This window comes from Salvia hispanica, chromosome 5, assembly GCF_029641045.1.
Source record: "Salvia hispanica isolate PSC_SH4W2 chromosome 5, Shi_PSC_v1, whole genome shotgun sequence".
Lineage (NCBI taxonomy): Eukaryota > Viridiplantae > Streptophyta > Magnoliopsida > Lamiales > Lamiaceae > Salvia > Salvia hispanica.
Window position 1 is genome coordinate 7,221,888 of NC_142696.1, and position 71,483 is coordinate 7,293,370.

A 71,483-nucleotide genomic window follows, 5' to 3' on the forward strand; every position below is an offset into this window, starting at 1 on the left:
CCTGTGCTGCTTGTTCGGGTACTGGCTTCCTCACTATAGACTTTGGTTTAGATGGGGCTGAAACTTGCATGGGAACGGCCTGGGGGATCAACTGTTTGAGCGATTGCTGCGACTGCCTGACGGAGGGACTGCTCTGAGTGGGCTGCCTGACTTCACTGCTGGACCCAGGAGTTGTCCTCGACTGGGTCAAGGGGAGCGTCTGCTGCATCCACTTTAACATCTTCATTGAAAGCTCCACCGCTTCCGTCATTCGCTCATTCTGTTTGGCGCACTTCACTGCCAAATCAGCAATGTTGCCCCTCAGGGTCTTCACTTCCTCCCGATTCCCCATCAATTCCTTCCTTATCCCACCAAGATCCTTGATCATTTCTCTCCTCATCAACTGCATTTCCTTCTTCACGTCCTGGACTTCCTTGCGTAGCTCTTCAAACTCTTCACTTGGCATGACTTCCTCGACTTCCTCCGGCTCTGCCTTCACCTTGGGGATAATTGGAGAGAGAAGGACGACGGTTGCTTTTCTGATGAAAAGATGGTGCGGTTGCAGGCATGATGTAAGCAACCGTACAACTTCCATAATTATCGGCCAAATTTTGAAATTCAAAATATCTTTTTCCCTCCTCGATTCCTTCCTCCAGACTTCCCTTGACTTCTTCCCTCAGGTTCTTCTCTAGCTAATTCCCTCGACCATGTCCTACATAACAAAGAAATGAAGGCTCCAGACTCCTAGGTCAAGGTTAGAGTATAAAATATCGGTTCCCTTTGGAGTCTGGTGCTTCGAAAATATTTTTGGATTTTTCTAAGTTTAAAAAGAAATTAAACTATTTACACACTTTTTGTATTTCCGAGATTCCCTGGTTCAGTTTGTATTTTCAAAGTTGTCAACTTACTCCTTGACCCAGGAATTCATCGGAAATATCCCCCGTCCGTTTAGGCGATAGTAGGGAGTGCATGTAGTGGAACTTCGTCCACAACACACAACTCGGAATTATCCCTATAGACTTTCACTCTATGACCATTGACAAGGAAAGGAACAGAGTTTGGAGCACTTCCCTGGATCTCCACTGCTCCATTTGCTCGGATGCCGATGACGGAATATGGGCCGATCCATTTAGACTTCAGTTTTCCTGGCATTAGCTTGAGCCGAGACTGAAAAAGGAGCACCTTCTGTCCCACATGAAGTTCCTTGGCCCAGATATTCTTATCATGCCATAACTTCGTTCTTTCTTTGTACCACATGGCAGACTCAAACGACTCCAGCCGAAGTTCCTCCAATTCTTGCAATTGTAACTTCCTTTCTTCTTCGCAAGCTATCGGCTTCATGTTCATTTCTTTCACTGCCCAGTACGCCTTGTGCTCAATACCAACAGGTAAGTGACACATTTTGCCAAACACAAGTCTATAAGGCGACATTCCAATAGGCGTTTTAAAAGCAGTTCTGTAAGCCCACAATGCGTCCCCGAGTCTCTTGCTCCAGTCCTTCCTTGACGGATTAACTGTTTTCTCCAATATCGCCTTGATCTCGCGATTAGAAATCTCTGTCTGGCCATTAGACTGAGGATGGTAAGGAGTCGACACTCTATGGTGAACACCATATTTCTTCATCAAAGCCTCAATGGTGCAATTACAGAAATGAGTCCCTTGATCTGAGATGATGGCCCGAGGAACTCCATATCTGTTGAAAATATTTTCCTTCAAAAATTTTGCCACCTCCTTCGATTCACATGTTATGGTGGCCTTAGCTTCTATCCACTTAGACACATAGTCTACTGCAACCAATATATATGTATTCCCACAAGACGATGGGAACGGTCCCATAAAGTCCATTCCCCACACATCAAAAATTTCGCACACTATCACTGGGACCTGAGGCATCTCGTCTCTTCTCGAAATTCCCCCCGTCTGCTGGCACCTCTCGCAACTTTGGCAAAATTCAAAAGCATCCCTATTTAGCGTCGGCCAATAAAAACCGCTGTCCAAGACCTTCCTCGCTGTCTTCCTTGGCCCAAAGTGGCCTCCACATGCTAACGTGTGGCAATGAATTAACACATCTCTTTGTTCCCATTCGGGAATGCAGCGTCTAATCACTTGATCTGAGCACATTTTCCACAGGTAAGGATCGTCCCAAAAGTAATATTTGGCTTCACTTCTAATCTTCATCCTCTGGGCCTGGGAAGTCTCGTCTGAACTTGGCATCTCTCCCGTGACCAAGTAGTTGGCTAAATCGGCAAACCATGGTTCTGCATTCAGTGTGCGCTTCCCCTTATCCGATTCCCCTAAACCGGTCAAAGCCAAAACTGCTTCCCAGTTAGGTGGTCTAGGAAATTTCTCCAAAAGGTACAAATGCTCCTCGGGGAAGGAATCGAGTATGGCCTCTTCCGTTTCTCCCTGATGTATTCTGCTCAAGTGATCAACCACTCTATTTTCCGTTCCTTTCTTGTCTCTTACTTCCCAATCAAACTCATGCAAGAGTAACACCCAACGGATTAATCTCGGCTTAGACTCCTTCTTAGCCAGCAAGTACTTAATCGCCGCGTGATCCGTGAAAACTATAACCCTTGACCCAAGGAGATAGGGTCGGAATTTTTCAAACGCGTATACGACAGCCAACATTTCCTTCTCCGTGGTGTCATAATTTTTCTGAGCCTGATTCAGCGTCTTGGAATCATAGAAGATCACATAACTTTTTCCATCAATTTTCTGTCCTAGGACAGCTCCCACAACGAAATCGCTCGCATCACACATTATCTCGAAAGGATGGCTCCAGTCTGGTGCTCTGATAATTGGTGTTGATACTAACCTGTCCTTAAGCAACTGGAACGCCCTTTCGCATCCTTCGTCAAAGACGAACTCCACATCATTATGTAACAATCGAGTGAGTGGTTGCGCGATTTTTGCAAAATCCTTGATAAACCTCCTATAGAACCCTGCATGGCCTAGGAAACCTCTCACATCTTTTTGATTCGTAGGGTATGGTAATTTTGATATCACATCCACCTTTGCTTTGTCTACCTGAATACCCTCTCAGAGACCACGTGACCCAGGACAATGCCTTCAGTCACCATGAAGTGGCACTTCTCGAAATTCAACACTAAATGCTTCTTTTGGCATCTCTGTAACACTAGATCAAGGCTGGCTAAACAAGTATCAAATGAGTTCCCATATACAGTGAAATCGTCCATGAATATCTCAATGCATACTTCCAACAGATCCGAGAAAATGCTCATCATACACCGTTGGAAAGTTCCCGGTGCATTACACAATCCAAACTGCATTCTTCGGTATGCATATGTACCAAAGGGGCACGTGAATGTGGTTTTCCCTTGGTCCTCTGGATTAACGTAGATTTGGAAGTAGCCGCTGTATCCATCAAGGAAACAAAAGTACTGTTTGCCTGCCAGTCTTTCCAGCATCTGATCAATGAAAGGTAAAGGAAAATGATCCTTCTTTGTGGCTTCTTTCAACTTCCTGTAGTCGATGCACATCCTCCATCCTGTCACTAATCTGGTGGGCACCAACTCATTCTTCTCATTCTTGACAACCTATATTCCTGATTTTTTTGGTACCATATGAACAGGACTGACCCACTCGCTGTCAGGAATGGAGTAGATGATCCTTAGAGCAAGCAATTTCAATACCTCCTTTAGGACCTCCTCTCGCATGTTCGGGTTCAGCTTCCGTTGTGCATCTCGATGAGCCTTCGCACTTTCTTCTAAACGAATGTGGTGCATACAAAGATCCGGACTTATTCCCACCAAGTCTGAGAGAGTCCATCCTATTGCTTTCTTGTTTCTTTTGATGACTTCCAATAACTCCTTCTCTTGCTCCTTGGTCAAGTTGCTGTTGACTATTACTGGAAATGTCTCATCCTCCTCCAAGTAAGCGTACTTGAGGCCCGGTGGAAGTGTCTTCAGCTCCTTTTTTGTTCCATTCGTCTCCTGGGGCAAGGGATTTTTGTCTGTTATTTCTGGTAAGGTCTCCTTCCCAGACCCAGGAGATTTTTCCAGACTAGCCACATAAGCTGATCCCTTAGATCTAGCTGATCCAGGGCTTCTGCAGAATTCCATAATGGCCTCTGTGAGTTCTTCATCTATTAATTCTGCTGTGTTCATTGCCGCACACCATCCTACAACTTCTCTGTCAATCGAATGGCTCAACTCCGAGTTGTCGATTTGTTCCTGTATCAATTCCGTCTCAAGATATTCTTGGACTAAAGGGTTAATAACATCAATAGCATAGAGATTCTCAACATCTAAAGGCCTTTTCATCCCCTCATCTATGCTAAAGGTATACTTTTCCCCATTATAGTCCAAGCAAATTGTTCCATCAAAAACATCGATAATGGTCTTAGCAGTACACAAAAATGGTCTCCCTAAAAGTACCCCACTGGACTCAGCAGACTCATTATCATTCATCTTGATCACATAAAAATCAGTAGGATATAGAAAATCATGCACCTTGACTATAACATTTTTCTACACTCCTTCAGGGCAAATGCAAGTTCTATCTGCTAACTAGATCACTACCTTGGTAGCAACCATTCTTACCCCAGTCAACTTCTTATAGATCGAAAGTGGTAAAACATTTATTGACGCCCCTAGATCACACATAGCATGCTCGACCTTGATATCCCCTAGAGAGATGGGTAATGTGAACATACCTGGGTCGGTGCATTTTGAGGGCATCCTTCTCTTTTGTATCACAGCAGACACAGTCTCCCCGATCACAATCTTCCCATCTGGCTTGGTCTTCCCTGCAATAAACTCCTTGATAAACTTACTGAAGGCGGGCATTTTCAAGGCTTGCAAGAATGGCAGGTTGATTTCCAACTTGCTGAAAATCTCCATGAGATCCTCTGTATCATCCTTTTTCTTCTTCGCCTCCCCACGATATGGAAATGGTTTTGCTTGCTTTACTGCATTTGTGGAAGTCCCAGCCTGGGTTTCATCAACTCCCTTGTTTCCTTCCTTATTCACTTCTTCAGGTTCGGGGTCTAGGAAGAACGGGTCCCTTGATCGAGGTAGGGATCCCCCTAAAACTCCCTTCTGGAGGTCTCCCTGAACAAGGATTTCCCTCGGTCTAGCGCCTTCCTCTTGATATTGCTGACTCTGTTTCCCTTCACTAGCTTGCATAGGTACTTCCTCATCAATTTCCAACATCGGCCCTTCATAACCCCGCCCAGACCTCAAGGTGATTTGACTAATGTTTGCTCGGTCCGGCGGTTTGACGGTAGCAGGAAGTTTTCCTTCATTCCCTCGCATCTCATTCAAGGAAACTGTGATCTGAGAGAGTTGTTTTGCCATCATGTCCATGACGGCTTTATGTTCAGACTGAGCATCTTGTAACTTGTGCACCATGTCATTGTTGGAGTGTAGGTTACCTTGCATGAACTGCTGTGAATTCACTAGATCATGGACCATGTCATCCAAACTCCGCTGTGGTCTAGAGTTGAATTGACCAGAATTTGGTCCTTGACCTTGGTTCTGACGATAGTTGCCTTGATGATTGTTGTATTGGTTGTTCGACCCTTGATTTCCCTGATGGTTATTGTACTGGCTACCAGACCCTTGATTCCCTTGATGATTTGGTTGGGAATTCTGGTAGTTTCCTTGGTTATTTCTCCGATGAGGTGGCACATAGGAACTCCTTGGATTGTTCTGATTTCTGTTTCCCCAATTAGTCTGATCTTGATTCCTGTACCTCAGCTGCAATTGTCCCTCTTGACCTTTCCCTGACCAGTTGGACTGCCTCTCCGGAGGGTGTGCGTAATTCGTGAGCTGAAGTGGAGGTGGCTGGCCTTGATCATGGTCAGTCCATCTGAAGTTTGGGTGAGTCCTCCATGGAGCGTCTCTCTGTCTTCCTTGATTCCAACTTCCATCGGGATTCCAACTTCCCATCAAATTTGCTTGAGCTTGACACTCCCCTACGCAGGGCTGACTGTAGTACGGTTGAAGTTGTCTTTCCTCTTGACCAGGGGGTTTCTCAATTTCCACTGGAGCATGCGGATTGTATTTCTCAATTGCATTTAGCAAGGCCTTTTCCAGTTTATCGATCCTATCTTCCACCTTCTTGTCTTCTTGATCCATCACTGCGTTAGCTGATCCTCTCCTCAATATACTTCGCGGGTTATCATAGGCCTTCTTTGCCTCGATCAGTCTTCCCAAGGTTTCCCGAGCTTCACTTGCCTTATTATTGGTAAAATTTCCCCCGCTCGAGGAGTTAATCAAGTCCTTTGATTCAGGGTTTGCACCTTCGTAGAACAAATAGTAAGTCTCCGCTTCTATCATCCTGTGGTTCGGACAAGCATCCAACAGCCCCTTGAAACGGGACCAATAAGAACTCAGAGACTCATCGTATTCTTGTTTGCACTCCTGAATCTCCTTCTTCAAGGCATTCGTCTTGTTGGATGGAAAAAAGTAATCCAGAAATTCCAGTTTAAAATCCTTCCACGTGTTGATCGAGTCCGGTGGAAGCCTTAGCAGCCAAGTGTTCGCCTCCCCTTTGAGAGCAAACAAAATTGCTCGAAGACGGTAGTCCTCCTCTGTTGCCTCGTTGGGTCGCTTTTGAATGCTGCATAGTTTACTGAACTCGTTCAAAAATTCATAGGGGCATTCGTTCCTACGCCCAGAGAAAGTAGGTAGAACTCCAAGTACATCCGTCTTGATGTCGATCGACCTCCGTCGTGGGTTCGAGACTATAGCATGAGCGGGTTCACCGTCAAGATGTGCGGTGAGCGACCCTATTTCCGGATCGGGATCTAGCAGATGAGCCATATCTGGGTCCTCCTCCTCCTCGGTCTCGGAATGCTCTGGTTCTGTTGACGACCCTGGGTTCTCCTCTGTCGGCGAATTCCACTCCTTTTCACTTTCTGACTCGAACGGGAATGGATCCTCCGTGCTCAGTCCTGATCTGGTGGTGATGGTAGATGTAGATTCCTTGACTCGCCACTTGTATTGGCCACTCCCTAATCCAGATGAGCTTGCCCAACTTCCAAATTGGAAGCCTGCTTTCATAAACTGTCAAGGAGAAAGAAAATAACAGAAATTAAAATATTTACTCCAAATCGGTGACGAGCATGTCGTCAACATATATCAGAATATAAATAGTTTCATTATCTTGAACCCGGTAAAAGAGCGAAGTGTCTGCCTTGGATTGAGAGAATCCGAGGGAAAAAAGAACACCTTGAACTGTGAGAAACCAAGCCCGAGATGCTTGTTTTAGCCCATAGATAGCCTTATTAAGCTTACAAACCAAATCAGGGCCACCTTGCTCGAAACCTTGGGGTTGGCGCATATATATTTCTTCTTGCAAATCCTCATGAAGGAAGGCGTTATTAACATCAAGATGTGTGATACCCCAGTTCGAGGATACCGCAATACTAAGGATCAGACGGATGGTGGTCGGCTTGACAACTGGACTAAAAGTCTCGGTGTAATCGAAGCCTGGTTGTTGAGAGAACCCCTGTGCGACAAGCCTCGCCTTATGGCGAGTGAAAGGTCTCACAGCTGGATTGTGCGTGTTTACAGTGTGTTCAAAAGGAAATAACAGGTTCCCTAGTTCCAGCAAATCCACTAGATCACGCGGTCTAGGAACTCGTTGGTCGCAGGAAATCCCGGTCGTCGGACACACATAGCACTTCTTTCAAAAACCCTCAACCACTTTACTAAACCTAGTACAGGGAAGTAGGGATCGATCCCACAGAGAAGGATGCGTAATACTCGTATTCAAGGATTTGGGTGTGTTTTTGGTGTTGGCTGCTGCCACTCATTTTTGGGTTGAGGAAAACAAATTAAACTTGACTTGGGAATCTTTAAAACTCCTAAGCTAACAGCTAGACCTAGGTGAAATTATAAGAGAACGTTGCAAAGGAAATAAACTACTCAACACTTGATCTAAGAAAACTGCTCTACTTACCTAGACCTAGGAAACAAACTGACTGTGGGGACCATGACTGAAAAAGCAGAGTACGTACGAAAAGCTGGCAGAATAACTAACTCTAGTACTAACTAACAGCAACATCATCTTCTACAACCAAATTGCGTAAAACTCATAAGAAAATTAACATGAACGAAATCAAAACAGAGCAAACTAATTTTAAGTCAAATCAAAGCATAATCAACGAAGAACTGAACAGATCTACAGACTCTAGACGAAGCAAAACAGAAAACAAGAAGAAAACTCAAATCCATCTAACAACTTTCTTTTCTCACTTCGAATCCAACCTCAGACGCTAAATCCACTCCGGATCCAAGCGTCCAACACGAACTCCAACCAACAGAAACGCTTCATCACTTCAGATTTGAACAACAACCTCCAAAGTGTCAATAAACCACAGATCTATCACCAAATTCCCATATCAAACACCACAATATCAAAATAAAACAGAGATTGACATAATACTTGTAAAAATAAACTTCCAGCAGAGAGATCTACGTAAATCAACTTGAAATTCAACTACTAAACGCAAATCTACCAAAGCGAAAAGGTAATAAGTATCATCAACAACCAAGTCGACTCCCAAAAGTGAAGTTCGACAGCAAAACGAGCAAACAACTGAAATTAAGAGAAATTGTATCTTCGTCCACACTCGGACGGTGTTGCAACGCGAAACTTCTAAAGAAAATAACCCTTCGTACCCGATTACCCCAGATCTCCCATTCCCAAGTGTGTGTAATGTGTGTGAGCTAAGAAGAGAATGAAAAAGTGATATGATGTGCGTTGCATGCTCTTCTATATATAGGCGTTGGAGTGGGGCCCAGCGAGGTATAGATAAGACTTTGTTGCCCTCAGCTATTGACTCCTCTGTCACGCCTTCTTTTCTTTTAAATCCTGCTCACTTCGTTTCTTTCCTTCGCTAGATCATCTCCTTCAGCATTTCCTCGATCTAGCGATTTTTCTTCACACACCTGGCTTAGGAAACGTGTTAGACCCAGCAATTATAACGTTTTTCACATATAACCGATGCATGAAATTAGCCTTATCAGCGAGCAACAGAGCCATCAGCATGCTTTTTTAACTTGAAAATCCAAGTGCAACCTACCAAGTTCTTTCCAGGAGGGAGAGTGGTCAAGGTCCATGTTTTGTTCTTGAGAAGGGCCAAGAACTCAGCTTCCATTGCCTGCTTCCAAACAGAGATTAGCAAAGCGGTAGTAGCTGACTTTGGGAGGACAAGGGAGACAACGATTGAGGATTTTGAGTAGGTGGTATTGAGGTAAATTTTAGGACGGAAGATGCCAGCTTTCGCACGGGTGATCATAGGATGGGAAGGAGCAGCTGGGGCTGGAACGGAAGAAGGTGTAGGTTGAATGGGAGTTTGGGAGGATACTGAAGATGTATCACTTGGAACAGGAGAAGTAGTATGAGGAGAATGGAGCAAGGGAGACGAAGGTGGAGTGATGTTATCATGCTGATGAGAATGATTTTGTAATGGAGGATTATCTGGTGAGAGGGGAACAATTGGAACTGTATGAGTAGGAGGGATAATAGGAGAGAAATGTAGTAGAAAGTCTCTAACTGGTGGATTAGGCTTTGGTTTATGGGGAGTGAGATTAGTAGACACAAAAGGGAATGTGTGTTCATCGAAAGTAACATCTCTAGAAATGATGATTTTTCCATTAGGTAGGAGAGGCTTATAGCCCTTGTGGGAGGGGCTATAACTAAGGAATGTGGAGGCAGCAGAACGAAACTCAAGCTTATGTTTGTTGTAGAGACGTGTATAGGGATAGCAAAGGCAACCGAACATTCTGAGGATATGATAATCAGGCTTGGCACGAAAGAGTTTTTCGAAGGGAGAGATGAATTGTAGAGGCTTGGATGGAGTGCGGTTGATAAGGAAGCATGCAGAGGTGAAAGCGTCGTCCCAAAATTTAGATGGCAGACCAGATTGGGCAAGTAAAGCCAAACCCATCTCAACAATATTGCGATGCTTTCTTTCGGCCAAGCCGTTTTGTTGAGGAGTGTAGGGGCAAGACACCTTGTGCACAATACCAACACTTTGAAGAAGAGATGTGAGGGCTTGAAACTCACCACCCCAATCACTCTGTAATGCTTTAATAGAACAATTAAATTGTTTCTCAACCAAGCTTTTAAAATGAGCAAATACTGTAATCACCTCTCGTTTGGATTTCAAAAGATAAAGCCAAGTGTATCTACTATATTGGTCAATAAAACTAACATAATAGGAGAAACCATTTCGGGAAACAAGAGGGGCTGGACCCCAAAGATCAGTGTGTATAAGTTGTAACGGAGCAGTGTAATAGAGCTGGAAGAGGTATATGGAAGTCTGTGACTTTTTGCTAAGCAACATGGATGACATAAAAGGCTTGTTCTCATTGTATTAAAAGGGATATTACAATGTTGAAGAGCTTTAGTAACAGCATCAAAATTACAATGACCAAGACGTTTATGCCATAACTCAATACTTAAAGTAGGAGAGCTAGCAACATTTGAAGTAGAAAAAAGTGCGGGAGACCCTAAAGTAGCTGAACATATTGTAGGGGAGGTCTTATTGTTGGTGGGAAGCTGAAGAGGTTGACATTGCGTCTTGATGGAAGAGGGAGGATTCTTGTGAATGAGAAAACGATAGAGCCCACGATCAAGGCTGCCCCGGATGATGATATCCTTGGTTGCTAGATCCTTCTCAAAACAAAATTGAGGATGAAATTCAAAAAACACATTATTGTCTCTTGCAAACTGAGAGACACTAAGTAAATTTTTTATAATTTGTGGGACATGAAGAAGGTCTTTTAAGATGAGGGGTCTAGAGTTAGAAGCAATGAAAGTAGATTGACCAATATGAGATATTTTAACACTACAACCATTACCCATTTGAAGAGAGTTACCTCCATTATACTCACTGCTGGAGTTTAGATTTAAGAGATCATTTGAGATGTGATTCGTGGCTCCAGAATCAGGATACCAAGAAGTAGTGGATCTACCATCAAAACCATATTCAGACTGACTTGAAGTGGGAATATAAGGAGCTTGATATCCATGATTGCCTCCTGCCTGAACCACATTGGCCGCTGGATTGGAATGAAAGTTGTGTTGCGGTTGTTGTTGTCTCACAAAGGACTGTGGAGCTTGAGGGGCAAAGTTGTGCTCAAACCTGTACCAGCATCCCTTCTTGGACCAAAGGATTGCACCATATTATCCGATGGTTGAGATCCATCCATATTGACAGCCTGACTTTGAAGATTCCATTCTGTTTCAAAACTTAGCAGTAGAGCACTCACATCTGCTATAGACCATGTATCTTCTTTAGATGTTATGTTGACCATAACTGAATCATACTCAGGGCCTAGCCCGGCAAGTATGTGAAGTATTTGATCCTCTACGAGCACTCGACATCCTGCTGCACCGAGCTGATCGCAACAAATTTTGATTTTGTTGAGGTAGTCTTTCATCGAAAGAGAATCCTTCTTCATGGTCTGCAGCTGGAGTTTATGTTGCATAACTTTTGCCTTAGAGTGGCTGGAAAAATTGGTTTCCAAAGCATTCCACACCTCTCTGGAGGAGTCCAGACCAACAACAAGCACCATAACACTTTCGGTGAGTGACGACTGGATCCATGCCGAAAGAAGCTGGTCCTGTCGATTCCAGGCCAGATAAGCTGGATTCAAGACTTCTTCATTTTCAGATTGAAGAAATTGAGGAGGAATTTCACTACCAACAAGGTAGTGTTCTAGCCCAAGGCCACGAACAGTAGTTAGGATCTGTTGTCGTCGGATCAAATAGTTGTCATCGGTAAGTTTGAAGGAGATAGACTAAGGTTGTAGTTGAATAGGAGCTGAGGGAGTTGCTGTTTCTTTAGAAGAAGATTCTGCCATGTTTAATGTAAAAGATAGATGGAAGAGGGAAGAGAGGATGGATGGATTGGCTCTGATACCATATCAGAGGTACCAACCCAGCTCACCAACGCAGTAAGAAACAATAAGGCAAGACAAGAAAGACATTTTAGATTATTCGTTTCTTGAAAATAAGAAGGATCTGATATTGTATATTGGAAATCTGTCCCCAAAATGAGCACATCAAGATTATTTATAGTCTAAACATATTGAATCTGTAATCAATAGAAACACAAGACCTTATGCATTCTAAGTCTTTTCAAGTCCTACATTTGATGTATCGTAGTTGAAAAGACTTCTAACATTAAACACATTGAGAGTTACATATAAGCAGGTGGTTTAACACTCCAATGGTTTGCTTCGCCACAGAACTATTGGTCATGTTTTATATATAGATAGCCATCTCCATGCGCATTTTGTCATTTTGCTAATGTTTGTTTCAAGTGAGATGGATTTCAAAGTTTGCAAATAGCAGGTGTAAGAGCATCCACAATGGATGCCCTAGTGGAAGCCCTAGTGAGAGCCCTAGTGCATGTCCTATCTCTTATCCACTTTTTATTTCAATTTTAAATCATTGTTTTTTAATTTTATTTTTAATTACTATAAAATACCAAAATATATTATTTTAAACACCACAAATGTAAAAAAAAAGTACATTACTTAATTGAAAAGTGGAACTACATCATGCTTAGCTAAGAAAAAAAACTACATTAAAACTAAAATACTAAAAAAAGAAAAAACCAAACTAGTCATCTAAATTCAACCTCTGGGCCAAATTCTTGATCATATTCTTAGTCCTCTGTCGGGCTTTCGGATCGGTTTCTTCACGAAGGCTGTTTTGGGCGTCAAGTATAAACCTATACTCAACCACCTCGCGATAACCTCCGAACTCCTCGATCGCCCTATCCATGAGTTGAGCAGATGGAGGAGGCGCAGCCTGCGGGGGAGCCGCCGATCCAGACGCGCCCGCCTTCGCCTTCCATTTGGCCTGGGCTTTAGCAGCCTTGGTACCAATGGGACGTCTAAAAGTAGACTTAGGCGTGTCGGAACTCCCTTCCGGCTCAGCGTTCAGATCCACAGGAGATGGGTCGCTGCTCGTGTAACCGCCAGTGGCGGTGGTCTTCGTCCGCTTCGCAGTCGAGGATCCAACCGGTATCCCTCCGTTGAACTTCGCCTTGTCCTTCAAGATCAGCCAAACATTGTACAGCTTGAACTGCCCGAACTGTCGTTGGTACAACTTAGATTAGGGTTAAATGATTTAAAATTAAAAAAAAAAATCGGAAAACATCGGGCTCGGGCTCAGGCTCGGGCGCGCCCCTGCAATGGGCGACCAAACTCTCGGTCGTCCTCGGGCGTGACCGACGCCTGCAATGGATGCCCGATCATGCCCGAGCCCGATCTCGGCCGATCGGGTGTGAGATCAGGCATCCATTGTGGATGCTCTAAGAAATTTTGGACACTGCAGTGTGGCTGTTTTTAAATGATTGGTCATATAGTCCGATTAGGATATATTCAATTGCTTCAATTACTTTTTTTGAAAAAAGATCCTTATGTTATGTGTATGAAAAGATGATTAATCAAACAGATTACACCCGCCTATAAAAATAGCGTGACAGTCTGACAGATAACTATATAAACCTATAAAATATAATGATAATTAATAAAATAAATGAGAGATGTAAAGATAGGGTCATGATAATCTACTAACCCCTTTAGTGTACAAACTACAAACTTAAATCTTAGCCACTCATTATAATTAATCTACGGTCTTAATATATGGGCTCTTCAAATGTCAACGTTTCCTATTAAATCAGTCAACAGAGGGTAATTTAGGGTAAACAAAAATAAGCTGAAATAATTAATTTTGTTGAGATTATGAAATCCCGTTAATTCCGTCATTTCGACGCTCCGCCTACTATTCACGTCTCCTCTCTCTTCTTTCCCCCCATTCCACCTTTTCGACTCTCCTTTGAACTTAATCGTCTTCATTGAACCGAATCGTGTGTAGCGGCATGATCAATTCATCGGCGGTGTTGAAGCGAGTTCTTGGCGGCGGCGACATGAGTTGTGTTCGATGACGTGCTGAGTCAACCGAAGGTGAGTTATCCGGCGAGAACCCTAGATTAAAACTGTGGTGACATTTTTTATTCTTGTAATTTTGTTGCTAAAGTAGTCTATTGAGTCGGTCGAAGGTGAGATATCCAGTGGAAAAAACCCTAGTTTAAAACTGTGGTGACATTTTTTAGTCCTGCAATTTTCATTCCTCTAATTTTAGACCTGTAATTTTGTTTTATTTTGGTCCAATTAACTACTTTTCCTCCTTTCATTGACATGATTCGATTTTAAGTTCGTTCTATTGAGAAACCATAAAGCCCACACGGATTTTTGCTTTCTAGTTCGTTTTTTTGTTTGTTTTGTTGAGAATTCTACACGAATTAACCAGTCCCCCCCCCCCCCCCACTTTTTTTTTCTGTTGTTCTGGGGTTAGACTTTGAATCCAATTGTTGTGAAATTCTTTCATATTTTTTTGAAATTTTATGATAGATGTGGAAATAAGATGGTGTTAGACATTGAAATGAGATAGTGTTGATATTGAAATAAGATGGTGTTGACAATGAAATAATATGAATTAAATCTTTCATTTGGTGCTGTAATGGACATTATTCATTGACATTTTGCAATGATTGGTGTTTTAGCTGGATCAGCAACACGTCAATCCAAGGGTAAAGCAGCAATACATGGTGAGGGCAAAGCAATCTGGAGCAGCTGGTAAGCAATTAGGTTCTATAGTGATATGGTAATAGATGGTGTGCTGATGAATAACGTTTGCAGATTAGAAACTAGAGTTGTGCTAAAATGAAAAATCTTGGTTGGCTTATTTTGTGTAGCAACATTGGTACATAACACTGACTGTGGAAACAATAGTGACTTTATGTTGTTGTTGATCTCTGAGTGGTTGACATTATCTACTAATCTCTTGTCGTTGAAATATGTAGTTGGCATTTACAAAGGGTATGGTTGGATGTTTTTGTTGATATTGTTGACATTTTTTGTTAAACCCACATGATTTTTTTGCTTAATTTGTTAGGATTTTTTATTGACATTCAGTGTTGACATATATGTGGACATTTGTTGCTCTCATTGACATTGCTTAACGTGGCCTACACATTGTCACCACAGAATGGTGACATTTTAATACGAGTTGTTGACATTTTGGTGTTTCAGTAAACATCATCTTTTGCAACTTTTGCTCTCATTTGTTGCTCTCATTAACATTTGTTGCACTTTGTTTGGTAATATTTGTTGTTGACGTCGTACTATTTTTGTTGATATTGGCTGTTGAGATTGTGTATAGGGACTGAGTCCTTCACTGATTTGTTGTTGGTCAAATCGGTATGTTTTTCATTGTATAAGGACTAAGTCCTTTACTGATATGATGCTTATGTGTTTTTGGAATGTAATCTTAGTGTGATTTCATTTAAGCAAAGTAAAAACACTACACATTTATTGTTGATATTATCCACTGTTCAAGTAAAGCACACAAAGCTAAATTGTTATATGTTGCACAGGAAGCCTGCAAAAGCTGCTTTGGTTGCTGTTTCTGAACATCTGGCTAGAGTGCTTCCACTTCATCCAGTTTACAGTCAAGCCCTGTTGTGTGATCATTCCCTTTGAAATTTGGTTGACATTCCAGCTTGCTGATGGAAATATTTCTTGACATTATTTACATATATGGATCAAGGCTGATATGAAAGAGCTTACATTACAACCGATCTTTTTTACAGAGGGGTTTTCTCGGTTTTTATCTCAAGTCCAAGGGACTGCACGCACCGTCTGAAGTAATAATCAAGGAGCGTAGAACGCGCTTGCTGGACTTGCCCTGGAAGACAACCAAGCTCACTAATGACTCGGCAGTATTCTTGATGAGACACAAGGAGACTTACATTGCTAACCCTGCCAATTTAATGACTATTGGTCTTCAAGGAGTTAGTGTGAGGACTCTGCAGATTTTGAGAGGGAGGTAATGCAAGACCATACTCCTTGGACCGTTCAACATTGCCAGAGAAAGGTTCACGTCCTACATGAGTAATTACATCAACGTGACTCCTAATTTTGGAACAGATTATGCGAGGCAAGTGAATAGCATGTTGAACAAGGCTCCCAACAACGAGCAACACAATGAGCCCGCGAGGAAGAAAAGCAAGTTGAATTGAGTTGATTTGGAATTGACAATATGTTTTTTAAATGTTAATGGTAGTTTTTGGATATTGATATTGGAATTTTTTGGCTTGAGAAGCAATCACTTTTGTTAAAATGAATTATAAACATTAGGAATTTGTTTCAAGTTATGAAACATGGTTTTGCCATTCTCTCGGTTTACATTTTAAATGCATTTCATTTTGAACAGGTTTCCTTATGAAATGGTGTTGATTTGTTTCGTTATGATAAAGTGTTGTTATTCAGGTGGATTCTTTGTAGAGGGTTTGATTATGAAAGAAAATCCTTGCTGCGAAAAATTCATTGAAACTGCATAAATAAAAAATATTTTGACATTTGTTGTTTAAACATTTGAAAAAATAACAAAATTGCATCAATTTTTTTACATTCGTTGACATTAGTTAATAGATCCGTGGAGTTTACGCCGAAGAAGATTAATCCGGAGAGAAAATGTAGAATATTGATTTATTGAATGTAATCTCTTTCCAAACATGTGAATATTTGTATTTTGGGAGATTAGAGATAAATTAGGGACGATCATTGACTTTTCATGGAGTAAGTTGTTACAGAATATTATTGTTAGTGGTATGATAGTTTGGGAGTGAAATTAGGGACGTTTGTAACTGATGACACAATCTCAATCCATATATACCCCTGTTGACAGAATTGTGGCTATCTGTTGACATCGAAATTCAGCCTATTATTTAACCGTAGATCTAGCATAAGTAGTGGATGAGATTAAAGTTTGTAGTTTGTATAATAGATATGGGTTTGTATTTGATTACACCCCTGTAAAGATATAACTATAATTATTATTAATGCAAAGTGATGCGAGAAAAGATAGAGACTAATTTTGTTAAAACAATCTAAAACACAAAAATATGACTATTTTTTTAAACAAGAGATACTTCACTATTTTGTTTCAAAAGTTATACTAGTATTATGCATACATAAAAGGGAAGTATGGAAGAAATAACAAGAATATCATTTTAATTTTGGATATTGACCCTAAATATCACGAAATTTTCTAAAAGTTTGTTTTTTACACACGAACTTTAAACTTGACATATAATATCACAGACTTATATCTGTTGCATTTTTATCACCGTACAATCCGACTATATTAAAATGAGATAGATAATCATATATGCATTCTAGAGACTGTATAATAACACAACTACTCCCTCTATCCCGCAATAGGAATCTTATTTGGTTATAACACGGGTTTTAAGAAATGTAAAGAAAATTGAGTTGGATAAATTAACGGAGTATGAGTCTCACTTATACATATTAGTTTTATAATAAAATGTGAGTGAAATAAGTTGGAAGAATGTTTGGCCAACTCATTTATGATATATAAAAATGAAATATGACTCGTACTATGGGATGAACCGAAATGACAAAACATGACTCTTATTAAGGGATGAAGGGAGTATCATTTTTCAGTGATTACCATATCCCACATGTTGTGATGGTAAATGAAATATAGTTGGATTATGTTGCCGGTGAAAAAAAATGCAACATCTATATAGTTCGTGATATTATATTCCAAGTTTTGCTTTTTGACACGTCACCACACCCATGAATCCATGATTGATCGTAGTAGTAAAAGCATCCACGATGGCGGCTAACGCACCGGCTAGCCGATTCGCGTCGCTAGCCGGTCGGCTAGCCGAACCATTGGAATCGGCCAGCGCCTTTTCGGCGAGAAAATAAGCGAGCGCTCGCCGATGCGCTGGCTGCCATTGCAGGCTCACGATCGGCCAGCACAATTTTTTATTTATTTATTTTTGAAATTTTTTGAAACACTATATATACTCGATTTTAGTTTCATTTTCATTTGCACCACTTGTTTTAACGAGTTCAATCCGGCGACGAGCGGATCTCAGACTCCCACGATACCCGTGGGGTCTGGATGGGGGCAGATGGGCGGCTAGATGGGCCAAGGGTACAACAGTCCTTGGCAACAGTTGATGGGGTTGATGGCGGGCGCGCATAAGGGGATGCGGGGGGGGGGGGGGGCAAGCAACGCCGGGGTGGGGAGGTAGGCCCCAGATGCCGCAGCATATGCTACAACAGATGATGGGGATGATGCCGGTATGGCAGGGAGGGATGCAGCCCGGGATGCAGGGGTCACCGGAGGGGAAGGACACGGTCTATCGTCCCACTCTTGATTTTTTGACGGCTTCGTCTCACACGTCGACCCCAGTGGAAACGCAGTTCACTGGGGATCGATATCGGGGAGGCGGACATTGCCGTTCCGGCTGGGGAGTAGGTGGGGTAGTCGGGCCGCGCCGAAGAAGAAGAGCAAGAGGAAGAGCAAGGTGGTCGGCCAGTCGTCGCAGCCGGCTGTTGACGACACCCCCACACGGAGGAAGTGGACGGAAGAGGAGTACGTCGCTCTGGCCAAGGCGTGGCTGTCGGTTTGCGACGATCCGCTAGTTGCGAACAACCAGCGGATCGTCAACATGCTGGCTAAGATTAGAGCAGCCTACAAGAGGTACTGCCCGCACGGAAAGGACTAGAGCGGGGAGGAGAGCCGGAAGGGGTGGGAACGCATCAGGGTCGCGGTCGGCCGATTTTCGGGGTTGTATGCCAACGCCCTCCGCATGATGCGTAGTGGACAGACTGAGGAGGACTGCCGGAGGATAGCGGAGAGCCAGTTCCCCAAGCCGGGGGTTTATAAGGAGTTCACCTTCTGGAACTGTTATCTGGTGCTGAAGGACTCCGAGAAGTTCCGGGCGGGGGTTGACGCTGGGTGGCCTAAGAAGCAGAAGCTAAACTATTCCGGCGAATACAGTGGCAGCAGCGACGGTTCCCACGACCTCCCCCGGATGCTAAGGAGTTTCCGACCCCTCCATCGTTTGCAACCAGCACTCGCCCGGTTGGCCAAAAGCGGGCGCAACGGGCAGCGAGGGGATCCCCTATCGGCCCAGGAGGTTCAGTCGACAGCCCCCGCCCCCCTACTCGCGTACACCTTCTTCTCGCGTCAAAAAACGCGGGAGCAGATGTACACGGTCTTCCAAGATTGGAGGGCCGCTACTGACCCCACGGAGAAGAGGTTTCTTCACTCGATGCTCGAGAGCATGCGGGTCGATTTGGATGCCGCGAGGGCACAGATGCGGGCTCAAATGCCACCGATGTGGAGGTCCAGGGTGGCGGCGGCGAGGACGGCGGCGACGGCGATGAGGAGTAGAGAGAGGCGGGGCTCGTGTGTGGAAGCCCGATTTTTTTTTAATTATGTACTTTTTTTTATTTAAATGAAATGAATGAATTTTTCCCGTACATGTCTTGTAAATTTAATTCCGTAAATATAGTTATTTTTTAATTATTTTTATTGCGGCTAGTCTGTTGCTGGTCTTAGGCTAGCCTATTTTTGATTAAAATGATGATGTGGTAGGTGAATTTTTAGTGCTGATAACGTGATAGGAAGAGAGAGTGGCTAGCCTATGTCTGGCCTATTGCCATTATGAATGCTCTAATACTCTCAGCCGTAGATATCTCTTTTTATGTTACTGTTTTATTGGTGGGAGTAGGGATGTCAATGTAGCCCGCAACTCGTGGGCTGGCCCGAATAGCCCGCTAAATTTGTAGGGTTAGGGTCGGAAATTTCTAGCCCGATAAAAATAAAACCCGATAAGCCCGCACCCGATTAACCCGCAACCCATTAGGGCCAGACCCGAAAACCCGATGGGCTGGCCCGATAACCCGGTAAAATTTATATTTTTCATTTTTTTACTCCTAATTCGACACTTCGTTGACTAATTTTATGACATAGATAACTAAAAAAAGATAACTTTCAATTTTATGGTAAATATATAAATTATATATTGAATTTTTATTAATATAATAATTGTTATATAAATTAATCTCACTAAAAGAATATTACAATTTTTAACATGTATTAAAATTTCACGAAATATCACAAATATTAGTATTTTATGATTGAGTTTAAGCATATATATTAAATTTATCATAATTAAATATTTTATATTTTATAAATATATCTAATTTTCATCATAATTTATTGGATTGTTCAAGCCTTAGCCTTATCGGTAGCAACCCGATTAACCCGCCGGGCTAGCCCGAAACCCGAGCTTTTAGGGTTAGGGCCGAACTTTTATAACCCGAAAGAAATCACAACCCGGCAAGTCCGCACCCGATTGACCCGCAACCCGAGTAGGGTTGGCCCGAAACCCGATGGGCCGGCCCGATTGACATCCCTAGGTGGGAGTATCTGAGAAATTGAAAACTTGATCAAAGACGACTCACTCTTCTCCGTCTCCTCTGCAATTGCCCTTCCCTCCCACCACCTGCATTTTCCACACTTTTGACTTTTCTATTTTCAAATTCATACGTCTTCAGTCTTCAACTCTGTATTCGAATTAGAAAAACTATTAGGTCCTTTTCTCTCAATATTCTTCAATGTCTTTGATATTTTCCCCAATTTCTACCTCAATTCCTCTGAAATCCCCCAAAAGGGATAGGGTTTCACCGCTGTTTAACCTTACGCCCATCATATCTCCAAATGCCGCTTCTACGCGTCCAACCTCGCAAGAAGCTCGTTTTTCGCTGTCAGTTTTTCCTCCTTTGCCTTTTGTTTTCTGCTAATTCAGTCCTCAGCTACCTATTGACCGATTTCTCCGTCAATCTGTTGCTTTCATTTGTGTAATTTTAATTTGCTTAGTTGAGCGGAGGGGGGATCGGAGAGCTTATTCTACATTTCGAATATGGAATGACTCCCCCGAATTGATTGTTGCTTTTAAGGAAAGTCATTTTCCTCTGTATTGTTCAGATTATATCATTAATTTCAGCTTTTATCAGTCGTTTTATTTTCTGTGATTGATTTCAGGTTAAGACCACAGATCGCCTGAAGTTCAGCGGTAGTCCTATTTATGGAATTCTGATGCCTAGATCGCATTGTGATGTAGATGGTGCTTAAGTCTAAATTTCTTTACTATCAATATTCTAAGCATACTTCATCAATATTTTTGTAAATTTCTATGATCCTACTTAGGTGGTTTTTTTGGCTAAGCTTATAGGTAGCCGTTATGCTCCAAAATATTATACAATGCTTGAAGAGCTTAAAGTTATTGAAGTGCTTGGGGGAGAGAATTGTGAGTTTAGAGTGAGAAAAATTATAGATAGAGAGAGGAAATTGAAGAGATGAAATTGAAGGGTATATGATGGTAAATGACAAACCATAGTAAAGTTACTTTTGTTAAGTAGTTCATAACATGATTGTTTGCTTGTAAGATTATGAAAAAAATAACTTGAATTTGAGGAACTTTTAAGTTGTTTAGAGCTTAGTTTTGCCAAAACCTTAACAATACCTTATCTCAACATTATCTTAGACTTAGAGTCTCAAGAAAGAAAAGAAGGGTCCAACTTAATCTTATTAATTCGATTTATAAGCAGATGATAGAATGGAGGCTAATATTACCCACGGATGCTTTTGGATTTTACTTATTAATGGAAATGTTATTTTCATGTACAAATGTACAATCCTCCGTAGTGGGAAATAAAATGCAGAACATGTGGCTGTAGGGTAGAGGCTTAAGATACAGGCTAGTTACATTCGTATCTTGACTTTGATCCGTCCCAAGGAAGATGACCCCTTCCTTGGGCGGCACGGGATTTTATGCAACTTTATTTTGTGTGTTAAGTGGAGAGAGTAAAGTAAGAGAGAGGGAATAAAGTAGAGATAAAGGTGTTTCCATTTGTGGTAATGGGTCATCTTGGTTAGGAAAAACCAAAAAGGAAAGTGAGTCATCTTCAATGGGACAGGTGGAGTATTTCTTACTGCATAGTTGATCAAGCAAGATCACCTTCGGTGGCAAAATGATTCTCCATAGGAATCGAAGGTTTAGTCACAATGACCAAAAGAAGTCACCAATCCTCTTAGTAGGCATAGCTAATTCTTCTAATCCCTCTGTAGAAATCATGACAACCCCCCGTGAAAGGGTGTTGGTTTCTACAATACCATATTAATAAATTTGTATCTCTCTTTCATTATCTTTGCTAGGTTAACCAAAGATGTCTTTCCGTGTATAAAATCCTACACTTTGAAATCTACCACTTAAGTTACTTAGAGTCCTGAGGCTTTGAGACAACATCTTTGCCTGAGATATGTACTTAAGGAATTAAGGAGATTAAACTAAATAGTTGGGAGGTGTTAACTCTTTTCAGAGGAAAGAAGACTCTGGAAAATTTGTTGCACTAATAAAGCTGTTAAGTCAATTCATAAAAAAAAGAGAGCTGTAGGAGAAAAGGTTGAATTCGGATTTGCAGGATACCTGGAGTGTTTATTTTGGTGGCTAAGGTGAACAGTATCTAGTTTTTGTATGGATATTAATGGGCTTAGGGTTCTGTAAGGATGTTTCACCATGTCTGAAGCAAATATGCTAGTTGATAAGATGTGTTGGTGGAAGATAATCACTAGCATCAAGTTGTTTTGGGAACACAGAAATGAAAAATCTGTGCTTACATTTTATTCAACTGTTATATGATTTCTAGTTTTATTACTGCATCTTTTTCGTGAAGTCATGTCTTGATACTTCGATCTTTCTGATTATTTTTTCTTTCTTTCTTTGCACTAGTAACTGTACACGGTCAAGTGGAGGCTCTCTTTAACATGCAACATGCGGATAATGTTATTATAAAAAGTCTGAGAGCAAGCAAGAGTTACACTGTAGAAAGCATCCAAAGCCTGGTAATCATATATTATTGAGAAAACTATCCTGTGTCTAGAATGTTCCTGTTTTACTTTGGATTCGTTGAGATATCCAGCGCCCACTGAGAATATTTAAGCCAAGGTTCTTATATAGCAAGGGTAATGGGAGTAAGGAATTCCGCAAAGAATTTCTGCTAACTTTCCCGTCTGGGGTTGTCTTATACTCCCTCCGTCCACGAATAAGAGTCCCGTTTTTCCATTTTGGTCCGTCCACGAATAAGAGTCCCGGTTTATAATTACCATAAATGGTAAAGAGACCTCACATTCCACTAACTCATTCCTCTCACATATCATTTAAAACTAATATATACAAGTGGGACCCCTATTCCACTAACTTTTTTCCACCCACTTTTCTTAACACTTCTTAAAACCCGCGCCATTTAGAAATGGGACTATTAATCGTGGACGGAGGGAGTATCTGTTAGTTCTTAAATTATGCAGTAAGTTGATGTGTTCACAAAATAGGAGTAAGCAATTCTGTAACAATCTTATGCAGTAAATTCTCTTGCATCCTAATTGGAGTTCTAAATGTTTTGCTATTTCAAAAGAAAATGAGGTGGATTATCACATGCCTCTTCTTTAGATGATTGTACATTTATATATCCTTTGAAATCTTTCTTGGGCTGTAGTTCACAGAACGAAAAGATATCGAAGATTATAAACTCTCAGTGGCGTACGCTATGGATCAGATGCCATCAAATTTTGAGGTTTTCTCTTATTTATGCATACCAAATTTTCTGTGTACTTATGCAGTAAATTGACTTGTTCACTAAATAAGCATTTCTGTAAAAATAAGTCATTGTATTTATCCATGGTTAACTGCGCATAACCTTGATCTCTTGCATCCTAATTGGAGTTGTAGATGTTTGCTATTTCAAAAGAAAATGAGATGAATTATCACACGCCCGTTCTTTAGATGATTGTACAATTCATATATCATTTGAAATCTTTCTTGGGTTGTAGTTCACAAAACGAGAAGATATGGCCGGAGATGAGAAATTATCAGTGGTGAACGCAATGCATCAGAAACCATCAGATTTTGAGGTTGCTTACTTTTCTATCACTATTTCTTCATTGATTTGTTTATTCTACAGATTGTATATTCATTTACAATGCTGATAAGGAGTTGAAAGCAGGTGACAGAAGTGCTCTCGAAAAGAAATATATTGCACCTTGTTTAATACATAGTATTTTTCTTTTTCGAGGAAAGTTCTCTTTCCTATAAGGAAAGCTTCGGCCAACAATTGCTGTTTAATACACAGTATTTTTCAATGAAATCCCCTCATCTAACCTAAAGGATTATATATAAACCTATCAAGAAAGACTGGAAGACAATAATTTATTGAATATAATGTGAATGATTAGAAGTTGCATTTGTTGTCTTTCTATGTAATAGCTACTAAGTAGTAACTGATCACTACTTAGCCATTGTCCTTCCCTTACTTATTCTCCACCACTCCATGATCAAGAAACTGCCCAGCAAGTAACTCCTTGCATTGCAGTTTGAAGGTTCAGTTAACTAATCACTATATGGAGATTGAATCTCACTTCCACCTTGATTCCTTAAAAGAGTTACTTATAAGCTTGCAATAATGCAATGTGAACTCCATTCTAAGCATTATTATTATCATCCATATCTGATATAATCAATTTCATGGCATTTGTTGAAGATTGGCATCGTCGTTCTACTCACATGCTTGGCCTTCTTGTACTTTACGACGTTGATTCTATCACACATAAGGTATTCATCTACTGCTTGACATTACACATTTGTAATTGTTGCATCCTTGCTCATATTCATGAAAGTGGTTGGATACCGGAAATTATGCATTGTTGGAACACTAACATTCAATAATCTTGGATATTGCATGTTGACAAAATCCTCTAACAGGGCTTTAATATCTTTGATCACAATATTGGTGGTAAGGGTGGGTCTGTGGATGATGAGAAGTAAGGCTTTAGATGCTGCAGAAGAGTGGATTAAGAGTACTCTTCTTTACTTAAGCTTCTGTTTTCTTGCCGCTATCAAGGAGTATGTTCTTGATCTGTGTTGGAGGTGGCTTAAAGTCATCTATAATGCTTTCCCTGGCCTATGTGATTCTCTGTATTTGTATGTTTTCGGGCCTCAAGTGAGAGGACAGCGGCCGCGTCGCAGATATTAGTTTCAACTGTGAAATTACATGGTGAGTTGACATGGAACTCTACGGGCCTTTATGATGGAATACAATAAGGAGAGAATGAAATGTAGATGAGAATGAAATGAGGATGAGAATGGAATGGTGATTCCATTCCATTCTTGTGTTTGGTGAATATAAGGAATACAAATGGAATGAAATTATGTAGCGTGTGTAAAGTGTGCATATAGTCTATGAAGTGTATATATGCAATGTGTGTAGTGTATGCAATGTGTGTGAATTTGATAATAATTGTAAAATTTTAGCTTTATTATTAAATTTAATGTGTGTGAATTTAATAATAATTGTAAAATTTTAGCTTTATTAAAAATTTTAAAAATTAAAAAAATTAAAAAAATTGAGTGATACTCCCTCCGTCCCCGATTAGGAGTTACAGTTTGACCGGGCACGGGTTTTAAGAAATGTAAAGAAAAGTTGGTTGAAAAAGTTAGTGGAATATGGGACCCACCTTTTTATATTGGTTTTATAATAAAATGTGTGTGAAGTGAGTTAGTGGAATGTGGGACCTACTTACCATTTATGGTAAAAATGAAGTGTGACTCTTAATGGGGGACGGAGGGAGTATTAAATTTAAATATAATATTAATATATTTTGTAATTTGTAATTTGTTAAAATCCTAAATAAGAAGAAAAAAGAATGAAATGGAATGGTCATTCAATAGTTAAATGGAAGGAATGACTATTCCCATGGGGAATAGAATGGTAATTCCTAAGAAAAATAAAATACCAAGAAGGTAATATCATTTCATTGTTAGCTTGAACGAGATGATCAGATTTCAAATCCCAACATTGATTCAACAATGTTAGCTTGTGTTATTAATTTCATTGTTAGCTTGAACGAGATGATCAGATTTCAAATCCCAACATTGATTCAACAATGTTAGCTTGTGTTGTTATAGAAAATGCTCAACTTAGATGGGAGGAAGGGAGCATGTTAAATCCCTTGTTACGTTTCTCACATTAACCTCAAAAATAAATTTTAAGAAAGGTAAAGAACAGTAAGTGAAAAAAATTTGGAATGTAAGTCTTATTTTTATATTGTAGTTTCATAATAAAACGTTAAGAACCTTAGTTCTCCCAGACACATCTCAAAACCAGCACGAAGTTGAAAGGCTAAAAATAATATGGTTTTGAGTTGGAATGATAAGAATTATGGTAGGTGAAAGAGGACTATGATATGCAAATGCTGTAGTTGCCTACTCTAATCTTTCTCCCCACCAGCAACGGCTCATTGTTCGAACGAGCCCAAATGATTGGACCAAGAACCTTTTCACACAGCTCGCGAGTGAATAATTTTTCAGTTTCTTCTGTCCAATATTATCTTCACTGGCTGTTTTGGTTTTGTGAACGAATTGCACTTCTCCCTGGACAATGACTTGTTTTATGCAGACGTCAATTGTAAATTTCTTGGATCCTGCACAAGAAGGCTCACAATGTAACACATGATGTTAATGAAGCTTAATGCGTGCTAGCGTTGCTGCACACAATGAGATCGTTGCTAACCTGCCATCTTTGAAATAATCTGCGTCACTCTGCTTCGGCAGTGAGCACACCCCAGATTGGCATCAACAGCTATAACCTGGAACTGCAAGAAGAAGAGTAATATAGGAAGGTACATTGTAGTATGAAAGACTTGAGAGATAGAGAGATATATACATACAGTAGGGAGAGAGAGATTTGCAGCAAATAGAAGAGCTTGCTTTCCCGAATAACCCATCTTGATCATACACGAATCAAGCTGTGTTGCTGTAGTCTTGATTTGTGTCACAAGTAGTATAATTCATTACAAAGAAGAGTCTGATATAAATGCAAAGCATTTCATTCAGAATAAAATAAAGCATTTATTTATGTATAAGCACGCCTGTGAGATTAGACAGCAAATGGATTTAAGTAATGGATTAAAGAAAGGGATTAAGCAGCATAGATTTCGTCCATACTCTATTGGCCTGATGGTGAATGCATGTTACAGCAACCAATAACCAACTTTAGCAATTAAAAGTGAAGTAATTAGCTGTTAGGTTATCTACCACTAATTATTATTAGTATTTCCAAAGATAAGGTAGTCAGAGGAATTAGTAAACAAAACAATGAATTAGTATTAGTCTCCATCTAGAGGCGTGGGTGTAGAGCTGTTAACAAAAGAGGATTAAAATACTTACAAAAACCAAAATTAGAGCATCCACAATGGCTCGATCTGGACGATCGGTCGTCGGCGACCTCGTCCCCCCATTGCAGGCCGACAAACGAGGCAGACTTTGCCGGCGGTTATCGAAGTTGTAAACATTCTACCTCTTCTGCGGGAGGATGTCCAGATCGCCGTGGCCTCCCATGACCACAGGAAACCGGAGGTCAAGGACATAATTTTTTAATTTCATAAACATTTTTTTTCTATTATTAAAGGACAAAATGTTCCAGTCCAGGACTAAGACTAATTCTATATCATTATATCTTAAAATGAGTGGATGAGATTAACAAAAGGCTAAAATAGTCAATTTGTTATAATTAACAATTTTTACAAATTTTTATATCAACATATTGTATTCCAAATATCAACACAGTTTTTTTTTCATATTGTACATGCATTATATTGAAATTTCTCAATGCATTTATTGATATAAAATCTGCTTATCAACATATACGAAAATTGAAATAGAAGTTATATCTTCACATCCGATTATCATTGGAACATATGTAATTGAGATCCCGTTAGAATCCTTATAAAATTACCTTTGATTTGATATATTTTTACCAAAAAATAATATAAATCGAGAGAGTTACATTAACATGATTTTAAAGAGAGAAAAAGTGGTTAGTTTTAACTACTATATATAAGAATTAACATTAATACCTTTTAGTTTATTTATTTAATAATATTTAAATTTAAAATATAATACACTTGGTATTATTTCAACCACTAAATTTCTTAATCTAATAACTAAGAATTGATTTTAATTTTAAATTAGTAATTGATTAACAATTCATCACAACCATACATACTAATAATCTACTCATTATGATGAATGAAAGTAAAATATAAAAAATAAATTTTAAAAATAATTTTACATATTTGGAGAAGTATCTAGGTGATACAATTAAAAACATATCAAGACATACATAGACTATGCCGTGGTTGTTTGCAATGAAAATATCATCACCACGCCGGTTTTATAGATTTTTTTGTAGTGACAGCCATAGCAGTAAATTTTAACTTTTTAGCCCATTTACCCATGGCCCAGTCCATTTAGTCACATAGCCCGGCCCATTTACTCATATAACTCGACTCATATTCGAATTAAAAAGAGATTAAAATAAAATAATCCAAATATAAACCCTAACTCTTATCCCCTCTCACGGAAAATCAACCACCCCAACAACGGCGCCCACCATTGTCTATGGCTGGCCCGCCCTCCTATAGATACCCCAAGCCTCTGAGGATGAGGATGATTATATTATTGAAAACGATGACTATTGGATTGATTATATACTTTATACTCCCTTCGTTCTATAGTAATAAAGTTATTTTTTCTTTTTATTAAAAGTCAACACATTTTTTCATACGTTAAAAAAAGTAAAAGAGAAATAGTATTAGTAGAATATGAAGTAAGAGAGAAGTTGTCAGAAAACCTTTTTTTTTAAATGTGCCCTATTCTTCATGTACAATCAAAAATGATAAATGTGTCTTTATTTTTCATTTAACAAAAACTTGTATTGTACTATCATTCTAAATGTGTTTAACAAAAATTGGTATTGTACTATCATTCTAAATGTGTTTATTTAACAACTTCAAGTAAAATAAAATTTCTGATAAAAATTGAAAAGTTATGAAAATTAAGATAAGAAAGTAAGTATATGAAAATCAAGAAAATTAGATAGCATAAATATTGGGTTAGTTTAAAATCAAAATTAAAAGAAGTTGAAAATATAAAAATATCTAGATCAAACCAAAAATACCCCCTATTTTCAATCCTAATTTCCCTGCCCATAGACCTCTGATTTTCCCTTTATCGATTAATCAATAATTGAAAGATCTGCTGTGTTCGAGTGTTGAACTACAAGTAGATCTTCTCCGGACTTTTGTCTCAACATTCACTGAAAATTTAACATAATTATATCAATATCTATAATGCATAACATGCTGCTTAGCTTTGGGGATGCTTGGATGAGTTCTAAAACTGAAAATTAAATCTGTCATTTCTATCTTCCCATCACTGTCTAAAATGGTAAAGTAAACACCACCAATTTACAACAGCAAAATGAAATTCTTCAAATGCCATGAATAGCAGATCTAAATGCAAGTGAAAATATGTTAAGACAAAGCCAACTAAATCTGAAATAGGAGATTACTTGAGAGGTGTAAACTGATGTAAAACAAACAAAGAGTTCAAAGGAATTAAGAGTCTCAGTTCATAAACACAGCAGACCAATTAGTAGATGAGGCAATAAATTGTAAAATTCCAAAGCAATGAATGAATTTCAAGAGGATGAACCAAATCATACTATAAATTATAAGCACCAATTACTCCACTAACCATGCTTTGACTCACTTACAGGCCAAAAGCATGTAAAACATATATGTAACAAGAATTTAAAGGAGTGCATGTCTATTTTCATTCTCAGAATCTGAATCCAAGGATAATGTATAATCTCATATCATATGACTAGTAATTCAAAAGCATTTTCAATTTTCGTTCATCTAAATTACTAATAATTTCCAACCAAAACTCGACAGCAATGTTCTAAAGCTTTTAAAATCAACATCCTTCCAGAAATATATTTACTAGCAGTAGTTACTAAAGAGTAGATGTATCCACAGATACGTGGCGAAAGGAAAGAAATATAGTACAAAGACAGTTTACTTAAGCCTAAAAATCCATTTCCACACCATCAATTGATAAATTTCCCCAAGACTGAAACTATAACATGTTTCTACCAGAGGCAAACTAACAGTCGAACAATGGACTAACTGTTAGTTGCTTCTTTTTTTTGTATCTGATTAAGTTCCATAAGGATATGAAGCAAAATACAAATACAAGGTGATGGTTCCACTAGTTAACCTATGTCGTCAAGGTACACCTTTTTTTTTTGTTAAAGTCCAACTCCCCTTAATATTAGAAAATTCTTCAGTCATTAGCTAATGCATTTCCATGTCATGTTATCTTCAGTCATCAGATTCTATTTTCTCATCTAGACCTCAACAAATAAGATAAGAAAGAAAGGGGGGGGGGGGGGGGGGGATGTTTTTGTGGTCATGCTTATCCGACTCAAGAGTATATCTTTTCAGTCCCCTGAGCATGTGCATCAGTTTAGGATGAATTCCAGATACTGTAGATTGATTGCTTACATACCTCAATAACATTCAAGGTGACAGAGATATAACATAAGCTTTTAGTTCGGTGATTATTAATACTAGAAGCAACGACAGGCTAATTTTAAGGACAAAAATTATAGTGTTGGCTGATAAGATTATGACATCTCCCTCAACGACACGGGATCGACAAGATCTCAAATGGATAATATACGAGCCAAAATAATTCCATTCCTCAGTGGAAAGCATTAATATCTGTACCTTCTTAGAGTATCTTTGTAATCTAGATATTAATCACCAACAGCAAAATGCTGAAACACAATGACAAACAACCGATGCAAAAGCTATCTGATTATTAATCCTTACATTTCCCCCCTATGCATTAAAAAGCAGCACCAGCAAACAGATAGCAGCTAAAGGGATGACAAATCAGAGAAACAACTTTGATTTATAAGGAACTCCACTAAACAGTTTGCAGTCAAAGAGCACCAAATTACAAATGTTAGATCGCCAAACAGCAAAGAGAAACAGCCAGGCATTGCATCCCAGATTCCATTCAACCATTTAGATGCAATCAACCAGAAATTCCCTTCACAATTGAATTGATTGAGCCTCAATAGTGAACATGTAAAACAGTAACCACCAGAATCTTTATAATCTCAAAGCCGCAAAAATTTCCAAGCCTTATTCTAAAAAAGATCAAAATGAACCCTTTAATTGCATAAGGATATCTAAAATGTGTGTATAAAACTAATAGGCAATACTACAAACAGTTAGTGGGCATCCGAAAACCTCACATTGAAAATACCAACTTTACTCTATTCATCATCGTCGCGCTTCTTGGGCTTGCGGTAATTCTCCTCGATGTGCTTGGCGATCACAAGGCCTGTGTTGAAAAGCTTACGAACATTAGGAACGTTGTAATTCTGGGCAATGTAAACTCCGCATGCTGTCCCCACAATGAATGAGAAGCCGCTCTTTATGATGCCCATTTCCTCTTCGGCTCTTCCCTTTTTCCTCAGATACAGATTTTCTGAAGGTGGAGACGAGAAAGGGTTACAGTCAATAATTCTTGCTGGGAAATAAAATTCAGTAATTGAAACGCGGGCTCGGAATCACAAATTAAATCGAATTTTGTTTCCTCTCAACTAGGTAAAGGAAATAGATTTAAATGAATCAGATCATTATTCAGCTTATTCAACCTCCAAATTAATCGTACAAGTGTTTTTAGTCACTTCTTTCCATTTTTTTTTGGTAAAGCACTTCTTTCCATTTTAATAAATTAAATAATCTTATTTAAACGTCATATATTTTTTTTGTTATTAGATTAACGGTGTTCACCGGCGGGCTCAGTGATTATTTCCCGTGCTGATTTGTAGCCATATCGAAGGGTGAGACAACTGACCTAAGGATTTAAAGTTGCTCCATATCCAAAGGCAGTGATCGATAGTGATCAATTAGGGTAAGGATGGACAAGTTTCATGTCACTCAACTACACTCCTTGGGTTTGGATGTACTCCACCTATCTCTAAAAATTTGTAACTTATTTCAATTTTCATTCGTCCCTAAAAATTTGTCACCTTCCACGTTTATCATTTTTTTTAGTGTACCCTAAATTCCACTAACTCATTGTCACTCACATTTTATTATAAAACTAATATATAAATGTAGGTCCCACATACAATTAATTTTTTCAACCTACTTTCTAAAAACCCGTGTCTGCTCAAAGGGTGACAAATTATTAGGGACGGATGGAGTAGTATTTTAAAAGATCTCAACTTGTGGCCGCTGAATTCACCTTCACCTTGCATTTAGGGTCTTTAGGTGCCTTTTGTCTAAGTCGGACAGCTCCAACGGGCTCAACATAGACGTTCCCACCTATGTGGTCACTCGAAGAATTGGCCATTGGAGTCGTGATTCGCTCCCTTCAGAATGCTATTAGCTTCTTCATTGCTCACTCATATTTCTTACCTTCTTTGTCGCGATAATGAATGATGGATTTTGGCCATCTAACATTGTTAGGGGGTGATAAAGACAATTTGATGTTTTTTGGGTTTCTTTTTAATCTTCTATATTTTTTTCTATTTTCTTTTAAATTTCTAGGGTTTTCCAAGCACTTATAAATAATGTGTCTCATTGTTTTGACTATGATTTATGATTTGCACCCTCCGTCCCAAAAGAATATGTACTTTGGGTTTGACATGAGTTTTAATGTAAAATTGGTAAAGTAAGAGAGATGTAGAGAGAAAAAAATTAAAATATTGTTAATGGAGGATGAGTCTTACCTCATTAGAGAGAAAAAAGTTTCCAAAATTAGAAAGTGCTTATTCTTATGGGACGGAGAGAGTGTAATACTCTCTCTGTTCCATAATAATGGAGACATTTTGCCATTTTGGTACGTTCCATAATAGTGGAGTCATTTACCTTTTTAGAGAATCAACAACGGTGGACGAGCGACCGGCAAGCCGCTCGTCCGTCGCGCTCGTCAACCATTAGGTGCGGCGAGTGGCTCACGGACGAGCGCCCGTCCGTCGTTTTTCACGCTCGTCCTCGCGCTCTTCCACCACTGTGGGTCCCCGACGGACGAGCGCATGAACGTCTGTGTATTTTCGATCCTTTTTTGCAATACTCTATATATATGGCTAATTGCACTTCATTTTTATTTGCACCACTTGTTTTTACGAGATTCTCTCTGTCTCTCTACTTTTTGTTCAAGATAAATGGAGCACGACAATGACTCTCCAGTCACGAGTGAATCCCAAACTCCAACGTTCACCGTTGGAGTTGGAATGGGCGGGAACGCCTCTGGGATGGCCGGCATACATCCCCAAATGGTGGAGATGATGCCCCAAATGCAAGGGATGATGCCCGGGTACTACAATATGTACCCGTGGGCCGGGATGGCAGGGATGATGCCCAAAATGGCGAGCGCCATGACGGGGACGAGCGGGGTGATGCCCCTAGATGATGCCGCTGTTGATGCCCCAAATGGCGGGTATGAGCGGGATGATGCAAGGGCAGCCTGCCGCCGCGGGGGTAGTAGAGTGGGGGTCCCCGAATCACCTAGGGACAATGTTTACCACCCTACAATTGATTTTTTGACAGGTGCATCTCAGACCTGTACACTAGAGTCTCAGTTCACTTCTGCTGAGACTTTCTCATTAGAGGAGTTGGGTTTATCCCCGATTATGGTGCTTCCCACTCAGAGTCCACCGGCGGTAGGACGTCGGGGAAGGGGCAAGGACAGGGGCCGCGGCAAAGGCAAGGGGGTGGTAGGTGATCCGTCAGGGGCGGGGGAGGGGGACGATGGGGAGGAAGAGGAACAGAGGACTATTTGGTCTGAGGCGGAATGCATGGCGTGGGTCAATGTTTGCAATGATCCAATATTGGCGACCAATCAGAGAATCGACAAAATGTGGACACGCATCGCCGAAGCTTACTGTGAGTTTAAGCCGACGGAGGGAAAGATTCACTCTTCTGAGGAGTGCCGGAAGCAATGAGATAGGATTAAGACCGCGGTCGCCCGATTTGTCGGCTTCTACGAGAACAACACCCACATGATATCCAGCGGCCAAATGATGGAGGATGTGAAGACCTTGTCGATGCAGCAGTTCCCCGAGACTGGGAAGCACGATGCGTGCAAATACTGGGACGCGTATCTGGTGCTGATGGGATCCGCCATGTTTCGTGCGGGTGTTGAAGCTGGCTGGCCGAAGCGGCAGAGGGTCAACATCTCCGGGGAGTATAGTAGCAGCGCCGGTTCCCACGACCTCTCCGACAATGCCGTAGAGGCTCCGACCCCTCCCTGGTTTTCCCGCCGCCGTCTCCCGGTTGGGCAAAAGACGGCATGCGGATGTCTAGGGGAGGCACTGACGGGTCCCAGGAGGTCCAATCGGCAACTCCTAGTGTCCAGCCAAGCCCCGAGCTCACCCAACTCGCGCGCATGCAGCAACAACAGAACATTTTGGATGCCATACAAAAGTGGAGTTTGACAACTGTATGCTTGCGATTTTGGCCTCCCACCCCTCGGCACAGGTGGAGCCTCTGGGGACTCCGATGCCGCTGGGACTGGCCAAGGGAACGACGAGGTGTGAGAGGGCGGGCCACGGGTGTCGAAGCTATAAGATGGTTTTTTTTTTCATGAAATTTTTTTTATTAATGTAATTTTTTTATTATGTATATATTTTTTTAATTTATATAAAATGGTTGCGTTTCCCCCGTATTTGTGTTGAAATATAATTTCGTATTTGAGAATTTGTTTGTTGGGATGTCCTAGTGCTTGTCCACTATTGTGCAGTGGGATGTCCTTATGATGTCCTTATGATGTGGCAAGAGGTGTTTTTGGATGTCCTAGTGCTAGTCCATGGGGATATCCACAGCACTGTGGATGCTCTTAGTAAAAGTCCACATATTCATCTCACTTACTTTACTCTCTCTTAGTTTATTCTCTCTTCACTTTGATGCACTATATTTTAGCACTATAAATACCTGCAAGTATACAAAGTAGATCTAGTATAGCTAAAGGTCAGTACCGGGATATCGAACACGGGGAATATAATTGCAACTGGCTATCATATACTAAGCGTCAAATACTATCTAGAAAAACAAGAGTTTTGGATTTGAAAATAAACAAAAATAAATAAAGTAAAAGCATAAAACAAATAAGATAGAATCAGGAAAATAGAGGAATTTCAAGGATAATGATTTCACTAACTCTTTAGTTATTCTAATTAGTTCTACGTTCATCCGACTCAAGTTTTACCACGATTTCTCCCTATCATGCATCAATACTCATGTCACAATTATTGTATGAACATATAAGATAAACCAATCAAACCTATCACCGATCAAAGATTGACAATAATCAAGGTAACGACCAATTAGTCGAACAAAAGTTCAAGAAAAATCAAGTGGAAAAGAGTTCTGAACATTAAACATAAAAAGAACTACATAAAAGTCAAATACTATCAAACCTCAAAATTCTATTATTTAGCAATCCATAGACAGATGTACTAAAACAATAATTAAAGTACAAGACATGAAATAAACAAACAAAACTCAAGGTTGAATCTTGAAGTCTTCATTCTCCTCTTGCCTTGATTCAATCTCCAAGAATGATGGAAGAATTAGGTTAAGGAGTAGAGAGGGAGGAGCCTTAGAGGCTCCCCTTTTGGTGGCTATGCATGGGTGAATTCTATGAATTAGGTTATGGGGTATATATAGGCTTGAGAAAGATTTAAATTTGGTAAAAAGTCTCCTCCAAGCAATAGGGAAGATGGAATTTTCGTTCCCCATAGTAGAAGGAAAAGATTTGGCTTCAGACGGTAATGTCTTCTTTCCTTCTTTGAATTTCCGCCTAGACTGCATTTGACAGCTTTACGCGACTTTGGTAGAACGGCCATAACACTCTCCACAGAACTCCGATTGAGGTGATCTTGGTACCAACTCGAAGCCCTTTTAAAGAAGAAGAGAATGACATGTAGAACGCCCTGATCGGACTTCACGATCATCGAAAAATTGAGTTTGAACACAGCTGTCGTGCGATGCATTTCTGTGGCGGCGGCCGCTGCGCATTAATCAGAAGCTTCTGACTCTTTTGTGGCGATCGCCACGCACTCCCCGGCGGTCTGTGAGCTCCGGTGGTCGCCGGAAGTGTTGCGGCGGTCGCCGGACGCCACCTGAAGCTCCAGATTTTCAGATTTCGCGTTTTGACTCCTTTTTTAGGATCAAATATGCACATTTCTCACAAAACACGTAAAAATACCAAAATAGATAAAGTATGCAAATAAAGGACATGTAATGCAACTTTGACATTAAAAACGGTCCAAATAATGGTTTTAAAACAGTGCAAAATCCTAGCGTATCAACTCTCCCAGACTTACATTTTTGTTTGTCCTCAAACAAAACAATAAAAACACAAGAATAGACGCATGGAATGCACAAGGACTAGACATTGTAATTGCCTCAAAGCTGAAAGAATAGATTAAGCATGAATTAACACAATCAAATCAAGCAAGGCTTACTAGTGCACTTTCATTACTAACTCGTGGAACACCTTGAATTCATGCACTCACATGTGGCAAACTTCCAAAGATGGGAAGTGTTCTTCACTCTCAAAGTGTATAAGGTAAAGTGTATAGCACTCAAATCATGCATCATGCATAGTTTACCATAGGCTTGCTCAAAGTCTAATCCCTCCTCTACTAGATGTGATTAAGCATCAAAAGTCCGAAAGGTCTTTATTTTTTATTGTAATGTAGGCTTTTTGGTAGGTGAGGAATATTTGGCTAAAAAGTGACTAAACCCAATCACAGCAAAAGTGATCAATTTTAAACTACATCAAACTTAGCACCCAGCCAACAATTCAAATCTCAGTATACTTAGACTTTGTTTATATTTCTTCTCACTTCCCAAATTCCTTTGATTTTTTTTTCTTTTCTATTTTCTTCACAACCTTTCTTTTTTTTTTTTCTTTTCTCTTTTTTTTTTTCATAGGCATCCTTTCTAAGATCAAGCACATATTTTGAATTTTTCTATTTCACAACTTGTACTTTCTCTACATTTAAGCACACTACTTTTATACTTTCCTCCTTATCTCTCTACTTCCTTTACAAAAAATAACAAAAGCTAACTAACCCAAGGAATTGTCCCCTTTTATTTGGTTTCCAAAGAATAGGCTTAAAGGCTCAAAATTGGCTCCAAAGGGAAAAATTCGAGAGGGTCGAAAATTTTGGATATAAAAGTAGCTTATGAAAAGATGGCCTAACATCTTCCCTTATCAACTTAAACACTATGTAAACTTAGGCAGACTAGGAGCAAGTTCTAGAAACATATACATGAATGCAGATAAATTACACAAGAAAGAATATATGGCTCAAATCTCACAAGGTATAGGCATGAATGAAGGCGAACAAGCAATTCACTAATTACGCACCTTTTCACCAAACCATCAAATCAAAACGTCAAGCCATACTTAGACATGGATGAAATTAAATATCATTGACAACTCTGTCTAATGTGTCCCTAAGCATGCGTGTTTCTAAGTTTTTCATGTTAAGTTAATGACATGGATTCACCAGGTTTTTAAAACAAAAACTTAAACTAAGACAAAAACAAAAACCTAAACTCACGGTCCACCACTTCATCCCCCCAAACTTATTTACAACAAAGTGTAAAATAAGTTTGTAGAGTCGGTAGGGACGTAAGTAAACTACTGAAAAGAAAACATAGCTTGAAAATTTTTGCATAAAGGTTAGACGGGGCGAAAAATCAAGAAACTCGAAAAATAGCGCTGGATTCTGCAATTTGGGCGGCATTCGCCGCAAATGGGGCAGAAAGTTTCCAGATAGCAGGCCCGCCGCACGTCTGCGGCGGTCGCCCCAGAAGGTCAGAACCTGCGAAATAATTTCAAAGGCATGAAAACTAAACCAAACCAAAAAGTACTTTAAAAAATGGAAGTAAATGGTCGGGTTGCCTCCCAACAAGCGCTTATTTTTCGTCTTTAGCTTGACATTCTTTGAAGCTCAGGAGTTATCCCCCATCGTGGGAATTCCTTAGGGATGCGTTTGTACCTACAAATTCACAATGTGAGCATAGAATGGAGAAAATTGTAGTTGGATACTCCCTCCATCCCACAAAAGATGTCACACTTGTGGGACGACACGAGATTTTAGGAGGTTTTGTTTTGTGTGTTAAATGGAGAGAGAAAATATAATTTTTATATTCATGTGAGAGAGAACTTTTTCCAAAAAGGGAAATGTGACATCTTTTGTGGGACAAACTAAAAAGGAAAGTGTGACATCTTTTGTGGAACAGAGGGAGTACAACACAATATTTGGCAATCCCCCAAACTTAAACCAAATCAAGGTGTAAAAATAATCACATGCAAGATCAAGTAATCTACCTTGATTCAAAAATCATCCCCCATCATGATCTTTATCCCCCAATAATTTGTAAGAATTTTCAACAAAAGACCAAAAGCATGCAAAACAATTTGGGCTAAAAAATATACTCAAGTCATGCAAGATAAAATAGCTTCACAATGCTATGAACATGAACTATGCGTATCAACAATCATATCAACGGGGTATTCAAATTTCATCAATGATGCACTTTTTATTAGCACTAAATAAACCTGCAAGTATAAAGAGTATATATAGTATAGCTAAAGGTCAGTACCGGGATATCGAACACGGGGAAGGCAAACACAAAGTGTCTATCCTCTACTAGAACTCAATTACTATCTGGAAGAACAAAAGGTTTTGAATACTTTTTGAAAACCGAAAATAATTAAAAACAATTAACAACTAAATGCGAATAAAACACGGAGACAATCGATAGAGATAAGGGAATCCCAGGGATGTGCGTTCACAGTTATGGTTATACAAATTCCAAACTACAATACCCTAGCACAATTATTACTTTGATAGGACGAGTCGCCTAGCTTATGCTCATGCGATGCAAACGTTGATTAAAAATTATGGTTGTCAATCCTAACACGTAACTCCATAAAGCTCCTAAGACCCTTGAAAAGTCCTCACTCTCAATTAACAGTGAAGTTTTAAGGGAAACTAACTGTAGTGTCTACTAAGTGAATCTAACTCGCTAGAACTCTCTCACAGTTATAAAGCAAACTATATTAAATCATGCAAGATTGTGTCACTCAATCATGCAGCATCAGAATTACTTAGGGAAGAAACAAAGTAAAATCAAAATGGATATTAAATAGAAAATTGGAATTGTATAACCAAAGTCGTTACTAACACATCCCTATAATCCTATGAGTTTAGTTACACATAATGGAATAAGCTAAACACATAGATTGAAGGGAAGACAATTTGAACATAAAACTAAAGCAAATAAAACCCGTAGGTTGAATCCATGTCGTTCTTGATGTTCTTGAAATCCTTCTCCAACTCCTTGCACAATTGAAGTACTCTAGCTTTTGATCTCTGTGAATTATTTTGCAAGTAGAAGCGCTCTCTTTTTGATGAAGCTTGAGGTCTTATTTATAGGGGAAAGCCAATCCTTGTTGTAGAAGGAAAAGATCTTCAACATATGGTAAATCTTGGAGCAAATCTAGGGCATTTCGGATTCGCCGCCTTTCTCCGGCGGGCCGCCGCACCTTGGCCGACGGTCGCCGCGTTGGAGTCCTGAGACTCTATTCCTTCGGCGGCGGACCACCGCACGACTTCCAGCGGTTGCCGGGCGAGACGTCTCTTCCAAGTGTAATTTTCCGAGGCGGACCGCTGCACTGCTCTGCCCGCCAGGGGCCGACGGTCGCCGTCTGACTCCAGATTTCCAGACTTTGCGTTTTGGCTCCCTTTTTCGGCTCAATTATGCACATTTCTCACAAAACTCGTCAAAATACCAAAATAGACAAAATATGCATATAATGGACGTGTAGAGTGACTTTGACATAAAAAACGGACCAAATAATGACCTTAAACCAGTGCAAAATCCGAGCGTTATCAATGAACAAAAATGAGCTAATTCAAGCACACGCAACAATGATCAATTCCAATAAATCCAACTCACAAATTCACCAACAAATTATTAATTAAGTGATGTGAATTTGGAGTGTGGGTGTGTGAATAATGTGGATAAATAAAATTTAAAGAGAGGGATGAAGTGGATGCTGGGGTTAGAAAGAAAAAAAACGAAAGAAGGAAAGAAGAAACATACCTTATGTGAAAATCTCGCGTCTGACACGCTTCAATGGTCGCTAACTGCAGTTCAACGGACCGCTGTGGATGGTACGTTGATACGCCCGGATTTTGCACTGTTTTAAGGCCATTATTTGGTCCGTTTTTGTTACCAAAATCACTCTACATGTCCATTATTTGCATATTCTATACATTTTGGTATTTTGACGTGTTTTGTGAGAAATGTGCATATTTGAGCCAAAAAGGGGAGTAAAAACGCATAGTCTGGAAATCTGGAGTCAGACGGCGACCAGCGACCGCCGCGAAGTTGTACGGCGACCGCCGGCGCCCGGCGGGCAGAGCTATGTGGCGGCCCGCCTCGAAAATTTACGCTAGGAGAAGAGTCTCGCCCGGCGACCGCCGGAGGACATGTGGCGGTCCGCCACCGAAGGGTCAGAGTCTCTGGACTCCAACGCGGCGACAGCCGGCCAAGGTGCGGCGGCCCGCCGGAGAAAGGCGGTGAATCCGACCAGCCCTAGATTTGCTCCAAGATTTACCAAATTTTGAAGATCTTTTCCTTCTATGATGAGGAATAATCTTCCCCTATAAATAGGACCTCAAGCTTCATCAAAAAGAGTTTTTTTCACACAGCAAGAACACATTCATAGAGATCAAAAGCTAGAGTACTTCAATTGTGCAAGGAGTTGAAGAAGGATTTCAAGAACATCAAGAACGACAAGGATTCAACCTACGGGTGTTATTTTCTTTAGTTTTATGTTCAGATTGCTTTCCCTTCAATCTATGTTTTTAGTTTATTCAGTCATGTGTAACTAAACTCATAGGATTCTAGGGATGTGTTAGTAGCAACTTTGGTTATACAATTCCGTTTTCTATTTAATATCCGTTTTGTTTTTACTTTGTTTCTTCCCTAAGTTAATCATGATGCTTCATAATTGAGTGACATAATTATGTATGATTCAATACAACTTGCTTCATAACTGTGACAGAGTTCTAGCGAGTTAGATCCACTTAGTAGACACTACAGTTAGCTTCCTTTAAAACGGCACTGTTAATTGAGAGTGAGGACTTTTCAAGGGTCTTAGGAGCTTTTTGGAGTTACGTGTTAGGATTGACAACCCTAATGTTAGTAATCAACGTTTGTATCGCATGAGCATAAGCTAGGTGACTCGTCCTTTCAAAGTATTAACTGTGCTAGGGTATTGTAGTTTGGAATTTGTATAACCATAAAAGTGAAAGCACATCCCTGGAATTCCCCTTATCTCTATACTTTTCTCTCCGTGATTTACTTGCATTTAGTTGTTTACTGTTTTCAAAAAGTTACAAAAAATTCTTGTTTCTCCAGATAGTAATTGAGTTCTAGTAGAAGATAGACACTTTGTGTACATCTTCCCCGTGTTCGATACCCGGTACTAACCTTTTGCTATACTATACCTACTCTGTATACTTGCAGGTATTTATAGTGCAAATAAAAAGTGCATCAAGTTTTTGGCGCCGTTGCCGGGGAAGACAATTCACTTTGGAGTGATATCTTCAAACGGATAATTTTACTACTTTGGATTTTTATTGCTTTCTGTTTTAATTTTTTTTAGTTTAATTTGTTTTTGTTTTCGAGTCTTGCAGGTTTTGTATGCGAACGCGTTCTGGGAAGTACATCTTAGAGCCACTTGATTTAGAACTTGAAAGAACTCGTAGAATAATAAGAAGTGAAAAAGGATCAGGAACAATGGGTGACCGAACAGATATTGAGAAGCTGCAGGAGATGGTGAAGTTGCTGATGGATGAGAGAGATGCGGAGAGATCAGCCCGAGAAGCCATGGAAAAGAAAAACAGAGAAACATTACCTGTGATGAACATGTTCAATCATGGGAATATGATCACTTTTCCTAACGGCCCTCGTATTGATGCTAACAATTTTGAGTTACGCATGCCCCTTATCCAAAGGGTCGAGCAAACTCCTTTTGCAGGTAGGGCGACTGAAGATGCTAACCGCCATCTCTCCAAATTCGTGGAAATCGCAAACACTCTGAAATTAAATGGTGTCGACGACGATGCCATACGGGTAAGACTTTTTCCATTCTCATTGATTGATTCTGCTAAAGAGTGGTTTGAGTGTATGCCACCAGAAAAGGTCTCCACATGGAAGGACATCGTAGCTACCTTCCTCGACAAATACTACCCGCCAGGCACTATTTTGAAGCTCAAAAGTGAGATCTTTCAGTTCACACAAGGCCATGACGAGCCCCTCTATGAGGCATTTGCTCGTTTCAAAGCTCTTCTTCGAAAGTGCCCAAACCATGGTTTTTCCATAGACCATCAGGTTGGAATCCTCTATAATAGATTTAACGAGAAAATATGTGCTATGCTTGATTCAGGGGCAAATGGAGGATTTCTAAGAAAGACAGGAGAGGATGCCATGGCGGTGATCGAGGAGTTCGCCACCAACAGTCGGGGGTGGTCTAAGGAAAGGCATGCCACGAGAAGAGTAGCAGCCATAGAAGAGGCCGAAGAAAGTTCTTTTGCTAAGGAGTTAGCAGAACTTAGAGTCAGGATTGATCAAATGGACATCTCGAGGAAGGAAGATCCAATTCCGGAAACTTCCATAGTGGCGGTCAATGCACCCGAAACTGCTATATCAACTGTGGAAGAAATCAACTACGTGCAAGGAGGCGGTCCCAGAAACTACAATAACAATTATCGCCCTAATCAGGGGGGCGGTAATTTCAATAATTATAATGGGAACCGTCCGCACCCAAATCTTTCTTATTCTAACAATAATTACTTGCAACCCCCTGCAGGATTCAATGTTAGCAAAGGAGGAGTGGTTGAGCCGATGAAGAAGGAAGACAAGTATGAACAAGGAATCACGAAGATCTTGGAAGTAATTACGCAAGATAGGAAGATTAATGACACCAAGATCGGAGTGGTCGAAGCAAGGATAAACAACCTCGAGCAAGGAATGAACACAATCTCGGCAGCTGTAACCAATATTACCACTCAAATGGAGCAACTTCAGAAGAAGTTAGATGAGGATAGAGCAAAGGCAGCAGCAAGAGTGGATGATATTAACAAGAAGTGGGTGGCAAAGCAGAAATCTGGGGACTACCCAGTCGCCGGCGGACCGCCGCACACCCCGCGGCGGCCCGCCACTGACAAGGCAGAATCGTCCACTAAGCAGGAGCTTGTGCGGCACAACGGGATTGTACTCCCTTTTCAGCCAAAGAGGAAGTTCAAGCTTGAAGAGCAGTTCAAGCAATTCCTTAACATGTTTTGCAAGGTCCATACTAACATTCCACTTGTTGAATCGTTGCAGGAGATACCAAAGTATGCAAAGCTACTAAGGGAGGCGGTAATGAGGAAGAAAAAGCCGACTAAAGCCGACCTTAAGCTACCGCATCATTGCAGCGAGATCATCCAAAAGGAAAGGGCAGTGAAGCAAAGAGATCCGGGCCAGTTCATCATTAGGTGCCGAATTGGAGAAGGAAAAGTTGATAAGGCCCTCTGTGATTTGGGAGCAAGCATCAACATCATGCCGCTGAAGTACTATGAAAAGCTCAACATCGGGCCACTCAAGACCTCGGATGTGACCATAAGGTTGGCCGATAACACGGCCATCAAAACGGTGGGTATGATTGAGGATGTCTTGGTGAAGGTAGACGATTTCATCTTTCCTGCCGACTTCATTATTCTTGATATGAAAGTAGACAAGAATGTACCTCTAATCTTAGGCAGAGATTTTCTAGCCACATGCAAAGCTCTTATTGATGTAGGTAGAGGAGAAATCACAATAAGTGACCATGGAGGAAAGTCGACCTACAACATCGAAAGCGCGATGCTTAAGTATGAAGAGGCGAAACAAGCTAAGATGGAGCATGATTGCAGGGAGGTCATGGTGACCGATTTGTCTAAGCCTTATGATCCATCTGGAGGGGAAGATCCTTCTAACCCTACTATTTTCATTGTTAACACTTTACCTCAAGCTCCTAAAAAGGGCGAGCCTAATCCTACTAAGCCTATCTTGCAGGAAAAGCCTAAGAGAAAGAAGAGGAAGAAGACTCCACCTCAAGATGACCCTGAAATCTACGTGATCAAAACCTCGAATGGAAAATTCAAATGGTGGAAGAAAGTTCTCAACAAGTTGGTTCCATTCGCGGTGGCAGAGACTAAGATTGTTGGTACAAAGGCATCCCAAAGGAATCCTCACGATGGGGGATAACTCATGAGCTTCAAAGAACGTCAAGCTAAAGACGAAAAATAAGCGCTTGTTGGGAGGCAACCCAACAATTTTTGCTTTAATTTTAAGTATTTTTGGTTTTGGTTTAATTTTGTGCTTTGCAAAAATTTTCGCAGGTTCTGACCTCTCCGTGGCGACCGCCGCAAGCTCTGCGGCGGTCCGCCACCTGAACGCTGGAAAGCATCTTTGACGTGCGGCGACCACCGAACAGCTGCGGCGGACCGCCACCTGGGCACAATTTTCCAGCGCGATTTTTCGAAATTCTTCGAATTTTCGCCCCGCTCAACCTCTACGCGAAATTTTTCAGGGTACGTTTTTGTTTTCAGTAGTATACTCACGTCCCTACCGACTCTACAAACTTATTTTACACTTTGTTGTAAATAAGTTTGGGGGGATGAAGTGGTGGACCGTGAGTTTAGGGTTTTCTTTTTGTTGTTAGTTGTTTTTGCTTTAATTTTCCAAAAACCCGTAGGAGATTTTTTGTGTTCTAAAATGTTTTCTTGAATCCATGTCATGAACATAACATGAAGAACTTAGAAACACGCATGCTTAGGGACACATTAGACCGAGTTGCCAATGATATTATATTCCATCTATGTTTAAGTGTGGCTTAACGTTTTGATATGATGGTTGGGTGAAAAGGTGCATAATTAGTGAATTGCTTGTTCGCCTTGAATCATGCTTCTACCTTGTGAGATTTGTGCCTTAAATTCTTTCTTGTGTGATTTATCTGTATGCATGTATATGTTTCTAGAACTTGCTCCTAGTCTGCCTAAGTTTACATAGTGTTTAAGTTGATAAGGGAAGATGTTAGGCCATCTTTTCATAAGCTACTTTTATATCCAAAATTTTCGACCCTCTCGAATTTTTCCCTTTGGAGCCAATTTTGAGCCTTTAAGCCTTTTCTTTGGAAGCCAAAATAAATGGGGGACAATTCCTTGGGTTTAGTATAGTTTTTGTTATCTTCTTTTGTAAAGGAATTGGAGAGATAAGGAGGAGAGTATAAAAAGTAGTGTGCTTAATATTAAGAAAGTACAAGTTGTGAAATTGAGAAAAATTCCAAATATGTGCTTGATCTTAGAAAAAAAAAGAAAGGATGTAAAAAAAAAAGAAAGGATGTGTAAAAAAAAAAAAAAAAAAAAATGTGTGAAAGGTTGTGAAAAGAAAATAAAATCAAAGGATTGAAAGTAAATTGAAGGAGAAAAATAAAGTGTTAGAAGTGCCTTAAGTTTTAGAAAAGTGGAGTCATCTTAACTCTACATGGGATATTTTTATATTTGAGTCACTTTTTAGCCAAATATTCCTCACCTACCAAAGAGCCTACGTTACAACCGAAAAGAAAGACCTTTCGGACTTTTGATGCTTAATCACATTGAGTAGAGGAGGGATTAGACTTTGAGCAAGCCTATGGTAAACTTTGCATGATGCATGATTTGAGTGATTTACACTTTACCTTTATACACTTTGAGAGTGAGAGAAAGAACACTTCCCATCTTTGGAAGTTTGCCACATGTGAGTGCTTGAATTCAAGGTGTTCCACGAGTTTGTAGAAAGTGCACTATTAAGCCTTGCTTGATAATCCATGCTTAATCTATTCTTTCATCTTTTGAGGCAATTATGACGTCTAGTCCTTGTGCATTCCGTGCGTCTATTCTTGTGTCTTTAGTGTTTTGTACGAGGACAAACAAAAATGTAAGTTTGGGGGAGTTGATACGCCCGGATTTTGCACTGTTTTAAGGCCATTATTTGGTCCGTTTTTGTTATCAAAATCACTCTACATGTCCATTATTTGCATATTCTATACATTTTGGTATTTTGACGTGTTTTGTGAGAAATGTGCATATTTGAGCCGAAAAGGGGAGTAAAAACGCATAGTCTGGAAATCTGGAGTCAGACGGCGACCAGCGACCGCTGCGAAGTTGTACGGCGACCGCCGGCGCCCGGCGGGCAGAGCTATGTGGCGGCCCGCCTCGGAAATTTACGCTAGGAGAAGAGTCTCGCCCGGCGACCGCCGGAGGACATGTGGCGGTCCGCCACCGAAGGGTCAGAGTCTCTGGACTCCAACGCGGCGACCGCCGGCCAAGGTGCGGCGGCCCGCCGGCCAAGGTGCGGCGGCCCGCCGGAGAAAGGCGGTGAATCCGACCAGCCCTAGATTTGCTCCAAGATTTACCAAATTTTGAAGATCTTTTCCTTCAATGATGAGGAATAATCTTCCCCTATAAATAGGACCTCAAGCTTCATCAAAAAGAGTTTTTTTCACACAACAAGAACACATTCATAGAGATCAAAAGCTAGAGTACTTCAATTGTGCAATGAGTTGAAAAAGGATTTCAAGAACATCAAGAACGACAAGGATTCAACCTACGGGTTTTATTTGCTTTAGTTTTATGTTCAGATTGCTTTCCCTTCAATCTATGTTTTTAGTTTATTCAGTCATGTGTAACTAAACTCATAGGATTCTAGGGATGTGTTAGTAGCAACTTTGGTTATACAAATCCGTTTTCTATTTAATATCCGTTTTGTTTTTACTTTGTTTCTTCCCTAAGTTAATCATGATGCTTCATAATTGAGTGACACAATTATGTATGATTCAATACAACTTGCTTCATAACTGTGACAGAGTTCTAGCGAGTTAGATCCACTTAGTAGACACTACAGTTAGCTTCCTTTAAAACGGCACTGTTAATTGAGAGTGAGGACTTTTCAAGGGTCTTAGGAGCTTTTTGGAGTTACGTGTTAGGATTGACAACCCTAATGTTAGTAATCAACGTTTGTATCGCATGAGCATAAGCTAGGTGACTCGTCCTTTCAAAGTATTAACTGTGCTAGGGTATTGTAGTTTGGAATTTGTATAACCATAAAAGTGAAAGCACATCCCTGGAATTCCCCTTATCTCTATACTTTTCTCTCCGTGATTTGCTTGCATTTAGTTGTTTACTGTTTTTAATATTTACTGTTTTCAAAAAGTTACAAAAAATTCTTGTTTCTCCAGATAATAATTGAGTTCTAGTAGAAGATAGACACTTTGTGTACATCTTCCCCGTGTTCGATACCCGGTACTAACCTTTTGCTAGACTATACCTACTCTGTATACTTGCAGGTATTTATAGTGCAAATAAAAAGTGCATCATACGTCCTCACTGTTCTTCTCTCGGGCCGCTGCAAACAACTCAGCGGACCGCTGTCCCTGCTCTAATAATTTTTTTTATATAAAGAAAAACGAAAATAAACAAAACAGAATAAATTATAATAATTTTTTTTTGGAAAAAACGAAAATAAACTAACTGGAGAAAATTAGTTCTTTCTAAAAAAAAAGCAAAATGAAAATAAAAATTAAAACCTAAAAAAAATTAAAGTAATATTGGAACACCTCCGTTGTTGCGCTCCTTGCTCTCCTCATGTACCTCAAAAAAAATCAAAAGAAAGAAAACTAAATTAAATAATATTGCTCTCTAAATTAGTATTATCAACCTTTCTACAATATCAGTTTAAAGCAAGAATATTCACCGACAACGGCGTCAAAACCTTGATGCACTATATTTTAGCACTATAAATACCTGCAAGTATACAAAGTAGATCTAGTATAGCTAAAGGTCAGTACCGGGATATCGAACACGGGGAATATAATTGCCAAAGATTTCTAACAAATAAGATAGAATCAGGCAAATAGAGGAATTTCAAACTAAACAAAAATAAATATAAAGTAAAAGTATAAAACAAATAAGATAGAATCAGGCAAATAGAGGAATTTCAAGGATAATGATTTCACTAACTCTTTAGTTATTCTAATTAGTTCTATGTTCATCCAACTCAAGTTTTCCCATGATTTCTCCCTATCATGCATCAATACTCATGTCACAATTATTGTATGAACATATAAGAAAAACCAATCAAAGCTATCACCGATCAAAGATCGACAATAATCAAGGTAACGGCCAATTAGTCGAACAAAAGTTTAAGAAAAATCAAGTGGAAACGAGTTCTGAACATTAAACATAAAAAGAACTACATAAAAGTCAAATACTATCAAACCTCAAAATTTTATTGTTTAGCAATCCCAAGACAGATGAACTAAAATAATAATTAAAGTACGAGACATGAAATAAACAAACAAAACTCAAGGTTGAATCTTGAAGTCTTCATGCTCCTCTTGCCTTGCTTCAATTTCCTAGAATGATGGAAGAATTAGGATAAGGAGTAGAGAGGGAGGAGCCTTGGAGGCTCCCCTTTTGGTGGCTATGTATGGGTGAATTCTATGAATTAGGTTATGGGGTATATATAGGCTTGAGAAAGATTTAAATTTTGTAAAAAGTCTCCTCCAATCAATAGGGAAGATGGAATTTTCGTTCCTCATAGTAGAAGAAAAAGATTTGGCTTCACACGGTAATTTCTTCTTTCCTTCTTTGAATTTCCGCCTAGACTACATTTGACAGCTTTACGCGACTTTGGTAGAACGGCCATAACACTCTCCACAGAACTCCGATTGAGGTGATCTTGGTACCAACTCAAAGCCCTTTCAAAGAAGAAGAGAATGAAATTTAGTTTGAACACAGTTGTCGTGCGCTGCGTTTCTGTGGCGGGCCGCCGTACCTTGGTCGGCGGTCGCCGTGCATTAATCAGAAGCTTCTGACTCTTTTGTGGCAGTCTCCACGCACTCCCCGGCGGTCCGTAAGCTCCGGCGGTCGCCGGAAGTGTTGCGGCGGTCGCCGGACGCCACCTGAAGCTCCAGATTTCCAGATTTTGCGTTTTGACTCCTTTTTTAAACTCAAATATGCACATTTCTCACAAAACACGTCAAAATATCAATATAGATAAAATATGCAAATAAAGGACATGTAATGCAACTTTGACATTAAAAACGGACTGATAAGACTAATTTCATGCATTGGTTATGTGCGAAAAATGTTATAATTTGCTGGGTCTGACACGTTTCCTAAGCCAGGTGTGTGAAGAAAATCGCTAGATCGAGGAAGTACTGAAGGAGATGGTCTAGCGAAGGAAAGGAACGAAGTGAGCAGGATTTACAAGGAAAATTGGCGTGACAGAGGAGTCAATAGCTGAGGGCAACAAAGTCTTATCTATACCTCGCTGGGCCCCACTCCAACGCCTATATATAGAAGAGCATGCAACACAAAGAATATCACTTTTCACTCTTCTTAGCTCACACACATTACACACACTTGGGAATGGGAGATCTGGGGTAGTCGGGTACGAAATGTTACTTTCTTTAGAAGTTTCACGGTTGGCAACACCGTCCGAGTGTGGACGAAGATACAATTCCTTTTAATTTCAGTTGTTTTGCTCATTTTTACTGTCAAACTTCACTTTTGGGAGTCGACCTGGCTGTTGATGATACTTATTGTGTTTCCGTCTGTTGATCTGCGTTTAGCAGTTGAATTTCAAGTCGATTTGCATAGATCTCTCTGCTGATAGTTTATTTCTACAAGTATTATGTCGATCTCTGTTTTATTTTGTTGTTGTGGTGTTTGATATGGGAATGTGGTGATAGATCTGTGGTTTATTGACTGTTTGGAGTTTTTTTGTTCAAATCTGAAGTGACGAAGAGTTTCTGTTGGTTGGAGTTCGTGTTGGACGCTTGGATCCGGAGTGGATTTAGCGTCTGAGGTTGGATTCGACGTGAGGAAAGATAGTTGTTAGATGGATTCTGTTTTCTTCTTGTTTTCTGTTTTGCTTCGTCTAGTGTCTGCAGATCTGTTTAGTTCTTCGTGGTTTATGCATTAATTTGATTTTAAATTAGTTTGCTCTGTTTGATTTCGTTCATGTTGAATTTCTTATGAGTTTTACGCAATTTGGTGTAGAAGACGATGTCGCTGTTAGTTAGTACGAGAGTTAGTTATTCTGCCAGCTTTTCGTTCGTACTTTGCTTTTTCAGTCATGGTCCCCACAGTAGGTTTATTTCCTAGGTCTAGTAGTGAAGTAGTTTTCTTAGATCAAGTGTTGAACAGTTAATTTCCTTTGCGACGCTCTTTCATAATTTCGCCTAGGTCTAGCTGTTAGCTTAAGAGTTTTAAAGTTTCCCAAGTCAGTTTAATTTGTTTTCCTCAACCCAAGAAAATGCGTGGCAGCAGCCAACACCAAAAACACACCCAAATCCTTGAACATGAGTATTACGCATTCTTCTCTGTGGGATCGATCCCTACTTCTCTATACTAGGTTTAGTAAAGTGGTTGAGGGTTTTTGAAAGAAGTGCTCTGTGTGTCCGACGACCGGGATTTCCTGCGACCAACGAGTTCCTAGACCGTGTGATCTAGTGGATTTGCTGGATCTAGGGAACCTGTTATTCCCTTTTGAACACACTGTACGCAGATCAGACACCTTTCAAATGGCGTCGTTGCCGGGGATGGATGGCGTTTGTTATTATTTCATTTAAGGATTTGGAGTAAAATTTTAATTTCTTTAATTTTCTTTCTCCTTGACAGTTTATGAAAGCAGGCTTCCAATCTGAAAGTTGGGCAAGCTCATTTGGATCAGGGAGTGGCCAATACAAGTGGCGAGTCAAGGAATCTACGTCTACCATCACCACCAGATCAGGATTGAGGACGGAGGATCCATTCCCGTTCAAGTCAGAAAGTGAAAAGGAGTGGAATTCGTCGACAGAGGAGAACCCAGGGTCATCAATAGAACCAGAGCATTCCGAGACCGAGGAGGAGAAGGACCCAGATATGGCTCATCTGTTAGATCCCGATCCGGAAATAGGGTCGCTCACCGCACATCTTGACGGTAAACCCGCTCATGCTATAGTCTCGAACCTACGACGGAGGTCGATTGACATCAAGACGAATGTACTTGGAGTTCTACCTACTTTCTCTGGGCGTAGGAATGAATGCCCCTATGAATTATTGAACGAGTTCAGTAAACTATGCAGCATTCAAAAGCGACCCAACGAGGCAACAGAGGAGGACTACCGTCTTCGAGCAATTCCGTTTGCTCTCAAGGGGGAGGCGAACACTTGGCTGCTAAGGCTTCCACCAGACTTGATCAACACGTGGAAGGATTTTAAACTAGAATTTCTGGACTACTTTTTTCCATCCAACAAGACGAATGCCTTGAAGAAGGAGATTCAGGAGTGCAAACAAGAATACGATGAGTCTCTGAGTTCTTATTGGTCCCGTTTCAAGGGGCTGTTGGATGCTTGTCCAAATCACAGGATGATAGAAGCGGAGACCTACTATCTGTTCTACGAAGGTGCAAACCCTGAATCAAAGGACTTGATGAACTCCTCGAGCGGGGGAAATTTTACCAAGAATAAGGCAAGTGAAGCTCAGGAAACCTTGGGGAGATTGATCGAGGCAAAGAAGGCCTATGATAACCCGCGAAGCATATTAAGCAGAGGATCAGCTAATGCAGTGATGGATCAAGAAGACAAGAAGGTGGAAGATAGGATCGATAAACTGGAAAAGGCCTTGCTGAATGCAATTGAGAAATACAATCCGCATGCTCCAGTGGAAATTGAGAAATCCCTTGGTCAAGAGGAAAGGCAACTCCAACCATACTACAGTCAACCCTGCGAAGGGGAGTGTCAAGCTCAAGCAAATTCGATGGGAAGTTGGAATCCCGATGGAAGTTGGAATCAAGGCCAGCCACCTCCACTTCAGCTCACAAATTATACACACCCTCCGGAAAGGCAGTCCAACTGGTCCGGGAAAGGTCAAGAGGGACAATTGCAGCTGGGGTACAGGAATCAAGACCAGACTAATTGGGGAAACCGAAATCAGAACAACCCAGGGAGTTCCTATGTACCACCTCATCAGAGAAATAATCAAGGACACTACCAGAATTCCCAACCAAATCATCAAGGGAATCAAGGGTCTGGTAGCCAGTACAATAACCATCAGGGAAATCAAGGGACGAATAACCAATACAACAATCATCAAGGTAACTATCGGCGGAACCAAGGTCAAGGACCAAATTCGGGTCAATTCAACTCCAGACCACAGCGGAGTTTAGATGACATGGTCCATGATCTAGTGAATTCACAGCAGTTCATGCAAGGTAACCTACACTCCAACAATGACATGGTGCACAAGTTACAAGATGATCAGTCTGAACATAAAGCTGCCATGGACATAATGGCAAAACAACTCTCCCAGATCGCAGTTTCCTTGAATGAGATGCGAGGGAATGAAGGCAAACTTCCTGCCACCGTCAAACCGCCAGACCGAGCAAACATTAGTCAAATCACCTTGAGGTCTGGGCGGGGTTATGAAGGGCCGATGTTGGAAATTGATGAGGAAGTGCCTATGCAAGCTAGTGAAGGGAAACAGAGTCAGCAACATCAAGAGGAAGGCACTAGACCGAGGGAAATCCTTGTTCAGGGAGACCTCCAGAAGGGAGATTTAGGGGGATCCCTACCTCGATCAAGGGACCCGTTCTTCCTAGACCCCGAACCTGAGGAAGTGATTAAGGAAGGAAACAAGGGAATTGATGAAACCCGGGCTGGGACTTCCACAAATACAGTAAAGCGAGCAAAACCATTTCCATATCGTGGGGAGGCGAAGAAGAAAAAAGATGATACAAAGGATCTCATGGAGATTTTCAGCAAGTTGGAAATCAACCTGCCATTCTTGCAAGCCTTGAAAATGCCCGCCTTCAGTAAGTTTATCAAGGAGTTTATTGCAGGGAAGACCAAGCCAGATGGGAAGATTGTGATCGGAGAGACCGTGTCTGCTGTGATACAAAAAAGAAGGATGCCCTCAAAATGCACCGACCCAGGTATGTTCACATTACCCATCTCTCTAGGGGATATCAAGGTTGAGCATGCTATGTGTGATCTAGGGGCGTCAATAAATGTTTTACCACTTTCGATCTATAAGAAGTTGACTGGGGTAAGAATAGTTGCTACCAAGGTAGTGATCCAGTTAGCAGATAGAACTTGCATTTGCCCTGAAGGAGTGTTGGAAAATGTTATAGTCAAGGTGCATGATTTTCTATATCCTGCTGATTTTTATGTGATCAAGATGAATGATAATGAGTCTGCTGAGTCCAGTGGGGTACTTTTGGGGAGACCATTTTTGCGTACTGCGAAGACCATTATCGATGTTTTTGATGGAACAATTTGCTTGGACTATAACGGGGAAAAGTATACCTTTAGCATAGATGAGAGGATGAAAAGGCCTTTAGATGTTGAGAATCTCTATGCTATTGATGTTATTAACCCTTTGGTCCAAGAGTATCTTGAGACGGAATTGATACAGGAACAAATCGACAACTCGGAGTTGAGCCATTCGATTGACAAAGAAGTTGTGGGATGGTGTGCAGCAATGAACACAGCAGAATTAACAGATGAAGAGCTCACAGAGGCCATTATGGGATTCTGCAGAAGCCCTGAATCAGCCTGATCTAAGGGATCGGCTTATGTGGCTAGTCTGGAAAAATCTCCTGGGTCTGGGAAAGAGACCTTACCAGAAATTGCAGACAAAAATCCCTTGCCCCAGGAGACGAATGGAACAAAAAAAGAGCTGAAGACACTTCCACCGGGCCTCAAGTACGCTTACTTGGAGGAGGGTGAGACATTTCCAGTAATAGTCAACAGCAACTTGACCAAGGAGCAAGAGAAGGAGTTATTGGAAGTCATCAAAAGAAACAAGAAAGCAATAGGATGGACTCTCTCAGATTTGGTGGGAATAAGTCTGGATCTTTGTATGCACCACATTCGTTTGGAAGAAAGTGCGAAGGCTCATCGAGATGCACAACGGAAGCTGAACCCGAACATGCGAGAGGAGGTCCTAAAGGAGGTATTGAAATTGCTTGCTCTAGGGATCATCTACTCCATTCCTGACAGCGAGTGGGTCAGTCCTGTCCAATGGTGCCGAAAAAGTCTGGGATACAGGTTGTTAAGAATGAAAAAAATGAATTGTTACCCACCAGATTAGTGACAGGATGGAGGATGTGCATCGACTACAGGAAGTTGAACGAAGCCACAAAGAAGGATCATTTTCTCCTACCTTTCATTGATCAGATGCTGGAGAGATTGGCAGGCAAACAGTATTTTTGTTTCCTTGATGGATACAGCGGCTACTTCCAAATCTAGGTTAATCCAGAGGATCAAGGAAAAACCACATTCACGTGCCCTTTTGGTACATATGCATACCGAAGAATGCCATTTGGATTGTGTAATGCTCCGGGAACTTTCCAACGGTGTATGATGAGCATTTTCTCGGATCTGTTGGAAGTATGCATTGAGATATTCATGGACGATTTCACTGTATATGGGAACTCATTTGATACTTGTTTAGCCAGCCTTGATCTAGTGTTGCAGAGATGCCAGGAGAAGCATTTAGTGTTGAACTTCGAGAAGTGCCACTTCATGGTGACTGAAGGCATTGTCCTGGGTCACGTGGTTTCTGAGAGAGGTATTCAGGTAGACAAAGCAAAGGTGGATGTGATATCAAAATTACTATACCCTACGAATCAAAAAGAGGTGAGAGGTTTTCTAGGCCATGCAGGGTTCTATAGGAGGTTCATCAAGGATTTTGCAAAAATCGCGCAACCACTCACTCGGTTGTTACATAATGATGTGGAGTTCGTCTTTGACGAAGGGTGCGAAAGGGCGTTCCAGTTGCTTAAAGATAGGTTAATATCAGCACCAATTATCAGGGCACCAGACTGGAGCCATCCTTTCGAGATAATGTGTGATGCGAGCGATTTCGCTGTGGGAGCTGTCCTAGGACAGAAAATTGATGGAAAAAGTTATGTGAACTTCTATGCTTCCAAGACGCTGAATCAGGCTCAGAAAAATTATGACACCACGGAGAAGGAAATGTTGGCTGTCGTATACGCGTTTGAAAAATTCCGACCCTATCTCCTTGGGTCGAGGGTTATAGTCTTCACGGATCACGCGGCGATTAAGTACTTGCTGGCTAAGAAAGAGTCTAAGCCGAGATTAATCCGTTGGGTGTTACTCTTGCAGGAGTTTGATTGGGAAGTAAGAGACAAGAAGGGAACGGAAAATAGAGTGGCTGATCACTTGAGCAGAATACATCAGGGGGAAACAGAAGAGGCCATATCCGATGCCTTCCCCGAGGAGCATTTGTACCTTCTGGAGAAATTTCCTAGACCACCTAACTGGGAAGCAGTTTTGGCTTTGACCGGTCTAGGGGAATCGGATAAGGGGAAGCGCACACTGAATGCAGAACCATGGTTTGCTGACTTAGCCAACTATTTGGTCACGGGAGAGATGCCAAGTTCAGACGAGATTTCCCGAGCTCAGAAGATGAAGATTAGAAGTGAAGCTAAATATTACTTTTGGGACGATCCTTACCTATGGAAAATGTGCTCAGATCAAGTGATTAGACGTTGCATTCCCGAATGGGAACAAAGAGATGTGTTAATTAATTGCCACACGTTAGTATGTGGAGGCCACTTTGGGCCAAGGAAGACAGCGAGGAAAGTCTTAGACAGCGGTTTTTATTGGCCGACGCTAAATAGGGATGCTTTTGATATTTTGCCAAAGTTGCGAGAGGTGCCAGCAGACGGGGGGAATTTCGAGAAGAGACAAGATGCCTCAGGTCCCAGTGATAGTGTGCGAAATTTTTGATGTGTGGGGAATGGACTTTATGGGACCGATCCCATCGTCTTGTGGGAATACATATATATTGGTTGCAGTAGACTATGTGTCTAAGTGGATAGAAGCTAAGGCCACCATAACATGTGAATCGAAGGAGATGGCAAAATTTTTGAAGGCAAATATTTTCAACAGATATGGAGTTCCTCGGGCCATCATCTCAGATCAAGGGACTCATTTCTGTAATCGCACCATTGAGGCTTTGATGAAGAAATATGGTGTTCACCATAGAGTGTCGACTCCTTACCATCCTCAGTCTAATGGCCAGGCAGAGATTTCTAATCGCGAGATCAAGGCGATATTGGAGAAAACAGTTAATCCGTCAAGGAAGGATTGGAGCAAGAGACTCGGGGACGCATTGTGGGCTTACAGAGCTGCTTTTAAAACGCCTATTGGAATGTCGCCTTACAGACTTGTGTTTGGCAAAATGTGTCATTTACCTGTTGGTATTGAGCACAAGGCGTACTGGGCAGTGAAAGAAATGAACATGAAGCCGATAGCTTGCGAAGAAGAAAGGAAGTTACAATTGCAAAAATTGGAGGAACTTCGACTAGAGTCGTTTGAGTCTGCCATGTGGTACAAAGAAAGAACGAAGTTATGGCATGATAAAAATCTCCGGGTCAAGGAACTTCATGTGGGACAGAAGGTGCTACTTTTTCAGTCTCGGCTCAAGCTAATGCCAGGAAAACTGAAGTCTAAATGGATCGGCCCATATACCATCGTCGGCATCCGAGCAAATGGAGCAGTGGAGATCCAGTGAAGTGCTCCAAACTCTGTTCCTTTCCTTGTAAACGGTCATAGAGTGAAAGTCTATAGGGATAATTCCGAGTTGTGTGTTGTGGACGAAGTTCCACTACATGCACTCCCTACTATCGCCTAAACGGACGGGGGAAATTTCCGATGAATTCCTGGGTCAAGGAGTAAGTTAACAATTTTGAAAATACAAAATGAACCAGGGAATCTCGGAAATACAATAAGTATGTAAATAGTTTAATTGCTTTTTAAACTTAGAAATCTAAAAAAAAATAAAAATATTTTCGAAGCACCAGACTTCAAGAGGAATCGATATTTTATGCTCTAACCTTGACCTAGGAGTTTGGAACCTTCATTTTTTTGTTTTTGTAGGACATGGTCGAGGGAATTAGCTAAAGAAGAACCTGAGGGAAGCAATCAAGGGAATATTGGAGGAAGGAGTCGAGGAGGGAAAAGATATTTTGAAATTCAAATTCTGGCCGATAATTATGGAAGTTGTACAGTTGCTTACATCATGCCTGCAACCGTACCACCTTTTCACCAGAAAGGCAACCGTCGTCCTTCTCTCTCCAATTATCCCCAAATTGACAAAACATTGATTCGCTCTCCCTTCTCTCTAATTTCGTTCTCTCTCTAAAAAAAATAACTAAACCCTAACCAAATTCGACCAGTTTCTCTCATTTTTTTTTTCAGATCTACACCAATGGATTCTACCCAAAGCACCGTGTATGACCCAACCTTGCTGGCAGAGTTGATGCAGAGGGTGGGGAGCGTAGAGAAAGCGAAGGAGGTGTATGCCCTATTCGCCGCTAGCCTAATGCCGTCTGCGCCGGTCGCACCACCACTGACGATTCCGGTAGATTCGGCTGCAAAACCAGCGAATCTTCCTGAAGAAGGACCGCGAGATTCTACATCTCCGCATGCAGAAACCGCTTCACAAAAAGCGAAGGAAGAGGGGGCATCACACGAACGGGCGGAGGGTGATGAACCGGCTCACGACGAGACCATGGTGGAGACAGAAAGGCAAGAAACTGAGAACCCTAATCTTGAGGGTAGGGAAGTGTGTGAGGGGGAAACCCCTATTTCTGATGAAGTTCGTAAGGGAGAAACCCCTGTGTTAGATGAAGTTGCGGAGGGGGTGACCCCTATTGTGGATAATGTGGTTGAGGGGGAAACCCCTGTGTTTGAAAAGGTTGCTGAGAGGGAAACCCCTATTTTGGAGAAAGATGCTGAGGGGGAAACCCCTATGGAGACGGGGGATGAGACCCCGGTTGATTTCAGGGGTGCGACCCCTGAGTTCGTGGAAGAGGGGGCAACCCCAGGAGATGTCAGGGGGGAGAACCCCATTTATATCGAGGGGGCAACCCCAATGTTGGTCGGTGAGGGGGAAACCCCAGAAAAGCTTTTAGAGGAATCAGAACTACCTACAACTGAAGTACCGGAGCCCGAGGAAGGGATGAAACTGATCGTGGACCTGGTTGATGACCAGGAAGAAGATGTGCCCAAGGTGGATGAGAGGGCAGAAAGGAGGCGCACCAGGAGGAGCCTCCTCGATGAAGTCGATGACTTAGTGCCTGACGCAACAGAGGCAGAGGAGCGCCGCTTGGCCAAGGAAAAGGAAAGGAAAGGCGGCGGCGACCTCATCCACCCAGTCTAGGAAAGCTCCCTCCGTCCAGGAGGTCGAGGAGACCCTTTCCCCTGTAACCGAGGAACCCTCTGTCGAGGAACAAGACGAACCCATCCCTGAACCCAGCTATGACTCTGAGGAAGCTGAAGAAGAGCCGATTCCAGGACGACCGGCCAAAAGAGGATCGCGGTGTACAAGGAGAGGTGTAGCGCCGGGAAGATGGCCAAGTCAGGAAAGCAGTACAGCTCGAGGGAGCTCAAAATGATTGCATGTGACAAAGAATTCTGTGCCTGTATCCGAGCGATAGGTTTTGAGTGGCTGTTGCAGCACAGCCAGGAGAGGGTACCAGTGGATTTAGCAAGGGGGTTTTTCTCCACTTTTCGTTTAAAGAATACCACTGATCTCGACGCGGATTCTATCATGTTCAGGCTTTTCAATCAGGAATATGAGTTGAGCATTAGGGAGTGGTCTCTGAGGATGGGGTTGTTTACCCAGGCCGAAGATGAAGAGGGGGCGTGGAATGACAGGATGGTTGAAATGCCAAAGAACACGTCTGGTTTCAAAGTACAGACGGCATGGGAACTGGTCACGCACCCTAAGTTGGGAGCGTTTAAGTCCAGCTACTCCAAGGCCTCCCACATTGAAGACCGGATTCTCCGTTTTGCTCAAACATTTGTCAGCTATAATTTAATGGGCAGCGCGAATTCAGCTCTCACCACTACCGATCTCTACTTTACATGGTGCATGGAGAAAGGTGTTAAGGTGCACCTCGGATATTGGCTGGCGCAGGCGTGCCACCAAATGACGAGCAACCCGGGGCGTCATATGTACACCTGCCACCTCATCGGCGCTTACCTCCAGAGAAACATAGAAATGAAAATTGCCAAGGCCGCTCCGCTGGTAGTCATGTGCGAACCCCCAGAGGTGTTTAGTGTTGGTTATTTCTTCAACAAGGGGTTGCTGCAGACTCAAGGCACCAAGACTCTCTTCTATTCGTTAGGAGACAAGGTGAAGGCAGAGCCGGAGGAAGCCGAGGAAGCCATGCCAAGTGAGGAGTTTGAAGAGCTACGCAAGGAAGTCCAGGACGTGAAGAATGAAATGCAGTTGATGAGGAGAGAAATGATCAAGGAGCTCGGTGGGATAAGGAAGGAATTGATGGGGAATCGGGAGGAAGTACAGACCCTGAGGGGCAACATTGCTGATTTGGCGGTGAAGTGCGCCAAACAGAATGAGCGAATGACGGAAGCGGTGGAGCTTTCATTGAAGATGTTAAAGTGGTTGCAGCAAACGCTCCCCTTGACCCAGTCGAGGACAACTCCTGGGTCCAGCAGTGAAGTCAGGCAGCCCACTCAGAGCAGTCCCTCCGTCAGGCAGTCGCAGCAATCGCTCAAGCAGTTGATCTCCCCGACCGTTCCCATGCAAGTTCCAGCCCCACCAAAACCAAAGTCTATAGTGAGGAAACCAGTACCTGAACAAGCAACACAGGAGGAAGAAGAGCTGGAGCAGCCAGCAAAGAAGAAAGTCAAAGTGACCCACCCGGAATCCCGCCCCAATCTGGCTCTTGAGGAAGCCAGCCCCAGAAGTGACCCATCATCTCTTGACCAAATAACTTTTATTTTTCGTTCTTTTAGTTTATTTTAATTCCTGTTATATACGTGTTTAATATTTGTTGTATCTTCTCCCACTTAGCCCACTACGTGGTCTAAGTGTGAGAAGTTTGTATTTTCTGTTTGTTGTGTTTGTTTTCTTGTGTTTTCTGTTTATTGTGTTTCTTCTCCCACTTAGCCCATTGCTTGGTCTAAGTGTGAGAAGTTTGTGTTTATATAATCTGTTTTGTTATTTCGCATTGATCTCTCTGTTCCCCCCTTCACGACGATGGCTTGGGGACAAGCTTGAGTGAAGTGGGAGGGGGAGAGGAGTCAATGCATTACCATTGTTTGCATGTTAAGAGTCTGTAAGTCTTAAGTGTTGTCGCATGAGCCAGTGGATATAATACGGCATGATTCCCTTAGTGAAAGTAATTGAAGATAGGAGGCATTTCAACTTAGAAGTTTTTTCCTTAAATAAGCCTAGTTAATTTGAATGAAGCAAGAACGATGGAGGATGCCTCTACTTATTTAGTTGTGAAGCCCTACTATATAGTGAGTTATAAGCCTTAAATAACTTCGAGCTAACACATGTTTAAGGGCCACCATTGAATGCTTAGGGAGAAGAGCTGTGAAGGAGAAAAAAATTGGGAATTGTGTTATGAAGGTATAAGCTGGACGAAGTCCAGGGAAAGGCGTTATAAGCTGGACGAAGTCCAGAAGGAAGGAGAAATGGAGGAATAAGCTGGACAAAGTCCAGAGAAAAAAAAAAAAAAAGAGAGAAAAAAAGAAAAAAAAATATATAGAAAAGAGGAAGAATAAGTTGGACGAAGTCCAGGGGGAAATGGTCTAGAAAGCAGGAAAGATAATAGCCTGACCCAAGAAGGAGGAACTCTCATAACCCGACGCTTCAGTGGTGTAGCACTAACTTAAGAGGGAATCGATCCTAACATCCCTGGTGAGGAATGAGTGATCGAGAGAATCCAACAATCGGGTAAGTAGAAAGCTATCTTGACAAGCTGACAGATTGGCTAGGTAAAGGAAGGGAAAGGGCCTATTTGGAGGAGTGCAACCTATTGAATTGACCTTAATCTTGTGGGGACAGATGCCTAAAAATTGAAGCTAGCTCATGTATATGTGATTATGTGTTTGTATGATTTTTCTTATATTTTCTTAGTTTTTCTTTGTGTCTAGGTCTAGGAGTCGGTCAAGAGATAACCTTGCTTGAAATTCGCCTTATTCTTTCTCTTTTCTTGTCTTTATACTTGAGGACAAGTATGGTTTAAGTGTGAGCAATTTGATAAGGCTAATTTCATGCATCGGTTATGTGCAAAAAATGTTATAATTTGCTGGGTCTGACACGTTTCTTAAGCCAGGTGTGTGAAGAAAATCGCTAGATCGAGGAAGTACTGAAGGAGATGGTCTAGCGAAGGAAAGGAACGAAGTGAGCAGGATTTACAAGGAAAATTGGCGTGACAGAGGAGTCAATAGCTGAGGGCAACAAAGTCTTATCTATACCTCGTTGGGCCCCACTCCAACGCCTATATATAGAAGAGCATGCAACACAAAGAATATCACTTTTCACTCTTCTTAGCTCACACACATTACACACACTTGGGAATGAGAGATCTGGGGTAGTCGGGTACGAAAGGTTACTTTCTTTAGAAGTTCACCGGTTAGCAACACCGTCCGAGTGTGGACGAAGATACAATTCCTTTTAATTTCAGTTGTTTTGCTCGTTTTTACTGTCGAACTTCACTTTTGGGAGTCGACCTGGCTGTTGATGATACTTATTGTGTTTCCGTCTGTTGATCTGCGTTTAGCAGTTGAATTTCAAGTCGATTTGCGTAGATCTCTCTGCTGATAGTTTATTTCTACAAGTATTATGTCGATCTCTGTTTTATTTTGTTGTTGTGGTGTTTGATATGAGAATGTGGTGATAGATCTGTGGTTTATTGACTGTTTGGAGTTTTTTTGTTCAAATCTGAAGTGACGAAGAGTTTCTGTTGGTTGGAGTTCGTGTTGGACGCTTGGATCCGGAGTGGATTTAGCGTCTGAGGTTGGATTCGACGTGAGGAAAGATAGTTGTTAGATGGATTCTGTTTTCTTCTTGTTTTCTGTTTTGCTTCGTCTAGTGTCTGTAGATCTGTTTAGTTCTTCGTGGTTTATGCATTAATTTGATTTTAAATTAGTTTGCTCTGTTTGATTTCGTTCATGTTGAATTTCTTATGAGTTTTACGCAATTTGGTTGTAGAAGACGATGTCGCTGTTAGTTAGTACGAGAGTTAGTTATTCTGCCAGCTTTTCGTTCGTACTTTGCTTTTTCAGTCATGGTCCCCACAGTAGGTTTATTTCCTAGGTCTAGTAGTAAAGTAGTTTTCTTAGATCAAGTGTTGAACAGTTAATTTCCTTTGCGACGCTCTTTCATAATTTCGCCTATGTCTAGCTGTTAGCTTGAGAGTTTTAAAGTTTCCCAAGTCAGTTTAATTTGTTTTCCTCAATCCAAGAAAATGCGTGGCAGCAGCCAACACCAAAAACACACCCAAATCCTTGAACATGAGTATTACGCATCCTTCTCTGTGGGATCGATCCCTACTTCCCTATACTAGGTTTAGTAAATTGGTTGAGGGTTTTTGAAAGAAGTGCTCTGTGTGTCCGACGATCGGGATTTCCTGCGACCAACGAGTTCCTAGACCGTGTGATCTAGTGGATTTGCTGGATCTAGGGAACCAGTTATTCCCTTTTGAACACACTGTACGCAGATCAGACACCTTTCACGGACCAAATAATGGTCTTAAAACAGTGCAAAATCCAAGCGTATCACATCTTTCTACCTTTTTCATTTTCTACTTTAATCTTCCTTTATCTAACTCACTTAATACAATTTTTCTTAAATTACGTGCCAAAAAGAAATGCCTCCACTAGTATAGAACGAATGGAGTATTATTTACGTTTTCAAGAAACTAGAGTTTCTTTGAATTCCTCTCAGTACAGTCATTCACTATATATTTTTGCATCACCAATTGTTTATTAAAACCCATGCCGTTCCAAAAATTTCTTTTTTATGGGACGAAGAGAGTATGTGTTACGGTTTATAATATACTCCCTCCGTCCCAATACATATATGAAACATTTGGATTTTGGTACGAGATTTTATGTGGTGGTGTTTTGTGAGTTAATGAAGCGAGTGTAAAATAATAGAGATGGAAAAGTAGAGATGATGATATTTCAATTTTAGGACGCGTTTTATTTTTAATAGAACAATAAAAAAAAATGTTTCATTTTTAATTAGACAAATAAAGTATATCAATAAACAAAACATATTTTATGATAAAAATAATTCTTTTCAATAATATATTAAAAAGGATACAACAAAACATGCTTTATAATACTCCTTCCGTCCCTTAAAATTTGGCACTATGAAAAAGTTAGTGGCATGTGGGTCCTACTTTTATATATTATTTTTAAAATAAAATGTGAGTAGGAATGAGTTAGTGGAATGTGAGGTCTACTACCAAAAATGGTAAAAGTGAAAGGTGACAAATATTTAGGGATGGATGAAAAATAAAATAAGTCATGACAAATTTTCAGGAACGGAGGGAGTATTAGGGGTGGGTCGATACGATATATCGTATCGAAAATGTTGTATCGTGTTTCGTATCGAAAATATCGATATGAAAGAATTTCATATCGTTCTCGTATCGAAAGTTTCGATATATCGAATTTCGATATATCGAACTTTCGATATGGATAATATCAATATCGTTATCGTATCGATATTTCGATATATCGTAAGATCGATACGATACATCGAAATATCGTTATCGTATCGAATACCTATATATCGAAAAATATAATTTCAAAACTGAAAAATAACACAAAAATTAATAAAACTTCTACACAATAAAATAAATAGTATTCTTATTAGGGTTTCATATATATATTTTCTAAACATATGAATGAATTAAATGGATTTATATATATTTATAATTTTAAACTTCAATATGCATTGAATTTCAATATGTTTCGATATATTCGATATAAAACGATATATCGCGATATAAGTAAATTCATATCGTTATTGTATCGGAAACTTACGATACGATACCGTATCGTATCGAAAATTACGATATACCAAAAATTCGATAATGTTTCGATATTTTTCAATACGATACGAGCGATATATCATTTTTTCGGTATTTTTCCCCAGCCCTAGGGAGTATATAATAGATGAAGTAAACGTGGTGGAGTGTGGTGGCGGATTTAAAACATTCTAACTAGCTAGGTAGCCAAATGATATATCATAACATTATATCACCATCGATCTATCTAATTTCCAAGGACAACAACTATATGACAGGCAACACACAAACCAACAACAATTTGAAAGGAAAATGTCAAAGGAAAATGTCAAAATAATATTGTACAGCAGACAAAACATGGCATAGATGTAACACATGACCTTGTTATATAGTATCTATCTGGTACTTCATCGTACCGTCCAACAATTAAACACTTGAACCGAAAATGTTACTTCTTCATCCTCATGCAACCAATACATAATATACTCCAACAATTGAGCATAGCAAATGAATTTATGGGATCTAAACCATCAACTTGAGAATATCAAGGTATGAAGCGGTTGCAACAACCCTGTTAACAATCTCAGTTGGATGGAAATGGTCATAGAAGAAATGAATGTCCCTAATAGCACACGGTGTTCCTCCTCGAACGCACAGCCCCGTACTTCTCTCGACCCTGCAGCACGCCTCGATCAACACCCTCATGCCTGATCATCGAATATAAAGTTTAACGCAGTTACTTTATAGATTCGGCATGACTGATCAATATCATAATAGTATTGAAACAAAACAAACCAGGAGCAAACAGCTCTGATGGCCTAAAATCCATGGCACCTATGTAGATGAAATTAGAGTTAGGGAGATCATGACTGAGTTGTTTGACAAGGACTTTGAGCTCTTTGTTGAACAATCCGACCGCGTCGTTGATGGCGTCGACGCAGAGGGAGCCCTGAGTACCTTTTGTCACCATCGCCGGGATGCAACCTAATGGACCAAGACCGGCAACACCTATTTTTCTTGCCCCTAAATTGTATAATTGCTGAGACATAAATATATGTCTATTAGTTATCAAGTGATTATACTCTCTATGTCCCATAACATAATTTTTAAAAAATAGTTATAACTTATAACTAATTTGTTATTAATTGACATTTTTTATACATTGTATTGATACTCTGAGACTGAATGATCTTTGACCCTTGATTTGATGTTTAAATGTCTATCATTTAGTTGTAGTTAGCAATTTAAGAGTGAGTTAACAATATAATGCACCCCTATAGTTAATTAATTGTTCCTTTATTAACTGATCTATTTACACTTAGGTGGTGTCCGGTTTCCTAGATATATTAGTATATAACTATGACTAACTATCACATAATTATTCATCTAGGATTAAGTCGTGATATTTAATCTCATGAACCAAACACAATACATATTTGATCTCGAGATATATTCTTATAAACCGAATATCCCTTAAAATACTAATTTAGTTACATTGAAAAATCAATCCCAAATTTACGATCTAACATAAAAAAGTGTGAGTAATATGGGACGGAGGTAGTATTTATTTAGGTGATGATGAGAGATTGAAATGTTACCTTAAGCTGCTCAGAGAATTTATTGGCTAAGAGTGTTGCATATTGCTGTGGCGTATAAGATCTGCGGGTGGTATAGTATTTAGGCTCATAGTAATTGTTGATGTAATCGTTGCTGCCAACTACCAAATAATACAAGCATTTGTTGAGGTGCTGTTTGGCTGAAGACTCATTCCCGTACAAAGCCATTAATCGCGACAACGCGATCTCGTGATTTCGCAACTGTTGATCCAAACTGATCCTATACCCCTACATGAATCATACCAAAGTAGGTTTTCTCTTCGCAAAATTAGAAAAAATGAGTATGTTAAGTAGTACTTCCACCGTCTACTAATTTTAAGAAATGTACTATAACAGAAAGTGGATTGTAAAAGCTCATGAAATGTGGATCCTATTTTTATATACTACTTTTTTATAATAAAATGTGAGTGAAAATGAGTTAGTAGAAGTATGATGCTCTCTAATACAAATTATCTTGTTACGTAACATGTGAAAAATGGAAAATAGATCTCGTACCAGATGCTCTCCGGTGTCACTACGAATTCCGGCTGATCCGGAGGCGTAATTGACACCGTTGGATACATCGCCAGTATGTTGCACCTCGGCAAAAGGCGGAATGAAATCGCTGAAACCGATCATTTTAGCTGCAGCAATAATTTGTTGTAAACCATCATAAGCTACGACAACGACAACAACAACAACAACGACAGTAACAAAGGGCAGAGGGCATCACCGAGAAAATCGGCCGAAGTGAGTCCATTGGTAAATCTCCCAGTAGCACCATAAGGGAAATCAACACCATAAGGAGGGTAATCCACCTTAGCTGATGTATTGAGGTTGTTGTTATTGCCACTATCCACTAAGGAATCACCAAAAATGAAAAAGCAAGGAAATGGTTGTGCACTCACTACCACCAATTTTGTAAGAAAAAATGAGACAAGAAAAAATACTGGTATGTAATTACCAGCAAACGCCATTTTTGAGGAAGATACATTAGAGATTATAGTAGAGAGTAGTGTAAATAGGGACCATGACTTTTGAAAAAATATAAAATTACTCTTTGCAGCTGGAACAGTGGTGGGATTGGTGTAATGATATTATTAAAATGCATACATATTTTTTTATTTTGTTAGTCAATTTGAGGATTTTAACAGATCAAAACAATCATGTGAGACAGATTGCATCATTGCAAAAGGATGATTCTCATGGAGCGAGTTTTGTGCAACCAATTTCTGAAGCAAGATCACCCGCTTATTTTTTATTTTATTCAGATTTTGTGGGTTGAAACTTTGGATCACCTAAGCAATCTGCTCCATTCATATTAACTAAGTATACATGGTCTAGATTTGTCTGAAAATGAATATATCACTGTCATAATATATAAGCACTATGTATGTATATGGTATGGTTAAAATAATTCTAATTTTATATCAAAACTAAGGTTAAATATGAACCCTTAGATAAAAAATAAATGGTGGAGACGAAAGGACCTTAGTTACATGTGAATATGACATTAAGACGTACAATGGTCCGATTGATATTTGTATTATTACATACTCTCTCCGTCCCATAAAAATATAGACAATGAAAATGACATGAAAATTAAAATAAAATTAATAAAGTAAGAGATAGGAGAGGTGAATAGTAGTTAAAGTATTATGAGTGGATAGTGTAATCTACATTATTAAATTGATATAACTTTGTAAAATTTAAATGCACATATTTTTATGGGATAGACGAAAATGGAAAATGCATATTTTTTTTTATGGGACAGAAGGAATATATTTTGAAAATAGACATATATTACTGACAATATATACACTGCACTAAGAGAATTATATACATTGCACTTGATGCATTACATCACTGCAACATACCTCATTAAACCAAAACTGCTTGCAAATTTAAAAATATACACATTTTATGAACATTACATACACTAATTAGAGCAGCATATGCATTACATTTGGGTATTAAACCCTGGAACATAGCGCAATAAACCAAAACTGCTTTAATACATCCCTAACGATGGCGGAGTATTTCCGAGATGTTAATGAACAAGACGTACTTCTATTTATCGACAATATCTTCCATTTCGTTCAAGCCGGATCCGAAGTATCGGCCTTATTGGGTAGAATGCCTTCCGATGTCGGTTATCAACCCACCTTGAGTACTGAAATGGGCTCTTTACAAGAAAGAATTACTTCTACCAAAGAAGGATCCATAACTTCTATTCAAGCGGTTTATGTACCTGCAGACGATTTGACCGATCCTGCCCCTGAAGTACACTTCTTCATTACTACTCCAATTACCTTTTTGTCTTTTGTTTAAAAATATAAAATTGTGAAAGGGCACATGTTTCTTTTTACGATTAGTAAGTAAGAGAAATAATTTTTTTTTTAAAGTATTGTTAATGAAGAATGTGCCCCATCTCATAATAGAGAAAACTTCCTAAAATAAAAAGTTTCTAGCTAATTTTAAGAGACGAACCAAAATGGAACTAATCTATTTTTAAAGAACGGAGGCAATAATTTTTTCTTTCTCTACTTAATACATCAAACAATATCTCCTAATCCTAAATTTATATCTCATTCCTAAGTGTGACATCTACTCATAATTGCAGAAACCACTTCTCTTTTTTCTCTCGCTTTCTGCAATTGTGCTTGATTAGATACACTACGTGACAATATGTACGAACCACTTAATTTTTACTCAAAAATCTAGAGCCATATATTGAGAAATTATAATTTTCTAACTTTGAATTGCTACCCTTCATGTACTCAAGATCAATTTTTTACAGAATTAAAAAAATATCCAGAATAATTATTTTTATGTACTCCTATGTTGTAGAAATTTTATTATATTGTGAGTAATTGAATTACTCTAATTTTAATTTATGATATTCATTAAGGCATGATAATAAAAACTATTTTGGGCATTGCTATACCCATATTTTAAAAAGGATGTTCAAGTCATAGGTGTGGGCTGACATGTTCTACTTGACAAATATACTTATCAAAAACCATTGAAATCCGATAAGGATTGCTATACATGAAGTAATTAACCACAAACAACAAATGTAATGTAGGTCCATGAATAATAAATCTCTACAACCTCAAAAGTCCAGTGGGCCGCGCCGATCCGCCAATTTCGTAAAAAAGGCTTTAATAAACAATATAAGTCCAGTGGGCCGCGCCAATCCGCCAATTTCGCAAAACTTTAATAAAAAATATCAATTATATTTAGCCTACATTTTTAATCCAATTCATTATGAAATTTTACATACCAATACTATTAAATGTGGCTAGAAATTAGTTCAGTGAACGCTGATTAGATCACACTATAGTTACGTTTTCCTGTTTTAACTAAAGAAACATGCTACTAATTCACGAAAGTGATGATAACGGTATAAAAGTTGTATAGATTAAACAATTATACTCTCTCCGTCTGCATTTGATTGGCGAGGTTTGATTCGGCTCAGTTTTAAGAACAGTAATGGAAAGTAGATGGAAAAAATTTATATCTATATACTACTATTTCTTTGTTTTAAAAAAATTTTGAGTGAGATAAAATTAGTTATGCAATGTGAGATCCAATATCTAAAGTAGTAAAAACAAATGATCATTCATCGGACGAATGAAATAGCAAATTTGGATGACTATTGGTGGACGGAGGAAGCAATTATTTTTACAGATCTTGTTTATATTGACACTTTTTATCGCTATCATACATATGATTTTTAATAATTTGATTTAACTCTTGTCATATACTCCATCCGTCCCATAAAAATATGTGTATTTTCAATTTTTGCCTATCCCATAAAATATGGACAATTTTTCATTTATAGAAAGTTGTCCCAACTCATTGCCCGTATACATCAATTTATTTACAACTTATACCATTATGATCTATCATTACAACTCATTAAAAACTAATAATAATATGAGCCTCACTATCCACTGACACTACTTTAACTACTATTCTCTTCATGATATGACCATGGGTGCTAGACACCAAGTGTTTTCACCTCGACGTGAGTCATGGATTGATTGGGGTCCAAGGTAGAGAGTGAAGACGTGCGAAGGATTCAATAAAGCTAGAGGGTCACCCGAGGATGCGAGGAATAGAGAAGGCTTGGATTTGAGGACAAATCCTTTCCAAGAAGGGGAGGATGATACGAACATGGAAGCCGTGCGTCAAGGATTTCAACTACAGCTGGATTCAACCAGAAACCGTCCTATCGAGATGATATCCGAAAGCTATGAAACTACCACCATCGTCTTCGTCTTGGAAACAGCTTCTCGTGGGAATCTTGCACATCTCAATCGGAGTCCGAATGAGGGAGTTATGGTGGTTTTACAGAAGTCGCGCAGAACTGGCGAGGGAGTCCAGAGAGAACACCCGGGCGGGTGTTTTTCACCCTGCAATTCACCCGACCGGGTGAATCACCCGAAACTTAGTTTTTGAGGGCCTTTTTCCACATTTTGGGCCCTTAGTATAAATACCTTTTGGTGTCATTTTTCATTCTAGATTGAGATTAAGATTGTGATTGAAGTTATCTCCCTAATGAGTTTTTCCTCTTTGAGGAATGTATCCAATTCCTTCCTTGAAGGTTGCTTGTCTCAATTTCATATATTGATTCAAGTAGAGGTATGCATCAATGGGGTGTATCCATTGAGTAGTGGAGCCAAGGGGTGATAGAGCTATTGAAAGTTGCCTAGGGTTGTTTCCATTCTTTTGGTCAAGGTCCTATGGTCATAACTCTTTCATCTCATCATTATACACATGCTTTCCATTCCTAATCTTCCATCAATTCTTGTTTAGATTCAATTTTTGTTGGTTGGATCATCTATTATCTTTTGTCTTGTGTTGATAAATAGAAAATAGCATCACAAAAATAGTTAGATCAAGCATCATAAATGGGTAATCCTTGGGAAATGGATCATAAAATACATGGATCCGTATCATTTGGTATCTAGAGCCTAGTACCCACTAGGTGTTTGATCTATTGTTGCTTTGGGTTTGGTTATTTTTCCTTTTGTTCTTTGTTTTGACTCTATTTTTGTTGGGATGATCGGATTGATCAATTTTGCTTAGATTAAGCTGAAATTTGGTGTGTATGATCTATGTTATCTGACCTAGCTACCTGCAAAATTTCATCAAAAATTTCCTTCGTTTGCCTAGTTAACTGTGGAGATTAACATCATTGCCCTGTTTTGACATAGTTGGGGAAAACCATACAAAACCTATCAAATTATCAAATCTGACTATATATGTCTATTTTTCCCTTGATCTAGAGTTGGTTGGGAATCTATCCACTAAAATTCATCCAAATTGGGCGCGGGGATCAATACCAAAAATATTCATAAAGATCAGCCAGATTTTAGCAAAAAGCTTTCATCCCATGTCCATATGTTCTTGAGGTGTATACCTTGATTGAGTTGTCCGGGCGCCAACGAGTGGAAATTGGATCGAGAGTGTGTGATACTAGCCCCACTATATTCTAAACCTACCGAGTGACATTGGTGAGTGACTTGGGGGGGGTATTGGGATACTACATTGGGGTGAGTTAGCTTCTTAAATCTCTCTTTCTTAATTTTACTAATCTCTAAGACTAGTCCCTAGTCTTTGTTTTTGTGTTTGTAGGAAACATTGATGCCTCCTATGACTCGATCCAACAAAATGGTGGACATCTATGAGGAGGAAGTCGAGAAGGACGCGGGCTCTAGTAATTCCAAACCCGAAGGGGATCTAGTGAGCATGATGTCCCAAATGATGGAAGATTTTAGTCGTGATCTCAAACAAGAGATGAGAGAATGAGATGCCCGGATGGATGCCCGGAGGAAGGAGTTCGAGACCCGATGGAAATCCAATCAAAACACATTGGTTGGAGCCTTAAAGGAGGTCCGTGCATCAAGATCGTCACTCCTAAAAGTGACCATCTACATCTCAAAGCTTCCGGCATAGAGCATGTAGTGTCGAGGGGTAATGGAGCCAATAGGCGGTTTGGAGGAGGAAATGAGGAGTATGGTCGTTTTGGGGTAGGAAACCAACATGGAGGGTGAA

The 71,483-nt window shown here is 40.2% G+C and overlaps 4 protein-coding genes, 1 long non-coding RNA gene and 1 other non-coding gene across 9 annotated transcripts; 2 read left to right on the top strand and 4 right to left on the bottom strand.

Annotated features, from left to right (window-relative positions):
- The first annotated feature begins 20,331 nt into the window (after positions 1–20,331).
- On the top strand, positions 20,332–25,252 carry LOC148924281 (vesicle-associated protein 1-3-like). Of its 3 annotated transcripts, none has more exons than XM_089059421.1 (8): positions 20,333–20,635; positions 20,749–20,826; positions 20,912–20,995; positions 22,661–22,773; positions 23,424–23,501; positions 23,758–23,838; positions 24,465–24,535; positions 24,665–25,252. In XM_089059421.1, exons 1-8 carry the CDS (start codon positions 20,590–20,592, stop codon positions 24,954–24,956), a joined length of 843 nt encoding a protein of 280 aa, XP_088915547.1. In that variant the 5' UTR covers positions 20,333–20,589; the 3' UTR covers positions 24,957–25,252. The 3 variants fall into 3 exon arrangements, with proteins under 3 accessions (XP_088915549.1, XP_088915547.1, XP_088915548.1); XM_089059422.1 differs by having other exon boundaries at positions 20,334–20,635; positions 24,686–25,252; XM_089059423.1 differs by lacking the exon at positions 23,424–23,501 and having other exon boundaries at positions 20,332–20,635.
- Positions 25,253–25,992: 740 nt separating this feature from the next.
- Positions 25,993–27,386, bottom strand: LOC148924282 (uncharacterized). The gene is made up of 4 exons (XR_016130822.1): positions 27,149–27,386; positions 26,650–26,786; positions 26,493–26,574; positions 25,993–26,403 (listed from the first exon to the last, which is right to left on the bottom strand). It is a non-coding gene; the product is annotated as an uncharacterized LOC148924282 (long non-coding RNA).
- A 3,484-nt stretch (positions 27,387–30,870) lies between these two features.
- Positions 30,871–31,486, bottom strand: LOC148924283 (uncharacterized). The gene has a single exon (XM_089058657.1). The coding sequence runs from the start codon at positions 31,284–31,286 to the stop codon at positions 31,113–31,115; it is 174 nt and encodes a 57-aa protein (XP_088914783.1). The 5' UTR covers positions 31,287–31,486; the 3' UTR covers positions 30,871–31,112.
- Positions 31,487–42,153: 10,667 nt separating this feature from the next.
- Positions 42,154–42,260, bottom strand: LOC148924284 (small nucleolar RNA R71). Its single transcript, XR_016131888.1, has one exon. It is a non-coding gene; the product is annotated as a small nucleolar RNA R71 (small nucleolar RNA).
- Positions 42,261–43,308: 1,048 nt separating this feature from the next.
- LOC148924285 (uncharacterized) lies at positions 43,309–56,923 on the top strand. Its single transcript, XM_089059043.1, has 2 exons — positions 43,309–43,917; positions 56,900–56,923. Exons 1-2 carry the CDS (start codon positions 43,309–43,311, stop codon positions 56,921–56,923), a joined length of 633 nt encoding a protein of 210 aa, XP_088915169.1.
- A 7,212-nt stretch (positions 56,924–64,135) lies between these two features.
- On the bottom strand, positions 64,136–66,664 carry LOC125187835 (GDSL esterase/lipase At1g29670-like). 2 transcript variants are annotated; one of them, XM_089058494.1, is made up of 6 exons: positions 66,151–66,664; positions 65,934–66,061; positions 65,421–65,666; positions 64,780–64,861; positions 64,618–64,656; positions 64,136–64,529 (listed from the first exon to the last, which is right to left on the bottom strand). In XM_089058494.1, the coding sequence occupies exons 1-6, from the start codon at positions 66,392–66,394 to the stop codon at positions 64,345–64,347; spliced, it is 924 nt and encodes a 307-aa protein (XP_088914620.1). In that variant the 5' UTR covers positions 66,395–66,664; the 3' UTR covers positions 64,136–64,344. The 2 variants fall into 2 exon arrangements, with proteins under 2 accessions (XP_088914620.1, XP_047940439.2); XM_048084482.2 differs by having other exon boundaries at positions 64,618–64,861; positions 66,151–66,659.
- Positions 66,665–71,483: the final 4,819 nt, after the last annotated feature.

Excerpts from the sequence above, each read along its gene's own strand:
- LOC148924281 (XM_089059421.1), top strand. The coding sequence starts at position 20,590 with ATGCCGCTTCTACGCGTCCAACCTCGCAAGAAGCTCGTTTTTCGCT. Across the intron at positions 20,996-22,660 it reads ATCGCATTGTGATGTAGATG|TAACTGTACACGGTCAAGTG; the intron begins GTGCTTAAGTCT and ends TCTTTGCACTAG. Across the intron at positions 24,536-24,664 it reads TTGATTCTATCACACATAAG|GTTGACAAAATCCTCTAACA; the intron begins GTATTCATCTAC and ends TGGATATTGCAT.
- LOC148924283 (XM_089058657.1), bottom strand. The coding sequence starts at position 31,286 with ATGGGCATCATAAAGAGCGGCTTCTCATTCATTGTGGGGACAGCATGC.
- LOC148924285 (XM_089059043.1), top strand. The coding sequence starts at position 43,309 with ATGAGGAAGAAAAAGCCGACTAAAGCCGACCTTAAGCTACCGCATCAT. Across the intron at positions 43,918-56,899 it reads CTAACCCTACTATTTTCATT|GACATGGTCGAGGGAATTAG; the intron begins GTTAACACTTTA and ends TTGTTTTTGTAG.
- LOC125187835 (XM_048084482.2), bottom strand. The coding sequence starts at position 66,394 with ATGGCGTTTGCTGGTAATTACATACCAGTATTTTTTCTTGTCTCATTT. Across the intron at positions 66,062-66,150 it reads CACTTCGGCCGATTTTCTCG|CTAAAATGATCGGTTTCAGC; the intron begins GTGATGCCCTCT and ends TTATTGCTGCAG. Across the intron at positions 64,530-64,617 it reads ATCAGAGCTGTTTGCTCCTG|GCATGAGGGTGTTGATCGAG; the intron begins GTTTGTTTTGTT and ends TTCGATGATCAG.